Source organism: Bidens hawaiensis, unplaced genomic scaffold, assembly GCF_021521415.1.
Source record: "Bidens hawaiensis isolate Kalapana, Puna unplaced genomic scaffold, B.hawaiensis_p1.1 tig00003126_1, whole genome shotgun sequence".
In the NCBI taxonomy this organism is placed as follows: Eukaryota; Viridiplantae; Streptophyta; class Magnoliopsida; order Asterales; family Asteraceae; genus Bidens; species Bidens hawaiensis.
In genome coordinates this window covers 81,373-153,461 of record NW_027491168.1, presented here as the reverse complement: position 1 = coordinate 153,461, position 72,089 = coordinate 81,373, and the positions used below count along the sequence as shown (strand labels likewise).

The following is a 72,089-nucleotide window of genomic DNA, read 5'->3' as shown; positions in this document are numbered from 1 at the left end:
TTAAAAAACTTAACAATTTTTTCTACCTTATCCATACTGCATCACTAGGATTGTGTATATTATAACCTTGAGTTGTTGATTTCATGCCATGATGGTTTATGGTTTTATGTGCATGTGGTAGGTAAGTATATAGGAATGTGGTATTATGGGAAGACCGTATTTGTTGACAATTGTGATTATGATGATATTATGTTATCATGGTTATGTGAACTAGGGCAAAGCAATAACTGATGTGATTGATAATTGAATAATCAAATAATTATTAAGTAATATGCTGTATATGTGAATGTGTTTATGTAAATGGGTTTGTTTTTAATAAATTGGTTTATGTAAAGGAACTTGTGTAAATGAATTTGTATTATAAAACGAAGTTTATATAATTAAGATTATGTAAATGGATTTCAAAGAAATAGGGTATGATTAAGTTTAATGGTTCATAATACGGGTTAAGGAAGGTTGCTAAAAGTTATTTTTGCTAAGGCTAAAGGTGGTTAATAAACTTGATTAACCATAAGGTGTTTCGGTAAAGATACATCATAAGCATGTCTTGGTTTTATTAAATAAAGGTTTCTGTGTTTGATCAAAGGTAAAGATTAATGGTTAGTCTTTAACTGAATTTTGTTGGGTTGACTTGGGCTATAATGAAGGGGTCATAAAGTCACACATATTGACCTAGGTTAATAGGCAGTGGCCATATGCTAGGTTAGCCATGAAACACGCCTGGTTAAAATGGTTCATAAATTCTGAAGGCTGCCATCTTGAATAAAATAATAGTTACTTAATTGGATGCCTAATTCGGCAACACCATCATTTTTATTTTGAGGGGCATCAACTTGAAAGATTTTGATATAACTACTAAAAGTTGGATGCCTTCTAATCTTGTGATTCAATTAAGTATCCTTTGAAAACCTATCTTTTAACTATCGAACATATGTAAACGATACCTTTTCCAAACACGTGGTTCAAAATACTTAAGGTATAAGGAAGGGCAAAGTAATAGTGGATGACTATTAATTTTGTTCTACACACAATTAGTTATTAAGTTTGTTAGATGAACTGTACACTATGCAAACTTACAATTTCAAGCACTTTACATTAGTTATTAGAAGATGGTAAAATGGAATATGTAGGCTGTATATTGAGTTAAAATGTTTTGATTCTGAAACATGTAATTAAGTTTTTAATAGGGTCAAAACAATTCACATCATGTTTGATTGACCGATCAATATATTTTAGATGTGCCATAAGTATACTTCAACATCATTTATTTATGAAAAGTGATATATGAGGATTAGGAATTCAAACTTTCGTCCATGATACATACTCCAAATCTGGACTAGTTTTCTAGTTGTATATATATTCGTATGTAACTTGTCGTTCTCTTCCTAATATCATTTTTTTCCCAAGATCATGAGTTCTTTAAAAAGATGCGCAAGAATAATGCATAATGAACTTGAACAGGGATTAAACACTATAAACAAATAAGATGGATACGTTCATCAACCATCACTAATGTTTCTAATAAAATCTTAATCATGAAGAAAATAAGCATGCGCTAAACTAAAGTCCAAAAGGAACACTAGACTCTAAAGAGGTAGATTACCTTTGTTTGTCACCAACTGGTTAGAAAAACACATAATATTGAGAAACTTCCACCATAGCTTAGCAAACAAGAAATGTTGGATTTCTTGAAGAAATGATGTGAATAAAGGCAGGAAGCTTTCTTGGAACAAGCTGAAAAACATGTTTTTAGTGACCTCAGTGTGAGTTGGATCACGTGGACTATAGACGTGCACTTGTATGCGATGACAGAGACGTGTATATTAGTGAGAGAGAGATGGACAAACTTACTGATTTTTCCCTCAAACTTAAACTTACAATTAAGTCAGTTTACACATGATACCTCTTCCTTTGGTATGTAAAGTCTTACTTGCAGTACTAAAAAATTATTTGCGACCGTATAGTCTTATCTTTGACCAACTATCTTTTTAGAGTATCTTCAACGCCAAACCTCTACAAACCGTCACATCAAATTCCAAAGTTCATTAAAAAACACTCATTTCTACAATACCAAACCTTTAGAAATCCTATTAAAAAATCATGCGCGAGTGTGTATGTGAAAAGTGATGTGAAAGTGGTGACCCACTCTCTTCACCGCTCGTCATCTGATTCCCTAGACCATTTAAGCTCACGGACTTGAGCTCCACAACATCGCAACGTCTGCCCTCCACCACGTCATTCGACCTCGGGTTTTGGTACATGTTGGAAGTGCTATTAGTTAACTAAATATTAGTTAGACCATAAGATAAAATCTTACAATTATTTAAGCTTAATTAGTTACTAAGTAGTTAGATTAATGTAAAAGAACTAAACATGAAAGATACTTAAAATAAAATATAAATCTACAATTATATCATTCGCATTCTAATTCCGAAAATATTGATACTACCTATAGTTTTGACAGGTTTTACATTCAAGACGTATAAAGTGCTTCATAAATTTGTTTAGCGTGTCACCCTTTAGGATCATATATCAATTGTAACATTGTTATACCCTGCATCTTTGGTATATAAATCCAACCATATTTATCCATCCATCCATCCATCCATCCATCCATCCATCCGTTTTCGAAGAGTGAATCAGTTAAAATTAACAACTTGTTTCTGTCATTGTTCAAAAGATACCCGGTTATATGGATCATATGACCCAGGAAGACTATCATATTCCTTTTGAGGACATCAAGTATATATGTTGGATGCCTTCTAATCTTTTTATATAAAAAAGCATTCTTTGAAAATCTATCTTCACGAACATATGCAAATGATATATATATTTTTCAAATGTGTGGTTCAAAAAGAAGGTAGAGGAACAAAGCGATAGTGGATGACTATTGATTTTGTTCAACACTCAACAACTACTTATTAAATTTGTTGATGAACTACTATGCAAACTAACAATCTACTTCAAGCAATTTGCATTTGTTAATTGAAAAATTCTCAAAATAGGTATTTATGAAAATAAAATTTTAGTTTTTGGTATGATTTTCAAACAATTCAAAAATAGGTATTATAAACTAGTCGTGACGAATCGATTGTTTTAGTACATGAGTAGTTTCTGGATCCAATCAAAACATGACGCATGCCAATAAACTAACCGCGACGAGTAAATTAGCTAACCATCTACTCGTCACGACTAAAGTAGTTGCAAGCATCGTAAACAACAACCACGAGTACTGCATACATGTTTAAGTCGTGACAAGTAGATTAAATTTTTTTGAGACATGAGTAGTTTACTAAACTAACCACAACGAGTTGTTTTGTTACCAAATTCATCGAACCAGTTAGTTTTACAAAAAGCTAACTGGATCGGTTACTTTGAAATTTCAAATACTATGTACGAGTAGTTCTTCCGTAAACATTCTCGATACGAGTAGTTCTTCCGTAAACATATACGATACGAGTACTTTGTTACCAATTAACCCGTCACGACTAGTTTGACCTTATAATCTACTCGTGACTACTATTTTAGTGTTAATACTATTTAATTAGAAAATATTCTAAAAAATTACTCGCCACGATATAATTAACTAAATCCTACTCGTTGCGATGCGTTTATTTGGATACTACTCTGCCCGAGTTGTTTGCAGAAACCTTTCAAATTCTTTTTTTTTAATTATTTTTTTTTGCATAAACCTTTCAAATTCTTTTTCAGAAGGTTTCAAACTAACTCTTTTTCCGACAAAGTGCTGGAGTAACGGCCGTCGCATTTCGCTAGGACCACGGTGTGTTTTTGTCTTTTAATTCCAGACAATCATAGGATTCCAAAATAGGTGATAACAATCCAAAGTCGATGGAAACGAAAAAGGATACCAAGAAAAGGACGTGGAAAAGCAAAAACGAACTAGAAAGCAAAAACGAAAAAGGTGATTTTCTAGTTCGTTTTTGCTTTTCCACGTCCTTTTTCGTCCTTTTCTTGGTCTCCTTTTTTGTAACGTCCGTGAATTCCGACAAAAGATTTAGCCTTGTAGTGGTTGCGTACACCTTCGGGCTTGACCCGGCATTCTTCCGAGAGCTCCTTTCCACCCCGTAAACGTATCTTGCTTAACTTTTCGTGCAAGTTCAACTCTTAATAAAGTGGAGGGGCCAAAGTGTTTTATTGTTATTATATTCTATATAAAAAAAAAATAAACCCAAAACCTAAACAAAGCAGCCGATCGGCGCCCCCACCCCCCCTTTCCACCTCGTTTTGCGTGCAATCAGCCACCGTCCGGCCGTCCAAACTTCAATTCCAGGTCGGTATTATACGTATACAACTCTTTTTCACCTTAATTCATCCTTATGGCGCGCTTATTGGTCGTTAAGATTGAGTTTTGATGATAACAGCTTGCTGACAGATTCGTATACGTTTATTGTTGGGTCTGTAACGCGATGTTAATCCACTGTTTTTGATCGATTCTTGATTCCATGATGTTCTACTTTGAGTCTAGTTTCCAGAAAGGTATAATACGTAATTTTTTGACGAGATTTGAATAGTTTTTATGAATTTATAAAATCGGGTGTCAAAGCTGATGCGGGATGACGGATTCTGGTCTGTATTCCCGACGTCATAACCTTTTTTCGACAAGTCCAAATTGGTTGTTTCCACTTCTGGAAGTTAGTGTTTTGAGTTAGGAACCAAACCCAATTGGAATCGTTTAATTTGGTTCGGCAATGAATTTTATAAAAATAAAACCATTTTGTTGCGCGCTGAAATAGCTGCACATACCTTTCTGTGTTGGAAGAATTTTTATGATTTTTGTGTCCAATAGAAAAATATAATAAAAATATTTTTATAAACCTAAGACATTTATTAAAGTCTGGTAAAAATTTAATAATTTAATTCAAAGTTTATCATATGTAATTAAATGCATCTTCGCATGCTAAAATCTGCACGTTTTACTCGTTATTAATCAACAAGTTCGTTTTAGGCTTAACCGGTGGTTTTAGTTAGTTGAAAGGTTTTAGGGGCCTCGGGCCAAGTGGTTGGCCTCGGGCCAAGTGGTTGGGCCTCGGGCCAAGTGTTGGGCCTTGGGCCAAGTTGTTGGGCCTTGGGCCAAAGTATTGGGCCTTGGGCCCAGTTGTTGGGTCTTGGGTCGGAGTGTTGGGCCTGAATGGCCCATTAGGCTAGAGTGTTGTTACAGTCTAGTTTAGTAACGCGTTGTGTATAATTTACAGGCCCTTGCTTGTGATTGTGCTCTTAGGGATTTCCTAGCTCATTGCAGGTGTTCGGTTGATTCAGGTGAGTTCATGATGCCCTTTTTACTCTTTTACGTTTTGGGCTAGCATACACACCGAAATACAATTTTAAACGATTTTACTCGTTACAATGATTTGAATAGTTTTACATGGTCTCACTCGTGATGGTGCATTTTGAAAGCTATATTTGAATTATTTTATATGCCTTAGGATATTTTAGACTCGTTCATGGTCTTGTGTCCTTAAGGTTACATACACTATTGATGGTCTAGACTCGAGGACGTTAGCAGACTTGGTAGTAATTGAATATGATTAGACCTATCTACTTAGTTCCCGTATGGGATGATATATATATATATATATATATATATATATATATATATATATATATATATATATATATATATATATTTATGTTGGAATATATATATGTATGTATATATGGAGGTATGTATGTACGTATGAGGATGTGTACCTTATAGCCTACGATTGTGTAATGATATTTAGTTTCTCGTGACTAAGAATGATGTATGTAGGCTTATTGTTGTGTGTGTGCATGGTGATTCACGGCCGGGTCAAATATATTACTCGGGTTGTACCCGTGGTGAAGAGGCCCGTGTGACGTGATCATCATTTTGGCGGGTCAAATATATTACTCGGGTTTTAAAATCCCGTGGTGAAGAGGCCCGTTGGATGTTGAGCCGTGATCGGGTCAAATATATTACTCGGGTTGTACCCGTGGTGAAGAGGCCCGTATCACGTGCTTGGATGTGTGAGCCGGGATCGGGTCAAATATATTACTCGGGTTGTACCCGTGGTGGAGAGGCCCGTATCTCGTGCTCGGATGTATAAGCTGTGACCGAGTCAAATATATTACTCGGGTTTGACTCGTGGTGGAGAGGCTCGTGTCACATGCTTAGTTCTTAACGCGTCCGGGTCAAATATATTACTCGAGTCTTGACTCGTGGTGGAGAGGCCCGTGTACGTGTGTTCGACGATGATTGTATTACTTGGTGAATTATATATAATTTATTTTATTTATACCTTCTCTATTGTTTATAGCTATAGCTTTGAAATAAAGTATGAATTATTGTTTATGAAAACTTGAACTCACTCAGCTCAAGCTGACTTTGTGTGTATGTTAGATTGACTTTCAGGTTGAGGATTAGAGATTTCCGCTTGGACGTGCTAGAGACTACTCGGACGGTTGAAGGCACATCTAGTCGAAGAATTAATAACGCAAACTGTTTCTTTTAAATTATTACCATAAGTATTTAAATTTTAATTTTGGTCACTTTCCTGGTTTTGGGAATTTTGATGTTATCTATTCCGCTGTTTACTACTCTGAAACGATTTTAATGAGATGAAGATTTCAAATAAAACGAATATTTTATTTACATTTGATTTTTGCACACTTGCACCCGTGTTTGGGATTTTTAATACTTAAACTTTTCCGCTGTTATTTACTATGAACTGGTTTTAAATAAAATGAATTATTTGGTTTTAAATTTTTGTGAATTTGTGGAGGTGATTACCAACTGTAGGATTCCCGGGATTCGGGGTCTTACATTTTTCGTTTCCATCGACTTTGGATTGTTATCACCTGGTTTGGAATCCATATTCTATGATTGTCGGGAATTAAGAGACAAAAACACACCACGGTCCTAGCGGAATGCGACGGCCGTTATTCCGGCACTTGGTCGAAAAGAGAGTTTGAGAGTTCGAAACCTTCTAAAAAAGAATTTGAAAGGTTTATGCAAAAAAAAAAATAATAATTTGAAAGGTTTTTGCAAACAACTAGGGCAGAGTAGTATCCAAATAAACGCACCGCAACGAGTAGGATTTAATTAATTGTATTGTAACGCCCGAGTTCAATAAATAAATAAATAAAATATTTCAAGTGTATCTTAGTTGTCGTGTCAAGAGACATTATTTAGATTAATCAAATAATGTGTATGGTATGGATAATATTAGTAGAGGTTATTAGACTTAAGGGTGGTTATGGGCCTAAAAGCCTTTGGGCTTAGCCTATTTAAACCCATAAACCCTAATTTATCCTTATCTTCATCATTTCATATCATTCTTCCCCCCATTGTCACACATATCCATACACACACAAACAACCAACCTCCTATACCAAACGTTCCAAATTCATCCAATTCCATTTGTCCAAGATCTAGTATCAATATTCAAGGTATGTTTCGAATTAATATTCGTTTTCATTCTCATCTCGTGTCTATCTTAGAATTAATAACAATCGATCCGAGACAAACCGACATAAACAAACTGAGATAAACAAGCTTCAAACGAATCTTATAATAATGACAACAACATGGGAAATGATAAATAATACAAATAATAATATATATGATATGAATGTACAGCCGTATGCATATCAGAATATGTATATGAAGGTGTAGACGTATACATACATAGATATGGATATATATATTTACACACACACGTAAATGTATGTCCAGCCGCTAGAAATCAAGAAGTTAACGTCCGGCGAGGTCCGAAGGAAACACGAAACCCGAGGCGCAACAACTATAACCGGATCTAAACCCACCAAACCCGAATCCAAATAAGAATGGCGAACCAGATCTGAACCAGACACGAACTCCGGTGCGAAAAAAAGGCTTTGCGAAAATCCCAAGTGAAATTCTTCATGCGAAATGCTCTAAGCGAAAGCACTAATTCGCGCGACGTGCGAAGCGAAGTGACCCCGTGCGAAGCGAAGTATGTGAAATTCTGTGCGAAACCCTTGGTGTGCGAAGCGAACCTTGTGATTTCGTGCTATGGTGGTGGTCGCCGGAGTTATGGGATATGGCGCTGGCGGTGGACCTGTAGAAAGGAAGAAGAAAGGAAGAAAGAAATGAAGAGGGAAGGGACGGGAGATGGGGGGTTGGGTAGGGTCTTATATTAATAATACTATTACTAATAATAATAATCATAATAATAATAATAATAGTAACAACCTTATATATATAATAATCATATTAATAATAATAAATGTAAAGGATAATAAAAGTGTAAGTTGGATACAAGAACTTAAGCGAGACCCAAGCCCAAGTCCCAACTCGTCTAACGACCCGCGAACCCCCTCAAACGAAGGAATGGGAGTTGAAAAGGAACCCACCCGTTAAAGAAGTGAGATCTTTAATGAAGTTAGGTGTGAACCCGACACTCGTTTAGAACCCGAGCTCGCCTAAGAAACGTTAACGTATAAGTGCATGAGAACGTGAATTAGTAATAACGAAGTGAAGATAATATATATATACATATACAGTAATGAGGTGATATAATAATAAATATAAATATGACAACCATAAATGTCGTTAAGAATACAAACTAATAACGACGGTTCATTAATAAGATTAGGTTAAGTATATTAAATCAATATGAACGGATAAAGAAGATTACATGTCGGTACAATTAACTTAACGGTTAACCCCGTTAACTTAATAAAATAAGTAAAGAAGCAAATATGAAGATTAATACGTGTATGTTATTAACAGTTAGTCGGGCACAGTTAAAGGAAGGAGGAAGGAATTACCATAAACGGTGAACGCAACAGGATCCAGGTGAGTTCTAGCCCCCTTTTATGTGTTATGTTTTCGGGGCTGTGTGCATACTACGATGTGTTTACATTTATACACTTAACTTAAATGGTAAGTGTATATTAGATAAATGTTTGCGTATGAATGTGAATGATATGGGTTTATTAACTTAGTATGCCTGTAGCTATAATTAAGTATATTATAATTGAAGGATAAAGGTATGAAACGAACGAATGTATGATTGTATGGTTGAAAGGTTAGTAAAGGGTTGCGGACCCTATAAATATCTGCGAAGAATATAGGGTTGCGGACCCCACTAATATCTGCGAAGAATATAGGTTGCGGACCCTACTAATATCTGCTAAGAATATAGCGTTGCGGACCCTACTAATATCTGCGAAAAATAGAGGGTTGCGGACCCTACTAATATCTGCAAAGAATATAGGGTTGCGAACCCTACTAATATCTACGAAGGTTATAGGGCGAAAGTCTCTTTAAAATATAGAAAGGATGCGTATGTATTAACTAAAGAAAGTTAGATAAAGTATGGAAGATTGTACGAATGAAAGTATGTATATATGTATGAATGAATGTTAGAAGAACAGGTAAGTAGTTAATATGTATCTTCGGATGCGTATTAGTAAGTAAGTATCAATACGTATCTTCGGACGCGTATTAGTAAGTAAGCGAATGTAATGTATTTTAATTAACTAGAACTCACTCAGCGTGGCTGACTTTTAGTATGCACGCAGGTGAGTAGTATGTGACGGATTTCTTGAGGGAGACACGTGGCGAATCAAGAAAGATTGGCATCGAAGAAAAAGAAAGAGAGTCATACGTTATTTATATTGAATGTTTAAAACTTACGTTATTTTGATTAAAACAGTACTTGATGTTGTATTGATGATTGATGTTTATGTTCCGCGAAATGTTTTAATTAACTCTGATTTCCGAATTATGTGAACGAGTAAAGCCAACCGGCGAGAAAGTAGGGCACCGGGTCGGGGGGGCCTTACAGGTTGGTATCAGAGCATAAGTTCGAGAGAATAAGCATCCTACATGCTTAAACTCGAACAGATAATGGGAAGTAAAGAAGAAAAGAAAGAAGATGCCAGTCAAAGAATGCCATGTGTCACTCAAGCAAGCCTAATACGTGAATTTCCTTACGCATAACGTAGGGATAAGTAAGGAAAGTTATATGAATTGTTAGCGATAGAATTGATTTTTGATATTTGAATGTTTGGTGTTCTAATTGCATTAAGTAGAACCAAGCACAAGTAGACTCACGACAGGAAGTGTATAGGACACGGAAAGTAGCGTGAGCAGCTAATCCCAATTGGCCACTTTTATTACCTGCAGCCTTACTATCCTTGTACTAAATAGTTCCTCACGTGACGATGTTTGTGTTTTTCCTTTAGAATTCAATGGCTGGTACTAAGACTATTGGACAAAGAGGACGCAAGGGACGCCGTGGTAGGCCACGTGTTAACCGAGCACCCTCTGAAGAACCGACTACTGAGCCCAGTGTAGAACGAAGCATGACTGTGAGAGAAGAAGAGCAACATCTCGATCCTGCTATTCAAGCTGCGATTACTCAAGCTGTTGTTGATGCAGTAAAGAATCTCTAACCAGACAAGTCTACTGGAAGCCGTACCAAGACTGTTGAAAAGACTGGTGAGAGTAGTAAGAGGGGTACCGAGACTGAGGACGAGGCTGTAAGGCCCTGAATCCCGGGAACCCCACAGTTGTTATTCATTCTAAATACTTAAAGAAATAGTTGAACTTGAAAACCGTTTCTTCCATTAAAACGAACATATCAGAGTGTCAATTTAGCGGAAAACATGAAAGATGAAACAAGTTCCCGAAACCCGGGAATTTTGCCCAAAACCAAATTAAGTATAGCTTTTATAAGTCCTATCAAATAAAATGTTCATAAACCATTCTTCATTCCAGTATGCCCTTCACCGTCCAAGTAACTCCGTGCACGTCCAAGCGATAAGGCATCCTCTTCCTAACCTGAAACTCACACTAACATGCACACAAAGTTAGCTTGAGCTGAGTGAGTTCAAGTTTTAAATAAATATTATCAGTAATGGAAATTATGATAATCATACCAAAAGTTTTTAAAGTAAAAATAAAAGAGTACATTCATTAAGTCATCAATACCGAAGACTAGACATTCTCATACATATGTAAACATCCTTTAAATACATCCATATATGTATAACAACATATATATATATAACATTCAGGGTCGAGCAAACGTACAACCCAAACACGTAACATTCAGCGCATGCAAACACAAAGTAGGCATGCACAACATTCAGTAGTCGAAACGACTACAACATTCGCCAAATAGAGGCCAAACAATAATTTATATATATGTAAATATATGTTAACATTCCAAGGCCTATCCTATTCTAGCAAGCCTATATAAAATCGTTTAAAACATTTCATCCAGCAAGAAAACACTTAGGTGTGCATGCTAGCCCAAAAGTTAAAAGAGTAAAAAGGGGCATCATGAACTCACCTTAAATCAATCGAACACCTGCAACGAGCTAGGAAATCCTTAAGTGCACAATCACAAGCAAAGGTCTGTAAATTATACACAACGCGTTACTAAACTAGACCGTAAGAACACTCTTGCCTAATGGGCCGTTCAAGCCCAACACTTTGGCCCAAGGCCCAACAACTTGGCCCAAGGCCCAACACTTGGCCCAAGGCCCAACAACTTGGCCCAAGGCCCAACACTTGGCACAAGGCCCAACAACTTAGCCCAAGGCCCAACACTTGGCCCATGACCCAACAACTTGGCCCAAGGCCCAACACTTGGCCCAAGGCCCAACAACTTGGCCCAAGGGTAATCAAATCGAGTCGAATACGCGCGTAATAAACCTTAAAACAATTTGTTAAACGAATCAGCCCCAAATGGACCAAATTCCCATTTTAATCTTTTCATTCATCATGATTATGTCACCCGAGTTGATAGGATTGACGGTTCCTTTTTACAACTCTCAATTTAACATTTAAACGAAAATTTGCGCACCGCCGACTCGATTGACGAAGCACTAACCAAAACAGCCCCGAGCATCAAAAAATTAATTTTTCCACAGCCCTTAAACCCCCCTAGGGCTGTACAAACTGATTCGGTCAGTCATCTGATCGATTAACGCATCAAAATCAACAATTCTCAATCCTACACCCGGTAAACCCTAATTTTCGAACTAAAATCGATTGACCGACCTAAACACCTCCATTGGCCATGAAATTATAATATGATGTACATGTCATACCTAGTGGGATTTTGATGCGAAAACCTCACTCCAAACAGCCCCGGAAAAGCTCAATTGGGCAGCCACCCGGTTAGCCTACAACAAGACGTTTTTCGATCAATACGCGCAATATAAGGATCAATTAATGTGTAAAAGACTTGGGGAATCGTAGTTCATACCTTGAATTGAAGTTCTAAGGCTTAAACTTGGCTTCAAAAAAGAAAATTCATGGGTCTTGGTTCCCTTCTTCCTGCCGATCGCAACAATGGGGGGGGGGGGCTAGGGTTAGTTTATGTTATAACATAATATATTACACTCTAGTCCCTCCAGATTGAAGTGTAAGGCAAAATGGAAGGAAAAGTTAGGTTCTTCAACGTACCGGGATGACGTAAAGGCTTCCGACAAACGTCGGTTAAGTCCCCAGAGTTATACATACTTTAAACGCGCTAAATCATTAACCGGAAGTTTGACGGGTGTTACAGAGGCATCAAGTGAAGCTCCCCCTGTGGAGGTTAATGGTGGTAAGCGAGGCCGAGGTGGTTGCAATTACAAAACCTTCAAAGGTTGTGACCCACCTAAGCAAACCGGTACTGGTGACGCAATCGCTACTCTTCACTGGATAACTGCGATGGATAAGGTCATTCGCATCAGCGAGTGTCGTCCCAACCAGGCTGTGGGCTTCGCTACCCAATCGTTTGTTGATGAAGCCATGTTTTGGTGGGAAACTGTTGAACAGAGAAAGACTGCTGCTGAAATTGAGGCTATGAGGTGGAATGATCTGAGAGAGATGGTAATGAGGAAGTTATGTGCTAATGCTGAGGTCGAGAGAGCAAAGATGAAGTTTCTGAACTTGAAGGCGGGAAAGATGACACACCTCGAGTACACTATAGAGTTTAACCGTATGTCCAGTCTCGTGCCCGAATTGGTGAATACTGAGGTTAAGAGGAACAAGTGTTATATCAGGGGACTTCCACAGAACGCCCGCACACTGGTCAAGGCGAATAGACCTGCCACTTTTGATTCCACGGTCGAACTAGCGGAAATGATTTATGATGATCTGGCAGTGAGTGAAGTGGTGGTAGAGGAGAAGAAAGAGAAGGAGTGGGTTGTTCCTGCTAAACGACCCGGTACCCAGTTGGTGGATTCAAGAGATAAGAAACATAAGGAAGGGGAGAAGATACCCTGCAAAATATGTGGGAAGATGCACGGTGGGGAGTGTAAATTGGGAACTGGTTCTGATGTATGCCGCAAATGTGGGAAGGTTAATGGCGGAGAATGCAAGTTTGGATCGAATGCTTACTATAAGTGCGGTAAGATGGGACGCTACGCCAATGAGTGCGGTGCAGAACCAGCATGTTTCCGATGTGGCAAAACGGGCCATCTGGCGAGGGAATGTACTGAAGTTGGTAACAGTGGAAAGAAGTTGCAGACTTAGAGTTCCCTATCAATGAATGAGACTGGAGGATGGAGCACTCAAGAAGGACGACCTATTTTGTTTAATTATTATGTTATGTATGACTTTAAAGATTTCGTGCTTACTTTTAAATTTTAGACTTATGACTAAATGTGATGATTATGGATTGATATGAATAGGCCCTTGTGAACGGCAGTCATGTGATACGTGACCTTAGCATTTAAAGTAAGCGGTAGTGTTAGAATAGTATAATGCAATGCGTCTTAATAAGACGAGATAAGACTTGTTAAGTTAGGACAACAAGCATATCATCAAGGGCTTCATGGGCAAGCTACCTGGAACAGCTAACACTCATGAACACCACTCGGTGACTGCAAGGCCGAGAGTAAGAAGGATAAACTGGTAATATAGGAAGCTAATATGGTTCTAGAAAGGGGGTGAATACAAGGAGCGTTCGTTTTTACAAGGATTAAGCAGGTTTCGAGGACGAAACCTTTTTAAGGTGGAGAGACTTGTAACGCCCGAGTTCAATAAATAAATAAATAAAATATTTCGAGTTTATCTTAGTTGTCGTGTCAAGAGACGTTATTTAGATTAATCAAATAATATGTATGGTATGGATAATATTAGTAGAGGTTATTGGACTTAAGGGTGGTTATGGGCCTAAAAGCCTTTGGGCTTAGCCTATTTAAACCCCTAAACCCTAATTTATCTTTATCTTCATCATTTCATATCATTCTTCCCCTCATTGTCACACATATCCATACACACACAAACAACCAACCTCCTATACCAAACCTTCCAAATTCATCCAATTCCATTTGTCCAAGATCTAGTATCAATATTCAAGGTATGTTTCGAATTAATGTTCGTTTTCATTCTCATCTCGTGTCTATCTTAGAATTAATAACAATCGATCCGAGACAAACCGACATAAACAAACCGAGGTAAACAAGCTTCAAATGAATCTTATAATAATGACAACAACATGGGAAATGATGAATAATACAAATAATAATATATATGATATGAATGTACAGCCGTATGTATATCAGAATATGTATATGAAGGTGTAGACGTATACATACATAGATATGGATATATATATTTACACACACACGTAAATGTATGTCCAGCCGCTAGAAATCAAGAAGTTAACGTCCGGCGAGGTCCGAAGGAAACACGAAACCCGAGGCGCAACAACTATAACCGGATCTAAACCCACCAAACCCGAATCCAAATAAGAATGGCGAACCAGATCTGAACCAGACACGAACTCCGGTGCGAAAAAAAGGCTTTGCGAAAATCCCAAGTGAAATTCTTCATGCGAAATGCTCTAAGCGAAAGCACTAATTCGCGCGACGTGCGAAGCGAAGTGACCCCGTGCGAAGCGAAGTATGTGAAATTCTGTGCGAAACCCTTGGTGTGCGAAGCGAACCTTGTGATTTCGTGCTATGGTGGTGGTCGCCGGAGTTATGGGATATGGCGCTGGCGGTGGACCTGTAGAAAGGAAGAAGAAAGGAAGAAAGAAATGAAGAGGGAAGGGACGGGAGATGGGGGGTTGGGTAGGGTCTTATATTAATAATACTATTACTAATAATAATAATAATAATAATAATCATAATAATAATAATAATAGTAACAACCTTATATATATAATAATCATATTAATAATAATAAATGTAAAGGATAATAAAAGTGTAAGTTGGATACAAGAACTTAAGCGAGACCCAAGCCCAAGTCCCAACTCGTCTAACGACCCGCGAACCCCCTCAAACGAAGGAATGGGAGTTGAAAAGGAACCCACCCGTTAAAGAAGTGAGATCTTTAATGAAGTTAGGTGTGAACCCGACACTCGTTTAGAACCCGAGCTCGCCTAAGAAACGTTAACGTATAAGTGCATGAGAACGTGAATTAGTAATAACGAAGTGAAGATAATATATATATACATATACAGTAATGAGGTGATATAATAATAAATATAAATATGACAACAATAAATGTCGTTAAGAATACAAACTAATAACGACGGTTCATTAATAAGATAAGGTTAAGTATATTAAATCAATATGAACGGATAAAGAAGATTACATGTTGGTACAATTAACTTAAGGGTTAACCACGTTAACTTAATAAAATAAGTAAAGAAGCAAGTATGGAGATTAATACGTGTATGTTATTAACACATAGTCGGGCACAGTTGAAGGAAGGAATTACCATTAACGGTGAACGCAACAGGATCCAGATGAGTTCTAGCCCCCTTTTGTGTGTACGTTTTCGGGGTTGTGTGCATACTACGATGTGTTTAGATTTATACACTTAACTTAAATGGTAAGTGTATATTAGATGAATGTTTGCATATGAATGTGAATGATATGGGTTTATTAACTTAGTATGCCCGTAGTTATAATTAAGTATATTATAATTGAAGGATAAAGGTATGAAACGAACGAATGTATGATTGTATGGTTAAACGGTTAATAAAGGGTTGTGGACCCTACAAATTTCTGCGAAGAATATAGTTTTGCGGACCCTACTAATATCTGTGAAGAATATAGGGTTGCGGACCCTACTAATATCTGCGAAGAATAAAGGGTTGTGGACCCTAATAATATCTACGATGGTTATAGGCGAAAGGCTCTTTAAAATATAGAAAGGATGCGTATGTATTAACTAAAGAAAGTTAGATAAAGTATGGAAGATTGTACGAATGAAAGTACGTACGTACGTATGTATGTATGTATGTATGAATGAATGTTAGAAGAACAGGTAAGTAGTTAATCTGTATCTTCGGATGCGTATTAGTAAGTAAGTATCAATACGTATCTTCGGACGCGTATTAGCAAGCGAATGTAATGTATGTTAATTAACTAGAACTCACTCAGCGTAGCTGACTTTTAGTATGCACGCAAGTGAGTAGTATGTGACGGATTGCTTGAGGGAGACACGTGGCGAATCAAGAAACACTGGCATCAAAGAAAAAGAAAGAGAGTCATACGTTATTTATATTGAATGTTTAATACTTACGTTATTTTGATTAAAACAGTACTTGATGTTGTATTGATGATTGATGTTTATGTTCCGCGAAATGTTTTAATTAACTCTAATTTCTGAATTATGTGAACGAGTAAAGCCAATCAGCGAGAAAGTAGGGCACTCGGGTCGGGGGGGGGGGGGGGGCTTACATGTATCGTGGTGAGTAATTTTTTAGAATAATTTCTAATTAAATAGTATTAACACTAAAATAGTAGTCACGAGTAGATTATAAGATCAAACTAGTCGCGACGGGTTAATTGGTAACAAAGTACTCGTATCGTATATGTTTACGGAAGAACTACTCGCATTAGGAATGTTTAAGGAAGAACTACTCGTACATAGTATTTGAGATTTCAAAGTAACCGATCCAGTTAGCTTTTTGTAAAACTAACCGGTTCGATGAATTTGGTAACAAAACAACTCGTTGTGGTTATTTTAGTAAACTACTCGTGTCTCGAAAAGTTTTAATCTACTCGTCACGACTTAAACATGTATGCAGTACTCGTGGTTGTTGTTTACGATGCATGCAACTACTTTAGTCGTGACGAGTAGATGGTTAGCGAACTTACTCGTCGCGGTTAGTTTATTGCCACGCGTCAATGTTTTGATTGGATCCAGAAACTACTCGTGTACTAAAACAATCTACTCGTCACGACTAGTTTATAATAACTATTTTTGGAATTGTTTGAAAATCATACCTAAAACTAGAATTTTGTTTTCATAAATACCTATTTTGGGAATTTTCCCTTTTCTTAATTTAGTAGATTGTAAAAGGGAATATGCGGTCACATCATGTTTGATTGACCGACAACATATACTAGACATGTCAAAAACACATACTTCAACATTATATATCTATAAAATTTGATATATGGTGACAATGAATTCAATCTTTTATGTATGATACACACTCCAAAGCTGGACTTGTTTTCTAGTTGTATATATTCGTAACCTATCATTTTCCTCCATGATTATGAGCTCTTAAAAAGATGCGCAATGCTTTTTTTTAATCTAAGAGGTTTTTCTTACTCTATACATAATAATAGGTCATCGATTAAGCATTGGCTAAAAAAACCCCCAATAAGTAGTTCAAATCATTTTATCGATATGAGTGTTTTATATTGATAAGTTTATCTAAAAGATTCACAATATAACTAGGAAGACGCAAGTACAAGTATTAGTAGCATAACAAAAACGCGTTCCTCTTCATTAATATGTCTGGGCTACACGTTACACAATGATTTTGAATTAGAAGAGAGATTTCAAGAAATGGCAGATTTATTCACCATATCAATAAAATTCTTGCTATATTTTCTGTTACTCCACCCATTTCATAAAGGATTCGACCTGGTTTAACAATAGCTGAAACTGGCGAACATAGGGCAAGGGTCCTGATGGGCAAGTATAAATAGAAGAAGAGAACAAGAGAAGAAAAGCAAAAGCAAATACGACTATCAGCCAGGTTGCTTCATTCAAGTCTAGGACTTAGGCAAGACTTATCAATCGAGAAGTGCGTAGTGGTGAACGAAGTTGACTTTGACTTATAGCCTTTCTCCTTCTCTTAGATGAAGGCTTACCATGAATCCGGACTTGAAGAACTTGAGGGCATAGGATTTAATCCAGCCAATACCGATAGCAGCTCTCACTGAAGCAATTGTAGCGGCTCCGACCCCTATTAGTTTTGCACCTTCTAACATCTTGAGTTGATCATTCTCCTCACGTCTTTTCTTTTTCATTGAAATTTTCATAAATTATGAATAAAATCTTATGAATTGAATAAAATCTTATTAGGATAAGGTACAATATTATAAAGAAAAATAAAGGCCTTGTTACGTTTCCACATCAAAGTAAAATATAGTGCTTAGTTCTTTTTTATCTCATTTAATGCTTATTAGTGTTCCAAAAGTACTTTTTCGAAGTCCTGGGAGGAAGATGCATCTTGGCTTGACATATAGTGCGACTTGTCAGGGGAAATTTCTTAGGTTTAGGTGGTTCTGGTTGATATGAGATACGGAGGAATAGGCTATTCTTTTTTTAGTATCTAGGGGTTTACAGCGATAACTTGGTATATCTACTATACGACCGTTGACTAAAATATGTCTACAGTTAACTAATTGGCGAGCTCCCGGAATATATGGGAGCTGGCCATGCCCGAAGTTGTTACCTTAACTCAACTTTATCTCAATTTTGCCGAGGAAGCAACCCCATTTTTCACCTTGAATTAGTCAAAATATGGGAACTTTCTTACTTTTCGTGGAGGATTAGACCCCGTAATTGCATGTCTCTGCACACCATCATTTAGCTATTGCAATTATTTTTCTGATAGCGTGTATAGGACCAAATGGGGCATTGGTCATGGTCTAAGAGATATTCACGATCGATCTTTTTATCCATACTGAAACCTACAAAGTTCTTCTTTTGTGTTTTTGGTTTTGGCTCTTCCAAATCATTCCCACATGAGATCGGACAAGTTTAAACTATTTCTTAGTGGCCTTGTGTGATCCGGGTCAGGTGGACTACAGATTGTGCACTTGTGAATGCATATGATGACTTAAAACGATTTAAATTCAACTGCCCCAATAGCCCGTCTAGTCAACCGAACCAATAACCTAAAAGTAAACCTAAAGGGCTTCACCAATTCTAACATATGATGCTAGTTCCTTTGGTGTGTGAAGCAAGTTTGCTTGCAGGTTATTTAAATAATGGAACTATGTAAGTTATTTATATGTCGTGATTATAAAAAATTATGTGGCCTCAATTTCATTACAAAACAGGATTATTCACATAGATTTTTGTGAATAAAAAGATGACAAAAATACCACTTTTTAAATACACTCATTTTCACTCTAATCAGTTTCTTCAATGGCTCATATTTTACCAGTATTTCCTTGGTTTTGATATGCCTCATATTGTGTGTAATATATGAATAGTTTTACTTAAGAACATTATAGCCGAAACAATAGCACAACCAACCATTAAACCTAGAGATGTCAATAGTGTCGTGTTGGCAGGTTAGCGGGTTAACAGGTTGTGGGTTGATGGGTTAAAATGTGCAACCCGAACCCAACCCATATTATTATCTGTGTCAAAAGTTTCGACCCTAGCCCGCACACGTATAAATTGGGCTCGACCCAAACACGATCCATTTAACATATTTATCAAAACAAAATTAATATAAATTATAATCGGTAAAGGAATAATATGATTTTTATTTTAATTTAAAAACGTTGAAAATGAATTTGAAATTGCAAGTATATCTTAAGAAAATTGTAAAATGGAAAACATAGAAATTAAAATATAATTATAAAAGTTATTCTTTAAATACTTTAATAGGTTTACGGGTAAACCTGTTTTTGCACGGTACAACCCAAACCTAACCTATTTTTTTATAAAACGGGTTGTGTTAGTCTACCCAAATATGTTTTCTTGTTCATGCCCGGTTCGGTTGTGTTTCAAATCGTGCAAAATATTACTGCCCCTAATTAAAACCCAGATATACACAAAACCAGATCGAGAAAAACCAAAAATGTGAAAATCAAACATGAAATATACGACCTGAGTAAATCAAAACACAAACCATTTAAAGTTAATTTATTTTTCTAGTTTTCAGATTTTATGGGCCACAATTTAGGATCAGTTTTTTTTATTAGAGTTAATTGCAATCATGGTCCATGTGGCGGAATCCAAAACGCAAGTTTAAACCTCGTGGTGATATTTTTACAAATATGGCCCTGTGATGGTCATTTTTTTTTGCGACCGGGCCTAGCTGTTAGTTAACGATTGTTACTTCCATTAGTTTCAGGGTTATTAATGTATTTTCACCCCTAACCAAAACCCAAATAACCCCACCCCCCACACACACCTTCGCAACTTACAACCCTAAATTAGTGTTCCCGTCGTCGTCTCCCACCGATCATAAAAATGGCTTGGATTTTTATGCAACCCTTAGTACCATGTTTTTCACATGTATCGAGATTCACATTTTTCCCCGTTAATTCGTTTGTTTGATAAAATTCAGTTTTAGGTCGATGCTATGTAATTGAGACGATTGTGTTATCAGTTTTATAACCGCAATTTAGCTGATATTAGCTTTGACCACCTGGAACTTGAGTTGGTGGTTTTGGTGAAACCCCAACCAAACATGATCTACAATTTCTGGTTTCAAGCAGATGGCCAAGATCAAATTGAGTAGGGTTTAAGTAGTTGGTGGTTTAGGTGTTTTGTTTATTATTAACTTAACTAGTAAGGACCTAGACTGGTAATCATGCATTTTGTATTATATCAACAACTAATTACAACATTTTGTATTAACTTAAGTAACAATCTATTTATGCATGGGCAATGTTGTATTAACTTATTTATGATTAATGTGGGTGTGATTGTGTTTGTATCTATGTATGCTTGTTTTTGTGTATATGGATTAGTAAAACTGTGTGCATATGTATGCTTATATGTTGTATGCATAACTAGATGCATGTGTGATTGTATTAAGGAGTCAAGTGCTTTGTTTGATTTTATTAGGTGTATGTATGTATAATTAGATGTATGTATGTATAATTAGTATGAATAATTAGATGCATATGTTGACTTTGTTTGACTTTGTAGAATAACAATAACAAACTAATTAGTTAAGGAATCAAGTGCTTGCAATGTGTGTATGTGTATTTATATAGGGGCATAACAGTCTTTTTATGTATGTATCTATCTATGTATGTATAATTAGATGCATCTGTTGACTTTGTAGAACAACAATAACAAACTAATTAGTTAAGGAATCACGTGCTTGCAATGTGTGTATGTGTATTTATGCAGGGGCATAACAGTCTTTTTATGTATGTATGTTTTATGTATGTATGTATGTATGGTTGTGTGTGTATGTATAACTGTATGCATTTGTGTATGCATGTATGTATGTGTATCTGTATGTATGTATGTAGTACGTACGTATGTATGTATGTATGTATGTATGTATGTATGTATGTGTATCTGTGTGTATGTGTAGATACATGTATGTATCTGTGTATATACACGTATGTGTGTATCTGTGTGTATATGCATGCATGTATTGTATGAATTTAAATGTATGTAAAGTCAGAGTTGACCTCGAAAACTCAAATCTGTGTAGTGTGTATTGTATGGATTTGAATGTATATACATGTGTGTGTGAACCTTGTGTTTCAATTGGTTAATGTTATGTAAAGGCACAGTTTGACTTAGGTAGTCAAACCATGTAATTTTTTTATTTCATGTCAATTTCGTTAATTTTATACAAATAAATAGTTTAGATAGTCAAGATTATGATTATTTATGTTTAGTAGATTGTAATAAGCAGCTTACAATAAAGGTCATCGGGTCAAAAATAGTCAACCATAAAAAGTTAGCATTCTGTTGGTTAAAACTGTTGAAGGGAATATATGTTAAAAGACCAAGGGTCCAAATTATATGTATTTAAAACCACAAGGTTGCAAACTGGAAGGGTAAAACAGTCTTTTCACATAAAAACAAACTTTGGGTTCACGGAGAGGTCCCGATTGCAAAAAAAAAAATGGGTAGAGCCATAATTGCAATTAACTCTTTTTAATGCAACTGTAACTTTAGTATCCTTTTTGGGAGGAAAAAAAAAACTCTTGAGTCAACTAAAACTTTTGATGAGTAGTGATAGCTAAACCTTTATATATGCACAACTACTGAAATGGAAGAACTATACTTTGAATTAACTAGTATTATGTTTTATATTGCAACAAGGTTCGAAAACACATAATAATATAAGAAACCTATTAGTTAGTGAGTATGGTTTAAAAAAAAATAATAATAAAATAAATAAATAAATAAATAAAACCCTAACTAAAACAATACAACCATATGGTAAAAACTCCCCACCAGAATAGACGGGATAAAGAGATACGATGCAGGAGCATCTTCTAATTTAAATTCTGATTTTTATTATCTTTTAATGTATTGTGTTTATCTTGTTTCCAAGTTTATCTCATTTTTATTTTAGTATAAGTTAAGGTTAAAGATTATGTATTATTCAGTTTTTGATATTGAAGTTTATTGATAAAGAACTTTGTTCTTGGAACCTATGGTTCAGTTTATCGGTCTTTGATTAACTAAAGTGTCATGAGCCATTTGAATGCTTCCGTTCCGGCATCATTTGGTATCAAAGCTTTTGGTTCTCAAATGGCCCGACGTGAGGATGAATACTTTCTTGCTCGTAGATTCTCCGTCAAAGGCAACGACAGAAGTATGTTTGATTCACGTGCCCCGGTAGATAATGGTATTCTACTAGCAGAGTCGCCGCGAGAGGCAGCAGTGGAATCCATCACAACCCCCGGGATCTTGAGATCGAACGACTCCGACAACGAATCCGCGATCTTGAAGAAATTAAACGACTCCGACAACGAGTCCGGGATCTTGAAGAAATCAAACGGCTCCGAAAACAAGTCCGCGATCTCAAGTTACAACGGGATACGCGCAAGACGGAAACCGAGTCGAGCACCGTCATCTAGGACGAAGGTGGCGACGGAGAGCAGCATCTGTTTAGCAGTCACCCACCCTTGTTCCAGGAATCGATAAATCCGTATTGTTCGGAAGACGAACCCATTTTCGATGAAGACGGGGTTGATTTCCATGAAGACGAGCGTTAATTTTATGTGGAACAGGCTATTAACGGGAATATTTCCAATCGAGAGAAGGACGAAGAGGAGGAGTACGGCGATCATAAATCTTGTAACGAGAGTTAGTTTTCGGTTTAATGATTTATATCTTGTAAAGTATGTACAATGCTTAGGAGTTATCCGTCGTCCCTCGATGACTTTATTATCCTTCTGATACGTTAAATTACTTAAGCTTTTTCTCTTCAAGTTGCCATGACCTTTAAACTGGAGGGGCTAGAGCGTAACGTTTATTTTTATAACACAAAAACCTAACCCTAACCTCTTGTTGTCCGATCGGCACTCTTGCAGCCCCCCCCCCTGCAATTTTCTTCTTTCCAGCCAAGGTTTGAGCATAAAACATCAATTGAAGGTTAGTTCTACGATTCCCTAAGTCTTTTACACCTTAATTGATCGTTATATCACGCGTATTGATCGTTAAATTGCGTGTTGTAGGCTTACCGGGTGGCTGTCAATTCTAACCTTTTCGGGACTGTTTTGGTTAAGGCTTTTGCACCAAAATCCTCCTAGGTATGTCTAGTATATCATACTTAAAAATCATGTTCATTGGTGTTCGTTAGATTGGTCAACTAGTTGTAGTTTGAAAGATTGTGTTCGGTTGACTAGAATTGTTGATTGTTGCGTTTAACGCGAGGGTTGAAGTGATTACGACCAATTCAGCTCGGGTGAACTTGGTTTGATGTACGGGCTGTTGAAAAATCATTTTTATAAGTTATGGGGCTGAATTGGTTGTCGGTTACTCAAACGGGTCGGTATAACGCGCAATTGCGTTTATCGAATAGTTGGGGCGTTGTACTTGCGAGTTACCGACCCATTTGACTCATGTAGCGTCGTGTGGACTTTTTGGCTGTGAATTCATCATATTGGGTCCACACGGGCCTGAGTTGGATGTTAATGGCCTAAACGACTCTTAAACGCGCGTGTTAGTGTTACCTAGTGCTTCCGGGGGTAAATTGGGAATTCTTTATTCCCGGGAGTATCTAAGGGTCGTGTTGGTGAATGTAAGGCCCCGGGGGCTGTTATGATTGAGTGTGATGAGGTCGAGGCTTTAGGTAACTCGAACCATGTTAGAACATCTCGTAGGATAAACGGGTCCTTTCGATGTCGTTAGTAATGTTTGTATGTAAACCGACAGGTGTTTGAGTTTTGGGATTACTTAGGGTTCCTCTAGCTTGTGGTGAAATCGTACCTTGTGTCAGGTGAGTTCATGATGCCCCTTTTTACTCTTTTAAGATTTTGGTCTAGCATGCACACCTAAGCGATTTTGCTTGATGAATTGTTTAAAATTATTTTGGATGGGCTTACTTGTATAGGGTAGGTCTTGAGATGATATTATTGTATGTATGTATGTATGTATGTATTAATGTATGGCCAATATTTAGTGATGTTTAGTAGTCGTTATCGACTACGGATGTTTACGTATGCCTACTTCGTGTTTGCATACGTTGTATGAGATGTTACGTGTTTGGGTTGTACGTGTGCTCGACCCTGATGTTATTACTTGGATGTTTATATATATATATATGGATGTACTTATAAAGATGTTTATATATATATATATATATATGTATATGTATATAAGGATGATTATTTATTGATGTTGATGGCCTAACTGATGTATCCCTTTTATTTTTAAAATCCTTGGAATGACTATTATGATTATTAATTATTGATGTTGTTTATTAAAACTTGAACTCACTCAGCTCAAGCTAACTTTGTGTGCATGTTAGTGTGAGTTTCAGGTTAGGAAGAGGATGCCTTACCTCTTGGATGTGCACGAAGCTACTTGGACGGTGAAGGGTATACGTGGATGGAAGATTTAAATATTTGTAAGACCCCAAATCTCAGGAATCTTACAGTTGGTAATCACATCCACAATTTTACAAAAAATTAAAACCAAACAATTCTTTGTATTTAAAACCAGTTCAGAGTAAATAACAGCGGAAAAGTTTAAGTATTAAAAATCCCAAAACACAAGTACAGGTGTCCAAAATCAATTGTAAATAAAATATTCGTTTTATTTGAAATCCTTGACCAGAAATGCCTTCAACCTTCCGAGTAGTCTCCAGCACGTCCAAGCGGTAGCATCCACTTCTTAACCTGAAAGTCAATCTAACATACACACAAAGTCAGCTTGAGCTGAGTGAATTCAAGTTTTCATAAACAATAATTCATACTTGCTTTCAAAATTATAGTTATATACAATAGAGAAGATAAAATAAAATAAATAATATAATTCACCAAGTAATACATTCATCGTCGAACACGTGTACACGAGCCTCTCCACCACGAGTCAAGACTCGAGTAATATATTTGACCTGGACACGGTAAGACCTAAGCATGTGACACGAGCCTCTCCACCACGAGTCAAACCCGAGTAATATATTTTACTTGGTCACAGCTTACACATCCGAGCACGAGATACGGGCCTCTCCACCACGGGTACAACCCGAGTAATATATTTGACCCGATCTCGGCTCACACATCCGAGCACGTGATACAGGCCTCTTCACCACGGGTACAACCCGAGTAATATATTTGACCCGATCACGGCTCAACATCCAACGGGCCTCTTCACCACGGGATTTTAAAACCCGAGTAATATATTTGACCCGCCAAAATGATGATCACGTTACACGGGCCTCTCCACCACGGGTACAACCCGAGTAATATATTTGACCCAGCCGTGAATCACCATGCACACACATATCAATAAGCCTACTCACATCATTCTTAGTCACGAGGAACTAAATATCATCACACAATCGTAGGCTATAAGGTAACAAATACTCATACATACATACATACATATATATAACTATATATATATATCATCCCATACGGGAACTAAGTAGATAGGTCTACTCGTATGCAATTACTACCAAGCCTACTAACATCCTCGAGTCTAGACCATTAATAATGTACGTAACCTTAAAGGATACAAGGCCATAAACGAGTCTAAAATATTCTAAAGCATATAAAATAATTTAAATATAACTTTCAAAGTGCCCAATCATGAGTCAAACCATGTAAAACCATTCAAATCGTTGTAACGGGTAAAATCGTTTAAAATGGTATTTCGGTGTGTATGCTAGCCCAAAACGTAAAAAGACTAAAAAGGGCATCATGAACTCATCTAAATCAATCGAACACCTGCAACGAGCAAGGAAATCCCTAAGTGCACAATCACAAGCGAGGGCCTGTAAATTATACACAACGCGTTACTAAACTAGACCGCAAGGACACACTTGCCTAATGGGCTGCTCAAGCCCAACACTTTGGCCCAAGGTCCAACCCAAACCCAATTACTTTACCTCAGCCCCTAAAACCTTTCAACTAACCAAATCCACCCTACGATTATGGCCGGGGCTAACCATGATGCACAACTCACCCGCCGGTAATCAAATCGAGTTGAATACGCGCGTAATAAATCTTAAAACCAATTGTCAAACGAATCAGCCCCAAATGGACTAAATTCCCATCTTAACCTTTTCTTACATCATAATTATGTCACCCGAGTTGATATGGTTAACGGTTCCTTTTTACAACTTTCAATTTAACATTTAAACAAAAATTCGCGCACCGCCGACTCGATTGACCAATCACCAACCAAAACACCGAGTAACAAAAATATAATTTTCCCACAGCCCTTAAACCCCCCCCCCCCCCTAGGGCTGTACAAACTGATTCGGTCGGTCATCCGATCGCTTAACGCATCAAACTCAACAATTGCCAATCCTACACCCGATAAACCCTAGTTTTCGAACTAAAATCGATTAACCGACCTAAACACCTCCATTGGCCATGAAATTTTTGTATGATGTAAGTGACATACCTAGTAAGATTTTGGTGCAAAAACCCTAATCAAAACAGCCCCTGAATTCCTCAATTGGACAGCCACCAAACAAGTCTACAACAAGTCGTTTAACGATCAATACGCGATGTATAAGGATGATTTAAGGTGTAAAAGGCTAGAGGGGACATGGGACTAACCTGGAATTGGAGTTTTACGGCCTAATCACAGCTGCAAAAAAGAAAAATCAGGGGTGCTTGGCTCTTGCTTTCAGCCGATCGCAGGTTTGGGGGGGCTAGGGTTAGGATTTTGATTATAATATAAAATGTTACATTCTGGCCCTTCCATTTTATTAAGAGTTGAACTTGCACGAAAAGTTAAGCAAGATACGTTTACGGGGTGGAAAGGAGCTCTCGGAAGAATGCCGGGTCAAGCTCGAAGGTGTACGCAATCACTACAAGGCTAAAACTTTTATCGAAATTTACGGACGTTACAATATTGAACATTTCTTTTTAAAAGTTTTATCAAATACATTTAAATTGGTTTTGGGCATAATTCCCGGGTTTTGGGAACTTATTTTATTAATTACGGTTTTTCGCTGAATTATACTCTGAATTGGTTGATTTAAAGGAATGAATTGTTTTCAAGTTTAAGTATTTTTATAAGTATTATGGATGAATACCAACTGTAGGATTCCTGGGGTTCGGGGTCTTACAAATCTTGGTTGGTTTCTTCAGGTACGCTTTATGAATTTCTGAATGGGTATACGGTGGTTGGTGATGGTCAAATGATCCCTACGAGGGATTACACCGGCTGCTTGGAAAGTCCTAAATCATTGCCGAAAGTCTCGCTTGATTTGACTAAAGTCCCTGTTATAAAGGAAATTCAAATTGCAAAAGATATTCAAAAGAGGGAAAAGATATCGGTTTTTATTGATAAAAATTCTTTAACCAATAAGGAAACAAGCGTGTCACCCATACATGAGAATAATGTACTTGGAGTTTTTAAATCTAGTGAAATTTCAAATAGCCACTAGAGGAGAATATTGCTAGCCATGTGGGGAAAGTTACAAGTCCTACTAACCATCTAAATACACTTATGGCAGGGCCCCATCAAATTAATGACAACATTTCTGTAGTGGTTAAAAGTAATGGGCTAATTAATTTAAACGGCCTAGAGAATGTGGGGTTAGTTAAGTGTGAGTCAGAAGAATTTAATAGGACTAGCCATGTTAATATGGAAACAGGTAGACCTAAAAGCAAAAGTCAACAATTCGACCTAGGTGGTACAAGTCAAGAGACGGGTGAGATGACCCATAAGGTTGGATGGTTTGGGCAAGTTATTGTGACAATAAGTCAGGAACGGGTTGATGTTCCGTTTGACCCAGGTGGCTTTGTTTTGAAAGCGAAACTCGAGGAAGAGTTTTTTTGAAGACGGGGAGTATGATGCAGGAGCTTCTTCTAATTTAAATTCTGATTTTTATTATCTTTTAATATTTTGTGTTTATCTTGTTTCCAAGTTTATCTCATTTTTATTTTAGTATAAGTTAAGGTTGAAGATTATGTATTATTCAGTTTTTGATATTGAAGTTTATTGATAAAGATCTTTGTTCTTGGAACCTATGGTTCAGTTTATCGGTCTTTGATTAACTAAAGTGTCATGAGCCATTTGAATGCTTCCGAGATCATCAGGCAACGGATCCGAGATCTTCAGGCGCTATCGACATGGGAGGAAACGGAACCGGAAGAACCCGTCGGGGATGAGTTAACCGGGGATGAGGAGCCTCCTTTCCATGGCAATTTTATCTATCATTCAACTCCTCGTTTTGATATTTACAAGGACGAAGAGGTGAATCCTTCCGGTGGCGATTTTAGCTATGATTTATCACCCATGTTTGATGATTACCGGGACGAGGAGTGATATTCTTGGATGATTGGTGGTGATATGTTGGTCTCTGGTGGTGTAACAGTGATGGAGGGTGTTGAAACGGAAACCTTGAATCGTGGTTTCGTTGGTGAGGAAGATCGAAATAGTTTGGATCGTGATCAGCAACTTTTGGAAACCCAACAAACATCGCCGATTTTTGAGATGGGATTAGAAAGGTCAAATGTGAATTTGGATACCAAGTTTAATGAAAATTCTCAAATTCAAGATAAAAATAGAGGGGATTCTTTTAATGAAAACAAGGATATGAATAACGGTGGAGATAAGTCAACCAAAAAGGAGGGTGAAATTATCAATCATCTTCCACATGCGCATAAGTTCTTAGATAATAAAAAATCCCACTGTGATTTTATTCTATGCAAGAGAGTTGATTTTTCGTTTGAACCAGGTGACTTGGTGTTTTCAAGTTTTTTAAAGGTTTTCAAGTACAATATTAAATGCAATTCGGGTAAAAAGAACAAAGGAGCGGATCTATTATTTTGGGTTGTCACTGATCTTTTCGACGTTCTCAAGACTCGAGGACGAGTCTTTTTCAAAGACAGGGAGAAGGAGGTGGAGAGACCCGGCAACCCAATTTGCCCATGTGGTCCAAATTTACAGTTGTGTAAGACAGTCAGTGAGGTACAACTATTTGGGCAAATCATGGTGGTAACGATTATGAATCGAGTTGATGTTCCTTTTGATCTAGGGGGGTATGGTCCGAAGGCAAAACTTGAGGACGAGTTTTTCAAAGATGGGGAGTATGATGCAGGAGTATCTCTTAATTTAAATTATTATTTTTATTATCTTTTAATATTTTGTGTTTATCTTGTTTTCATGTTTATCTATTTTCTTTGTTTAATATAAATAGGGTTATGGTTGTTTAGTTCTTTAGTTTTTGATTATGTTTATTGATAAAGAACGTTTGTTCTTGGAACCTTTGGTTCGATTTTATCGTATTTGTTAATCATGAGTCTCTTGACCCATTGATCACAAAACTGCATCAAGATAATGGTTCCATGTATCCAGTGCCATATTCAATCTACTAATCTAGGATAAAAATTAACCTTATCTTTGACCATGTTGGACGGGATTCCAATCCCAAAATGTTCAACATGTTGTGACTAATTATCATTGTGATACCTAAATTCACTAAATATATAGTTAGACCACAAGATCAAATCTTACAATTTGTTACAAGTTAACTAATTACATTAATGTGCATAAAAATTAACATAAAAGATACTTGCAATAAAACATAAATCTACATTTATACTTCATATTGATTTGTTACTTCACTGAATAATAAAAACAAATGCTATCAATTTATATTATTCACATTCTAAATCCGACAGAAAAATAATACTATATAGTTGTTTAGTGTATTACCGTTTATGGTCATATATCAATAGCAACATTGTCATATGTGACGCTTTGAACATATAATCCAACGCAATCTATTCATCAATCAGTCCTTCAGTCATTTTAAAGAGAGAGACAAATAAAGAAAATGTTTCCAACAATGTTTGGATACCCGGTTATTTGGATCCGATTACCCGGCAACAACATCATTTTTCTTTTGAGGGTGTCCACTTGAATGATTCTCACTTGTCTTTTTGTTCAATAAAGCATCTTTTGAAAACATGCCTTCAACTACTGAATATATGCAAACAATATCTTATTCAAATATGTGGTTTAGAAAGAAGGTATAAGAGCAAAGTTATAATGGATGACTAGTAATTTTGCTGTACACACAACTTATTTAATTTGTATTTTGTTTGATGAACTATTATGCAACCTAACAACTTAAGCAATTTGCAATGGTTATTTTGGTACGTGATAAAGGGGAGTTTGTGGGCTGTATAATGAGCCGAAATAGTTAGTTTTCGTTTGAAACATGCAAGTTCTTAAGCGGGCCAAAACAAGTAAAGTCGTGTTATTGATCGGACCGGCCAATATATTTTTAAAGATCAAACAATTACATTAGCATTATTTATTTATGAAATTTGATATGTGATGATCAGGAATTCGTTCTTTTGTGCATACTCCATATATAGACTAGTTATCTATAATACTCCTAACCTATCATTTTCTTCCACAATTATGAGTATTAGATACCCTAAATGACGAGCTAAAATAATGCATATTGTATTATTGTTCACTTGCACGTCAAGAACGAATTAATAACGAAAACACAAACGAACACAATATTTAGGGTAAACCTCATGTATTATTATACTCAATAAACTAGCACAAAACTTGAATACAATAACCCCTCTCACAATACCATAACCCTAACATGGCTATGTATTTATAGGGAGACCCGAACTTGGCCTAAAAGTAAAGCACAAATATAAAAGCCCAATTATAACCTCATAAACCCATTACATCATTAATGAATTCTATAGGCCCAATATGTCTAACCCGGTCACCTACACTTGACAAGCCTAATAAGATGGAAATTACCAACAATCACCCCCTAATTTCCGACTCGAAACTAAGAGATCTTCAACGCCGAGTAATCTTCTCATCTCGTCAAACTTGATTCTCGCAAGTGCTCTCATAAGAATGTGTTTAATTACTTGAATAAACTGAAGAATTTGTTTAATTACTTCTAAGTGAGACTTCTTTGTAGTTTGCATATATCTACTAACCATGCCAACCGAAAACGCCAAATCAGATCGAGTGTTTACCAAGTAACGAAGACACCCAACTAACTTTTGGTACTCCGTTGCATCTGCATCAACATCATCCTCAGCTTTAGATAATTTAACATTAGGATCCATGGGTACACTTTTAGGATAGCAATCCTCCATCCCGGCTTCTTTCAATAACCGTGGAGCATAAGCGCTTTGATGGATTTGAATCTCATACTCCAATTGTGAAACCTCAATTCCGAGATAGTAAGTGAGCATTCCCAAATCAGACATTTCAAACTTCTTGGACATCGCAAGTTTGAACTGATTAATGTGATCATTGTTTGAACCCGTAACGACCAAATCATCGACATACACACTGACAATAATAATATCGGTTCCAATCAATCTCCGATACACCGCTTGTTCTTTCGAGCACCTCGCAAATTTCAAACCTGTTAAAATACCGTCAAGCTTGGTATTCCACGTCCGTGGTGCTTGTCTCAAACCGTATAAAGCCTTGGTTAGCTTGTAGACCTTGTTTTCCTCCCCAGGTTTAACAAACCCATCTGGTTGAGAAACAAAGACCTCTTCTTGTAGCTCCCCATGTAAAAATGCCGACTTTACATCCAAATGATGTAATTACCATCCTTTAGTAGCTGCAATGGAAATGAGCATGCGTACGGTTTCAAGTCTCACCATCGGAGCAAAGACCTCGTCAAAATCGACTCTGGGTTGTTGCACATAGCCCTTTGCCACGATTCTTGCTTTATATTTATTAATTGAACCATCCGCATTTCTTTTCACCTTGCAAACCCACTTCAATCTGATAGCTTTAGCCCCTCTCGGTCAACTTCCATGTATCGTTTCTTTTAATGGATTCGAGTTCTGTTTGCATAGCCTTTACCCACTCCGGTTTGGATTTTGCTTCACCAAAATTCCTTGGTTCACCTTCTTCTAACAAAAGAAGCTCAATGTCCTCCACTTCCGAACATAGGACATAATCATTGAACTTAACCGGTGCTATCGGAACACGTGTAGATCTTCGTAAGTTAATTTCTGGTTCGTCAAGTGCTGTTGTTGCTAAACCAGTTGCTGCTGGTGCCGCTAAAGAGGTTGCTGAGTTGCTGGAATTAGCGACCAGAGCATCAGAATCTGTCGCTAAAGGTGCTGATGGGCTGTCTAAATTAGCAACAGAAGCTGTCGCTGATTCTGTAGCTGAATTTGGCGACAAAGCTGAATTTTCGTCGCTAATGTTGTTGCTTCCCATAGGCTCGGTTACAACTTGCCCAACACCGGTATCACTAACCCTATTCCAATCAACCCAAAACAAACCCGGTGCTAGCTCCATTTCTTCATTGGTTTGACCCGAATTAGACCAAACCCAGGTCTTCTTCTCGTCAAAAACCACATCACGAGCTATCACAACCTTCTGGGTATGCGGATCGAACAATCAGTAAGCTTTGGACCCGTTCTCAACTCCGATATGCACTAAACTCCTTGAACGGTGGTCGAGCTTCTTCAAGTGAGTGCCCGCTATCTTTGCATACGCCACACAACCAAATACTTTAAGATGAGCAATATTCGGTTTATTTTGTTTTAACATCTCGTATGGTGTTTTATCCTTTAAGGCACGAGTAGAAATCTGATTCTCGATGTACGTTGCATGTCGGATTGCCTCACCCCATAAGTAATTCGGAACACCCATTGCTTTTAACATACTCCGTGTCATCTTCAATAAGGTTCGGTTCCGTCTTTCAACCACCCCATTTTGTTGAGGTGTGTATGGTGCGTTCCATGTTAGAAAACTGGTTGAACTCATGTGAGGTAAAGTCACCACCTCGGTCGGTACGAAACGTCTTGATCTTTTTCCCGACATCAATTTCAACCAATTCCTTAAACTTCTTAAAAGCTTCAAACACCTCATCTTTAGCTTTCAACAAATACGTCCAAACAAATCGTGAGTAATCATCGATTAAAACAAACACGTACCTATTACCCGCTATTGTTGGAGGGGTAATAGGTCCACACAAATCGCCGTGCACAAGTTCTAGAGCTCGAGTTGCCCTAAACGCCGCCGGATTAGGAAAGGATTGCCTCGTTTGCTTCCCGACCAAACAAGATTCACATGACTTGTTTTCATGGGTAACGCCACGCATTCCTTCAACCATCTCCCTCCTAGCCATTAGCTTTATTGACTCAAAGTTCAAGTGGCCAACCTAGCATGCCACAACCAACTTGTTTCTTCAATTCGGCTAAGTAAACAAACCGGTTTACCAATCTTTAATTGTATCCGGTATAGCCGATTAGGAGAACGAGTCACCTTCATCGATAACCTACCTTGCGCATCATGCATCGTAAGGTAGTTATCTTTTATATGAATATCACACTCGTGTTCTGAGGCTTGACCAAGACTAATAATATTGCTTCGAAGACTCGACATCCGTAAGCAAACGATGTTCACCACTTTTAGCCTTAAATAAAATCGACCCCTTACCGCTTATGTCAACATAAGAGTCATCACCAAACTTAACCTTTCCCTTGACACGATTGTTAAGTTTAGAAAAGAAAGACATGTTACTCATCATGTGGTTACTCGCGCAGTTGTCCAAATACCATTCATCACCATCTTTGGACTCGTAGTTTCCGGGTATAACCTTCTTTTCGTTCAAGAACACCATTTCTTGAACACTCTTCATCATAAATAGTACTGGATCCCTTGTCTCAGATGCTTCAGCTAACTTTGCTTCGCCTTGGACTTTCTGTTTTCGGTTGGGACACTTATGGACAAAGTGTCCAAACTCATCACATCGATAACACTGAACCTTTTTGAGGTCCCGGGTTTTGCCCTTATGTTCACGGTTTTCCCGGTTCATGGTGTTTTCTTGACGACTACGGTTTTGACCAGACCCGCGACCACCTCGTCCTCGCTGTCCTCCACGTCCACGACCTCCACGAGTGGACTCACGATCATTGTACCGACTACTTGAGGATTCAGAGTTTTGAAACATAAGCTTACCTTGGGTTTCGGAATGCATGTCTTCTTCCCGAATCCGCTCCTCGTATGCTTTTAAACGTCTCACCACGTCTTCAAACCCAACAGTTTTGATATCCAAAGTTTGTTCAAGAGAGGCAACAATTTGAATAAACTTCTTTCGGGGTAGACTTGAAAGGAACTTCTTGACCATCTTCCTTTCCTCGATCATCTCTCCTAAACTCGCCACCTTAGACGCCGTACACGAGAGTTTCGCCACAAACTCATCAATGGTCTCCGTCTCTTTCATCCTCATACCATCAAACTCATTCATGAGGGTTTGCAATCTTGCCTCCTTAACTTGATCAGCCCCCAGATTACGAGTCTTAATCGCGTTCTAAATCTCCTTGGCCGACTCAAGATTACCCACTTGCATGATTGTTGCTTCCGGGATCGACTGATAAATCAACGCAATCGCGATGTTGTTTTTATCATCATCGGTTGCACCCGAATCAATGGTGTCCCAAACCTTATGCACGTTCAAGAGTACCTTCATTCGAATAGCTCATACCGTGTAATTGGTAAAGGTAAGTATCGGACTTTGAAACGCATTCGGGTTCCCGCTCGTCTTCATTGTTTTTTTATCACCCTTCGTTCTTCCTTAAACCGTAACCGTAAATACAAATTGATTTGTTGAACCAAGAAAGATATCCAAAACAACTCAAACCTTGAGTTTATATATTCGAAATTTGTAGTAAAGCAAGAACTCAATTACTGCTTTTTTTTTTTACTATTTGACTTTTCTTCCAACAACCAATCAATAACGGATCCTCATAAAGCAAGAGCTTTATCTTTTTCTCATTTGCTAAACAATTGAAGCCTTTTGCAAGTCGATGTGGAGTTCTTCAAATCGTTGCAACGATACCTTTGCTTTGATCAACAGTCGACGCTGGGGTTTTATATATATATATATATGGAGATGATCAAGAGAGAACGAAAACTAGAGAACTAATAAAGAAATATTTTTAATTTAATTAAAAAAAATATTTTTAAATTTTTATTTTTGTCATTATTCTTATATTTTGTTACCATTCACTCAAAAAAAATAAAAAAATAATAATAAAAAAACTCGTTATAGTGCACATATGTAATACATCGACTTTTTTTTTATTGCATATGTGCACTAGTATGTATTTTGATATGTGCAATAGTGTTGAATAGCATTTATGTAATTTTTTGTATTGTATTAGTGTAATGGTGTTATATTATATCCATAAATACAAAAAAATTAATACAGTGCATATGTGCATTAGTGTTGTATTACGTATATGCGATAGTGTGTTTTGAGTAAAATTATTAGTGTTTTATTTGCATATATTCAATAGTGTGTATTGTATAACGCAATCGTGTTGTATTATATGCAATAAAACACTATTGTATATATGTAATACACATTAGTGCACACATATGCTTTACATTGACGGGTTTTTTTTTGTTTTTTTAAGGAACAATATCATCTTATTAGAAGGAGGAAAGAAAAAAAATCACAAAATATTTTTTTTAAAAAAGTTAAAAATAATTTTTATTAGTTCTCTAGTTCTCTCGTTAAGAGGAGTCCTCTCTAGATCCCACCCCTATATATATATATATATATATGGAATTAGCTCTTGATACCAATTCAAGAACGAATCGATAACGGAAACACAAACGAGCACACAATATTTAGGGTAAACCTCACGTATTATTATACTCAAGAAACTAGCATAAAACTTGATTACAATAGGCTTAGGATCCTCCCACACCACCTTGGATCCTCACACACCATTATTTTTTCTATACTGCTCGTATAGGACTATACGGTCATATAACACCTGAATCATATCAGTTTGTGTCGGAGCTTGTCGTTCATAACGACGGCTCGTATAGGTCTATACGGTCGTATATGTTCAAAAAAGCTGTTTTTTATGTCCCCTTGTCAATCATGCGTAGCTTATACGGCCGTATAGGCCTATATGAGCCGTATAGACATATGGGGTGATGTATGAGGATCACACCCCTTACAATAACCCCTCTCACAATACATAACCCTAACATGGCTATGTATTTATAAGAAGACCCTAACTTGGCCAACAAGTAAAGCCCAAATATAAAAGCTCAATTGTAATCCCATAAACGCATTACATCATTAGTGAATTCCATAGCCCCAATAGGTCTAACCCGGTCACCTACACGTGACGGGGCTAATAAGATGGAAATTACCAACAGCACATAGAATAAATCATATTAATAAGTAGCATATAGAAGTAAGGAAATGAGACGACTCTTTCTTGAACTATATTATAACCATAACCAGACCTTCCCCTCCGCATGTTCACTAATCTTTACGCCAAATCCTTTAATATGCGCCAATCTTTTTAGAGAAACTTGGATATTCACTTGGCAACAAATGTTGGCTTTCTACAAGAAACACTAGTGAAGACATGAATCTTTTTTTGGGACAAGCTTAAGCGAGGACTACAGATTGTGTACTTATGAATGAAGACCCTAATGGCCCTAAATCTGGAAAAAAAAATCATAACTGAATGTCTTTGAAAATAATAATAATAAGAGCTAAAACAGATGTGATTAGGGTGTAACTGAGCCAAGTCGTTGGTGAGCTACTCGATATCCTTGCTTAAAGATTAAAACAAGACGAACTTAAAAAGAGCCAAAGCCTAAATTATAGCTTATTTAATAAACAAGCCCAACCATCACACATCAAGTTTGACTCAATAGCCTAAACAAACCTATAATATTTATATAAATATATCAATTTTATTTCATATGATTAATATATAACTGCATAATAAATATTATTATATAAAAAAATTTGTAAAACTAAGTAAATAATATAATATTTATATAAGCATACAGAAAATAACTACAGAAAATAAAACGATTAACTTTTTATAAAATAAACGTGCTGAGCTTTAGTTTTAGACAGAGAGTTCCAATGGAGGCAAACTCAAGCTTGGGCCTGGGTCGTTTACACCCTCATATACAATACCATGAAAACTGAATATTGAACGACTGAAGCCGAAGGGGATGGCATTTTACTTCAAGAATGTAAATTATGGGAATTAGTAGGAATATATAACATTGCTACAGACTTATAAACGATTCCAAAGATATAAAGACAGAAATTTTTGCTAAAAATATAACAGTCAATGCTAGATCTATGCAATGCTACTCAGGATCATTCAGAATAAATTTAACTACAGATTACAATACTAATCTGATGTTTTAAGGGGAATAAAGAGAAAGATCTTGATGAACCAACAATCTTGGCACAAGCTTAAAAGACTTTTTTTTTAAAAAAGGTCAAAAGTCAATGCCCTTGAGACAGATAAAGAACATATCTTGACAATCTTTATGGCCTTCAAATATATGCTATTTTGCTAAGAAACAACTGTAAGTATTTGTTGGGTACCAATGTGACATCAATCACTCTCGCTACTGTATCGCGCATCTGACAACAATATATCATGCAGAGATGATTAGATGATAAATATATTAAATAATACTACATGTGATACTTTCTTCTAGGAGTGTGTGTATGGAAGGGAAACAAAAACATTTTTTTAAAACTGTTCGTTTCAGTTTTTTTACTTCTTACCATTTGGACTTCAATTTTTGGGCCAAAACAAAAATTGGCCAAAAATAATAAATTTGGGCCTAAATCTTTTGTTAGTGTAAAACTGTCGGATTTGTTTGGGTAAAAGCGCCTTAAGTTAAGAAAAACAGCTTATTATTGTAATAAATAGTTACCAGATTTTAAGCATTAATTACTTAAAAAAGCATTACAAATTGGGCAAAGGCACGTTTGCAAGCCAACTGAAACCGTTAATAGTGCACACTGAAAGTTGCCACTTTGGAACTTACCTAGCCCAACCGACCCACCCATTTTGTGATCTCTAAAGAACATAGAAAAAAGAAAATAAATATTACTTGAGGATGGCATTTTCCCTTCCATGGCGTCTCGCTTATGTTGGCAGCTAAGGCAAAGGAAAGGACCGTCCCAGGGCCTTAACTTTCCCCGTGCATCACCCGAACCATGGTGTATAGAAATCCCTTCCCCAGGTTTCATTTCAATTTGACACACCGCACAAATGAACAGCCTGAAAATATTACTGAGCGGGTATTTGGTATCTAACCTGTAAACCACAGAAAATAAAATGAGTCAAACCCATGTGCTAATAAAAAGTTATGAAGAATATTAAACAATGTGAGATATGTTTGCATATTATACCTAGGGGTGCATATGAGCCGAACAGGGCTTGCCAAACTCGAGCTCAGCTAGTTTAATTTAGGAGAGCTCGAGCTCTATGTCTAAAGTTCAAGCTTAGCTTCGGTTCAACTCGTTTATTATTTATTAAGTATTTAATTACTTAATATGTATGTAAATATTTATACATGAGTGTGACTATAAATTTATAAATATATAGGGTTTGGATCTCTTCAAAGCTCCAAATTAAGAACTCCTTCAACCAATCATTTTATTTATTTATTATATATAAGTTTGGGTTTACATATATGTAATCACAAGTTTACATATATCTGTAATAACCAATTTACATATGTGTAATCCCAAAATTAACTATAACAGGCAAACTACCCTCAAATAATAGTAAATGTATAAAAAAATATATAAAATGATATATACACACACACGCGCGCGCACATATAAAACACATATTATTTAGTTATTTTTATCAAAATTTTAATATTATGTAATTATATATTTATTATGTAAATAAATCTATATATTTATATATATAGCAGGCTCGTTTAGGTTAGCGAGCCTGGTCAAACTCGGCGTAACAGCATTGAGCTTGTTTAGCCTCTGCTAGTTTCAAGCATAGCGAGCCAATCTCAAGCAGCTCACGAGCAACTCGGCTCATTCACACCCCTAAATATACCTACCGTTCTGAAAGCATAGCGGATCCTTCCTCAAATAACTCCTCCACCAAATCTGGGTCAAAATACCCTTCTTCTTCACCATCAAGCTTGGGTGGCAACTCTGTACTCCTTTTCCTGAACATGGCCTTGAATACACGCTTACCTGTCTTCTTTGGTGGTTGCAAGGGCGGATTTGTCTTCTCAGGAGGTAATACATCAATCACAATGCACGTTGTATCATCACGCAATCCTTTCAATTGTACAGCTTCCTGTACATTGTATTTATTAGTGGTTTACTTGTATAAAGTCCTTTCTAGAGTTTCTCATCTCTATATATTGGGGTGTGCTTAAAAAGAAAGAAAAAAAAAAAGATTCGTAACCGACATAATCGAAACAAACCAAACCAAACCCAAACAAAAAACAACAGTTGGTTTTATGTTTTCGTAAAAACCAAATATCTGTTCGGTTTCGTTTTCGTTTTGCTTGAAATTAAAACGAAATAACCGAACCCAAACAGAAACCCATCGTTGGTTTTCTGTTTTCGTAAAAACATAATATTAGGCTAGGTTTCAGTTTGCATGAAATTGAACCGAAATACCCAAACCCAAGCAAAAACGAAAACCGACAGGTGGTTTTATGTTTTCGTGAAAACCAAAATATTAGGTTCGTTTCGGTTTTGCATGAAATTAAAAACGAAATAACCAAACCCAAACAAAAAAAATCAACGATTGGTTTCATGTTTTCGTAAAAACTGAATATTGGATTCGGTTTCGGTTTTGCATGAAATTACAACTGAAATAACCAAACCCAAACAAGAAAGATGGTTGGCTCTATGTTTTTGTAAAAACCGAATGTCCAGTTCGGTGTTGCGTGAAATTAAAACCGAAATAACCGAACCTAAAAAACCGACGCTTGGTTTTATGTTTACGTTAAAACTGAATACTCGGTTCAGTTTCAGTTGCATGAAATTAAAACCGAACCGGGTGTATGTTTTCCTTTTTAATTTGGATTATTAGGTAATTTATAAGAATTAAATGAACACAAACAATTTAGAACACATGTATAATAATCAATTAATCATTAATTGGTAAAAAGATTCCAGTCTAAATACATTATTTAGGTCAAATTTTACTTTCACATCAAAAATTTCAAGCCCAAATGGTAAAACCGAAACAAACCAAAAACGGAAACCGAACGGTTTCCAAAAACGGCAACAATAATCATTCAGATAATTCCATTAATTCGATTTACATACTTTAACGATTTGTGCTGCTGCTGCTTCGGGTGCCAAACCACGACTGCACTCGAGAGCCTCTTCTGCAGAAAGAGAGTCCCACACGCCATCACTTGAGATAATAAGCCTCCCACCAGCAGATGATAGCTGCAGATCACAAAACGGTTCGGGTCAGGTTGGGTAACGGGTTGAAGCAGTTTACATCATTTAATATAGAATATTGTGATCTTAAAGCAGCAAGATGAGAAACTAACCTTCACTTGCTTAACGTAAGGAACAGGAACGATAAACTCCCCGACATCCCGATCTCCAATGGAACGGGAAAGGCATAAGCCCCCGGGCCAACATCGCAAAGGCCCAATCTGGAAACAAAAAAATAACGTTCTCATAAATAAAACTTTAAGTACTTTCATTGTTTTATAATTGATATTTTCAATCTGAACATGCTGAAAAAGTTTAAATAGCTTACCAAAAAAAAACCAACATGAAGGCATATATGTAATAGTTTTATTTTTATATTTTACATAATAATGCACTGAAATTACAAAAATTTACAACTAAAAAAAATGTTTATAACATAACTATATTTTAGTTATAAAACTCGATGATTGTTTTTCCTTTATCTTTTAAATTTTAGCATTATATACCCAATCAGTTTAAGTTATGACAAAACATATTACTTTTAAATTATGAAACAAACGAATTAATGAATCAACCTCAAATCTGACATGTCGAACGGAACAGGACACACTTAAATACACGGGTTCAATGATTCGACCCGGAAACTGACATGAACCCATTTAGACTAAAAACCCAATATCACAACCAGTATTAGGAAAAACATAAAATACCTCGGTACCACCACCAGTATTAAGCCGACCAACCTCACCGCCACTTGCAGTCACACGTTCCCTCCTGCCAAACAAAAAATAAAATAAAATAAAGAAAGAAATAAATAATGAATGATGATATAGTTAAAATATATCTGATCCAAAAAACACAGTGACTTACTCTTCCTCGTTGGAGTCAAGTCTGTGATCTGCTGAAAGATAATATATTGCCCCGTCAGCAGATTCAAGAATGCAGCGGGAATCGCCAACTGATGCAACCGTCACGATTGATCCCTCGATTATTACAAAGGTGACAGTTGTCCCTGACCTTTGACCTGTAAACGCAACATGTATAAATTTTTAGTATACATGTATGCACACATATTTTACAAACATAAAGATACTAAAGAGGGAAATGAAAATTCGGGTCATATGCTACAGTTATTATTACATTCATTAACATGTATAGTATGTTATACTGCAATGATACAAGGATTCATCAAGCATCAACCACAACCCTGTGTTATTCATGAAATGTTTTCCATGCACTGAGTTATGTCTTTTACGTCTCCTTTTTTCCGATTTGGGAAAATGATCATAATCATACAGAGTTGAGTAATACCCATTCTCCATACGACCCGTAACAGTTGAAAAAATAGTATTTTCACCTTTCAGGATAGTATAGAATCTCAAGAGTTCAATAAACAGATACTTTGCTTTCAAAGGATGATTTCTATGATACCCACCCTCTTTTAATTGCTTTTCCTCATATGATCTGTTTTTGTAATCCACAAGCAAGCAAAAAGGTTTTGTATAGAAAACAGCCTTCAATGAACATGAACTTTACAACTTTTTTCATAATTATGCTTGAAACATAATCCTACTATGGAAAGGCAATCTCTCAGCGTGTATGCCACGCCACGCCACGCTAAGAATGCTGACAAAAATATGGAAACTATTTTGCTCCAAATAAGTTATGAAAAGTACATAAATTGCATTTCGTGAAGAAACCGTGACCTAATTAGTAACTATCAAAAAACATTTCTTAAACACTAAAAATTAAAAGCCTCAAACATTGGCCGTTGAAGTGTAAAGACGGTTGTTTCTATGATAAATTTGAAATGCCTAGGTCTTAATAAGGCAAGCTTACAGCTCCATATGCAGATCACTGCGACTCGATTCCAACTTAAAGTGCAATAAATCAATACGAGTAGTTACATGCTTCAACATGATTGTGGTCTTGCTTACCATATATACGCACTCGCGCGCGCACATAATATAAGGTCCAGCACTAGACAATTACAATGAACACCTATGATGGGCCTACTATAATATTACCACAATGATATGTATTCATAGACATCCAACACACACAATTTCTTAAAAAAAATAGTTAAGAAAGTTGTAAATACCTTTTTCTTGAAAATCTTTATCAGTTTTCACAAATCCCGCCACCAAAGCCCGCGGCAAAGCGGCCACCCATTCATCACGGTTAAGATCAGGCGGAATCGCAGACAACACATTGTTCAACAGATTGTCCTGGGTATAAATAGCAGCCGCAGATCCATTATGTCCGTCAAATATCTGCACAAGAACAAAACCCTAATTAACTCATCCAACTCCAATCAATCAACAGAGGCAGCAAATGCAAAGCAGTTATTAACCGCGAAGACGGAATAAGTAGTGACAAGAGCATCTCCGAGGCATTCGGTTTTAACGAAAGCAAAGTCCTCGCCCTTTTTGGAGTGATTGGCCTGGCCGCTAACAATCTCGGGCCTATCAGCCTTCTCGTTAACCAATTCACGCTTCAGCAGCACCGATAACGGCACGTGCTCACTCCTATTATTATTATTATTGTTGCACAGCATCATATCATCCAGATTTATAAATTCAACGATTCGGTCATCAGAAACCTGAAACTAAACATCGGAATCAGATGAGTTGATATGAGCATTGAAAGGAAATGAAAGAGTGAACAACTTACAAACAAATAGATTGATTCCGATGGAATATAAAGCTGGAATGATTGGCAACAAATACTTCCGTTCCGCGAGAGAGAGAGAGAGAAGGTAGCTGTCTGTCTGTGTGTGAGTTTGATATTTGTTTGGAGATGTGCTGACATGTCCACACACACAAACAAACCGCGTGTCTCCTGCCTGAGGTGTCTTTAGCTGTTTTCCTTTTTTTACTTCTTTTTCTTCTACGGTTTTGGACTTTGCGTTTAGCCGTGACTTATGTATATCTTTTTTATCATTTATTTTTTTTATATTTTTTAACACCCAACAAATATAGAATCTTCTAGATACTTTGTACAGGGTGGCCTAATAGCAAAAGTCACCTTCAGTTGGTCCAACTTAGCCGTACTAAGCTCTTAAGAGCCTCTAAGTTATCTTCAATTCCGAGAAAAACCCACCTATCTGAATGGTAAAACCCAAACGCCCTCTAGATCACATTGGAAATCACAAAGATCATAGTCTTCCTTCATTGAGCCACTCATACCCTCTCAAAACGTTATTTGTGGGAATTGAACCTGAGAAACCCAAATTTCCTATCACTATACCGCATTGAAAAAGACTTATGTTATGATAAAAAATAAATAAATTGTTTTCTTACAACAAAATTAGAAATAATAAACTAATTAAAATTTTAACCGAATAAGCTACTGTCTGAGTGGTCGTCCACGTTCAAGTTACACTTATGATAAAAAGATTGAGGGTAGGTGGTCTTATAATCGGTTTTTTTTGCGCGTGCGCACGTCATGTGCACGTGTTCGTGTGCGCATACGCGCGTAAAGACCTGGCCTTGAGGGTTCTAGTTAGGTCAGAGGGTTTTCTCACATATGATTTATTTCCTTCTCGTAATGGAATTAAGATGATCAGTGGATTACTGACTCACTAATGATCTAAATGGTCCTTCAAGGAAATAATAAAAACAACTTTTTAAAATAAACAAGATTAAATGATTTAATGTGTATTTAGTTTATATATCCAAAATAACAAAATCAATATCGTGTTTGCAGAGTTCGTAAATACTCCTATTCACATGAAAAGCATTGAATTTAAATCATGATAGCTAAAAGTTTATCATAAATAATTGTCGTCGGTTTTTGAGATTTAAGATCGTGTTTTGTGTTTTATGATTCACTATGTATTTGTTTGTAATATTGTTTTATAAATTTATAAAAGAATTCTAAAAGCTACAACACAAGCAAATAATTAGAAAAACATATTGATTCATAATTTTCCTTATATGTAACCTCTTCCTTTTTCTAAACTGTTTATGCTAATATTGTTTTTAAATTACTTTGATAATTAATTTATGGAGTATCTTAGAATGTATTGTACTTCTTGTTGCTTTATTAAATAAAGTATTATAAATGCGAATTTGACCTACTTAAGAAATGATTATTAAATAATTTTAATTTTAATATTAAAGCTTGCCTTTTGCATCACAAAATCAACAACTACCACGTGCCCATCCCCTTACCCTCACTCTCTCTCTTCTAGATTCATTTAGTTTTGAATAAAGTGTTATTGTCGTACTTATGGTTTGGTAAATAATACGAATTTAGTCTAAAAAAATTATTTTTTGCTTATGGACCCTCCACGTTTCTTAATTCTTGCAAATTGCATCCAAATCACTAACCTCGTTAAATTTAATCGTTAAGTTAAGGGTAAACATGTCTTTTCACTATTTCTTTATTATATGAGTAAAGTGCCAAAATCGTCCCTTAGGTTTGGTCATATTTACGAATTTCCTCCAAAAATATTTTTTTCGAGTAAAGTGCCATTTAACGTTAACTCAGGGGTGTTACTGTCTCTTTACATATTTGTTTACATTGTTATTATTATTACGCTGAGCTAAACCCCTTATATAACTAAAAATAAAAAAGAATAAACAAACGGATAATATATTGGATTCAAACATAGGAATCGTGAAATGTTATGTATGTTGGGGATGAACAAAACCGGTACCGGTACCGATTTGGTACCGTCGATACCAAGGTTTTGAGTTTTCGGGACCGGTACGGTACGGTACCGTTATTTCCCGAATTTTACCTCAAATACCGGTACCGTCCTGGTACCGGTACCGAACCGAACATTTTGGTACCAGTACCAAACATTTGCGATTTTCGGGATCGGGATTTTCGGAACTGGTACTGGTCTGTACCGGTACAGTACTGAGATCATCCCTAATATATGTCATCAAACAAACACATAATAACAATAATGTAAACAAACATGTAAAAGGATAGTAACACCCATAAGTTAACGTTGAATTTAGACCGAGTTAACAATTTGGACGAAATTGGCAATGGTTGGGAAAAATCGAGGGTCTACTTGCGAAAAAAAATATTTTTGGATGAAATTCGCAAATATGAACAAACCTCTGGGACGATTTTGGCACTTTACTCATATAATAAAGAAATAGTGAAAAGACATGTCTACCCCTGACTTAACGATTAAATTTAACGAGGTTAGTGATTTGGATGTATTTGGCAAGAATTGAGAAATGTGAAGGGTCCATATGCAAAAAATAAACTTTTTGGACTAAATTCGCATTATTTGCCAAACCACACGAACGAAAATGACACTTTACTCTTTAGTTTTTCTTTTCCTAATTTCTATTTCAACGTATTGTTTATTTTTGACTTCTTTTATAATAAAAAAGGAAAAATAATAAAAGTATAAGGTATAGGGGTATTCAAATATTTGTTTAGAGGTGTTCAAGAAAAAAAAATCTAATAATTTTCTACTTTACCGTTGAAGTTAAGGGGTATCTCGGACACCCTCAACCCCCCCCCCCCCCCCTATGACACTGGACAATCTTTAGAATCTAGGTTTTGCTATCCTCCGGAGAATGTATGAATTGATTATGTCATTAGTAAATTGATTTAATTAGGTAACTTGTGATGTTTGTGTTTTATAATGCTTCTAGACTAATTTTTAGAATATTCTATAAGCACTTTTGATAACATTGGTATGCTTGCAGTCATCATTAGGGCCATAGCATCCGGTTTTGCAACACCATGCCACAAGATCGGCTAAGATATCCAGGCAAAGAGAAGGTTAAATTACAAAACTTGAATATAAAAACATCGGACCATTCATTTCATTAGTACCATGAAACCTAGTTTGTTAGTACCATGGCATACACTTGTAATAGGGGAAAAACAAAAGGCGGATGAAAAGTGTGGAGCATTTAACCTAATGCGCCTGTGCATATACAAACTTGTGGTGCTTTAAATGTGTAATGGCATAACTTACTTCAAAGAAACAATAGTTGTTAACCTTGGAATGAAAGTCATGATATAACGTTTTGTATGACTATCTCATCCCTCTCCAAGCAAAATCACTACATAAACGTCATTAACTACCTGAAGCCATGTCTGCTCATTTACTATCTTTGTTTACTCTTGCATTAAATACTTCCAACTGAACTATACATATTATTTGATCGCGGAAACAGATCCTCCTGGTGAGGCTAACGTTGTTGCTACTATTGTTTCGCAATTATATTAATAATACGGAATTTTTATTATGGTACCTCCACGGTAATATTTTGATTCACAATATCAAATAAAACAATATGCTTACATATTGTTCTCGTATCTGTCTTGAGAGAAATAAGCACGAACACCACATATATGATCAGTGGCGAAGCTTGGGCTTTGCCATGGCGGTGACCGAAGTCATGGGCCCAAAAATTTTCGGGTCAGCGATTCGGTTCGTGTCGGTAGTCCGGGCCGTGTCGGTGGTTCGGGTCGGGTCGAATCAAACAATATGACATCTATATATCTAATTTTTTTTTCATTAATTCAAAACGATTGTTCTTACAGTTAAAAAAAACAAGACCTAAAATATCCATAATATGCTAATAATACGGAGTCGAGATGAGGGTGAGTATCTTAGAAGAAGATTTACTTGTTTGCTCATAATCCTTTTTTCTGAAAAAAGAAAAAATTGTATCTTGCTTTTTCATGATTTACCTAATTAAGAAGAATCAATAGAGTAAGTTATAGTAAAATTTCACCATACAATACCAATTACAAGCTTAATTTACTAATTTCTCCAAATCCCCAATTCACAATTACAAACTCTAATTTTATAATCCTTGATTTAACAACACAAAGGTAGAGGAAATAGACTATTACCTTGCGGTGGTGGATGAGCGGCAACGGTGGATGACCGGCGGACGACAGTGGGGCGGTGGGCGGTGGCGAACTCAGAAAGCAGAAGGCAGGGTAGAAGGGAAGCAGCAGGTAGGGCGATTGTTTTGAAAGAATTCCCGTTTGTTTTTTTAAGTTATGTTATATGAAAATTTACAACAAGCCCCTTCAAATTTGAGTGTTATTAAAAACTAAGTTTTTTACAATTTTTATAACTTTTGTTTATAAAAACCGTGAGGTTTTATAAAAAAAATCAAACGATAGGGTTATATTTAAAAAAAAATTGGTGGTGACCGGTAGCTTTTTGGAAAAATAAATTGGCAACGACCGCGCTTAATACCTATAAAAATTTTCGGGAAAAATCACGAAATTTACCCTATTAACAAAGAAAACGGCAGTGACCGGGGCCACCCCCGTCCCTTCTAACCTTCGCCCCTGTATATGATATCTCATCATCGTGTCAACGGAGATTAGAATACTCCAAAAGGCATCATCATTAAACACCAAATCAAAACTCTCAATTAGTAACTTATATCTTTATTTTCTTAAATCATGTTTGATGATAATAATAATAATAATAATAATAATAATAATAATAATAATAATAATAATAATAATAATAAACATCCATTAAAAAACAATATCTTATCTCATGCATCGCATAAGCCATTTTGGTCCGACATATGTCCAAGGTGCCCCATTTGTTCTACAGTTGGGTTTCTAGAAGACTTGGTCTCGCCTTACAACCATTTTGGTCCGACATGTAAGCAAGTTCCTGTCCCATTTCATGTAGAAGAAGGGTATTACGAAAGATCTAGATGAGCTCCAATACATTGTCCCCCATTGTGACAATGATCACATAGGTAATCGGGTATACATTAACGGGGAAGTGCCTTAGAAATAATGCATAGGCAGCTCTGTTAGGCAACCCTGCTTCTTAAAAAGAAATAAAAAGTCCCCGTGGTTAGTTTTGCAGGGGAAAGTGCACCTTGTGAGGTAGAAAAGCTTACATGTTGCTACAGGATCCTGATCATGTGCTAGAAAGGATGAAATTATCTTCTTAAGGACGCGTTCGTTTAACAGAATTCATGGGAATTCAAAGAAATTGGAATTAAAATCCTATGACATGACGTGTTCGTTTCGTTGGAACTGGAATCTTAATTTCCTTTTGATGCGTTCGGTTGTCAAGGAATTAGAACTGAAATTGGAATTCAATTCCTTCAAATAACTAAATCCTTCAAAAATGTGGAGAATTTCAAGTGAATTCGTTGGAATTCTTTTCTCGAGATTTTTTTTAAAGAGAACAACGAATAAAATATTTTGGTTTTTTTACTTTTTATATTTTCGATTTATATTTTGAGATATGAATTTTTTATTATTATTTTTTGAATATTTTTTAGGGGGTTTTGATCTTAATAGAAAGCCCCTAAAAATTAAAAAAAAAAATCCAAAAGAAGTAATAAAAAAATCATAACACAAAATATAAATAAAAAACAAAAATCTAATAAAACTAAAATGTTTCCACCGTTATCCTCGTTAAAAAAAAAAAAACTCGATTTCAATTCATTTGTCAAACAAACATACCAAGAATGGAATTGGATTTCAATTCCTTCAAATTCAAATTCAAATTCAAATTCAAATTCCTATTGGAATGTTTAGATTCCAAATTCAGTTCTTTCCAATTTCAAATCCTATGGAAATTCCAATTCCATTCCATTTTGTGAAATGAACGCGCCCTAAGTTTCTGGTCGTCTTCTAAATACAACATGTCAAGAAATAGACGTTTAAACGAATGTTACAAAACTGACCATCACCACTTAAGCGAGCTTGATACGTGAAGAGAGATGAGATCAAATCTTTCATTCGAATTCCCGTTTCCTATTCTATCTTATACATTTCCTAGTTGATCTTTTCCTTTGTTTAGTATAAATAGGGTTGATAAGTTCTTTAGTTGTTTATGCTTTAAAAAATGATATTTGTAAGCTTGAATTTTGCTGACCGAAGCTTTTGATTCTGGTTATTTGATTATGATCAGTTATTCTTAAGCCATTTGAATAAAATTGTGGATTCGCTATTAGAACTTCTTACTTATATGATGTTCCTACCAATTAAAAGTTGCTACCGATAGTGTTCAGTGTGTATAGATGAGTTGTTTAAACAAGATTGTTTTTGTAATCTCCTATTATATTTGTAAATAATTTCTCTAATGATATAGATATTAGTTAGATAGCTTTGAAATCGTATAAAACCAATGTATCAAGTAAACCCTAAAAGGTAGTTAATCATTGCTATCGAATTGAATCACCATTCATAAATTCTCGGATTTTTGTCTTTCTTTGAGTCAAATAAATTGTTTTTTGATAATTAAATGCTTAATACTTCCACTTTAATCAATTACTTATTAATTAATGTATTCTAACAAGTGGTGTCAAAGCTTATGTTTTTAAAATCAATCAATTTTTCAATCATTTGATTCGAACCCTGTTCTTTGATGTTAAAGCACTAGGAGTGTTTGCCATGGAATTTTGGTCCAACTACTTCTATCAAGGTTTATTTCATTAGCCTTGACAAGTTATAAGAAAGCACACCTAATGTCTAAGCAAATAGATGCTAAATGCACAAATCTATAGCCAAACATAGATTGACACTAATTTGACTCCAACAATAACCACCAACACATTTCACTTTCATATGAAACAATATATACACTAACCTAATATTTTTCCATCATAAGCAAACTCTACATTCTCTCACAAGTATACATATCTTATATTCTACTACAGGTTTTGCATCTTCAACCGAAAACCAAACAGAAACGGTTTCAAACCACGTCTTCAGTGAGGCACTGATCCGTTCACTGCTCCCACTTGCAATCTATGATTTTGTTGAATAACAAAATGGTCAACAACCCGGACTGTGTTAATCGGGTCCTGATGAAAAGCACTTGCCCTCCATTTACTTGGAAACCTTCTATGGTGGCTCGCCTGCTGCGGTTGCTTCACCTCATTATCCCACCCGGGGTCCACCTTCCAGTCCTTTGGGACCTGCATACATTATATTACATATTAACAATGGCTCATTTAAAAGTGGTCTAAGTATAATGAACTTTTTTTTTTGAAATGAACCACCAACATTTTATATTTTCAAATTTGGCCATAGAGATTTTTTGTAATAAACTTTTTCTTTTTCTAAACTGACCACAAAAGTTTTGAACTTCAATGTTTAGCCACAAAGTTTTCATTTTCTGATTTTGATTACTTAAAAAGCCAAGCACGCAATTACGCATGTGTTTTTAGTTTTTTCTCGACGTTCTGGTACAAATTTGGTGAGGAACCAAACCGATACCAACATCGATACCGCAATTCATTTTTAATTTTTTAGAACGACGACTTTCTTGTGTGTTAGGCCACCGCACTCTCCAATCTAGAGAGTCCCGTTGCCCCACTCTGACTAGACTATGATATCTTAACCGGGCCCACGCTGACTTCAGAGTTTGGCTTGGGCGTTCATCTGGAAAACTATACCACTGGCTGCCACTTGACAGTCGTTGTGCCACCACAAGAGCAAAACTCTTTGGCATAACACATGACGTGACTAAAACTCTGGTGGGCTCGGGATTCGAACTGACAACCTTACAAGGGCTAGCTCAAATCCTTCATTGCCAATATCCACCCAAGCCTCCTACCACTAGGCCACAAGTGGGGGATCACAATTCATTTTTTATGGTTTTAGTGTTCGTACTCTACCGTTCCCATAACAAACCGAACCTATACCATCCGAATTCCCATTGCGCGCCCGCCGCAACGCACGAGTTCAAACCCAATAGTTATTATTCTAACCCCATGTCAGAAACGGGTGAAATATAAAAAAAGGTCAACTAATAAACGGACAACTCAACACACTACCTTGTCGACCACGAGTGTAGATTTCAATATCACCATCTTCCTTGATATGGAAGCGCGTGAACGACTTGTAATTAGCGATTCGTAGGGAAGAAAATGCTTCATCAAAATGTATAAGTAGCTTCCAAATACAAATGAAACCACCGGGGTCGATAACACCCAAAAGTAAAGAAAGACTGACACGTAGTATATGGCTGCAGCGCCTCTAGAGAGTGATATCATCCCGTTCTTGCATATATTGGCCCGTGTCACAGCCATCACCTGATGATTGAACAAATTTAACAGTTATTTAATAGCCGTGCGGATGTGTCACTAATGGTCTGGTGCCTGCCTTGCTAACGTTTGTGAATAGCAGGAAGTTAATATATATAATTATATTCCTTTACTTAATAAATGAAAGAGCATGAACTTTTTTTTCCATTTAGTTAAACAAACGAACATGAACGCATGAACACAAAATTTTATGTTTGTGAATGTTCAGTTATGTCCATTATATACTTCAGTTGAATCTTTTAGACCCGCGACCATTTAATCTAGTTTTACTAAATTTTAGGCCCGACAGATTGATGCTCACATTTAACTTTAACTGGTATCACTTGGTGTTTGTTCATCTATGTGTAGTTACGCTCGTTCGTTTATACTATTAACAAACAAGCATAAACAAACACGAGTACACGAACACGCTCATTTTCTTAACAAATGAACACGAACAAGAAAATCTCATTTGTTTAATTGTCCGTGTTTGATCGATTTGTTTACAAGCCTAGAAGCAAGTCGGTGACCTTGGAGGGTTTGAGATTCAATCCGTTTGGTTCACAGTTTGATCTATTTTGAAAACCTGGAACCGGTCATTTAACTTTTATTATTTACATATATATTTTTCTTTTTGAAATATGTAGTTATGTATATGTATTACAATCACAAACCATCTTTAACATTTTAAAATTTTTAATTCAATCTAATCATTTAAAAGAAGTAAATAAAAAATCAGTTTGTCATTTTCCGAAACAGCATTTAGCAGTTCAGTCCAGAATTTTCGTCAAAACCAGCCGAACCAAACGATGAACAACAGGTATCAATGTTATGAAAAACAAACCTCAGGAACATCAAAAGCTGACATGAGATACTTAATACACGCAGGATAAAGACCAAAAGTCCATTGCTCTATACGCGTTCGAAGACCCGTCGGGTCGGGAAAATGCTCACTTTCCACTGCTCTATACCATTCATATAATGTGTGATAACCCGAAGTTGCCAAAAGGTTATGCTGAACGCATAATTGAACGCCTAATTCCATTGATAACATAAGGATTAGCGCAGCCGAAAGATGAGCCAGAACATGCAAAACCCCGATTACTACTTTTCTTTTTCGTGACACTTTAGATGGAACGAACAATATCGCAGCCACTAATAATACCAAAGCACCCGTAGATGATACATACGATTGCCCGATCATGTACATAAACGCATCCCAAACCGTGCTGAAAAAGCTCCTTACATGGCCCGAAAACGTGTCATCTTTTTGTAATATATGACCAAGGTTGCACTGAATAAAAGAAAGTAATTTAAAACAAAATGTTAATTTCTATTAGGGGTGTGCGTGGGTCGGTTTTGGGATCAAACTGACCCAAAAACTGGAAATTTTGTTTTTGGGTTTTTCAACACCATTAGGTTTTTTTGTTTGGGTTTGATTCAGTTTCTGTTTCTTCAGTTTTACTTTTGGGCTTGAAATTTTTGAGCCAAAAACAAAACAATGGCCTAAAATAATAAATTTGGGCCTAAATCTTTTTGTTAATTAAAGATTGATTGATTATTATACATATGGGCCTGAAATATTTGGGTTACACTATTTATTAAGTATTTATAAGTTACTGAACATTCAAAATTAAAAAAGAAATTCATAAATTTGGTTTAATTCAGTTTTAATTACATGCTAAACCAAAACCGAACCGAAATTTTGGTTTTCGAGTTTTTGAAAACTACTTGGTTTCGATTTTTTTCAGTTTTACTATTTGGGATTGAAATTTTTGGGCCAAAATAGCAAATATGGGCTAAAAACTTTGTGTTAATTAATGACTGATTGATTATTATATATTTCAGCCTAAAATATATGGGTCAGATGACTTCTTAAGTTGTTATAAATTACTTAACATTCAAACTCAAAAATAATAATCCATAATTTGGTTCGGTTTGGTTTGTCGGTTTTAATTGCACACAAAACCAAAAGCGAACCAAGTATCTGGATTTTACAAAAACATAACACCAAACCGTCAGTTTTTGTATGGGTTCAGTTATTTCGGTTTTTTCGATTACAAATCGGTTTTTCCATTTTCATGCACACCCCTAATTTCTAATACAGGTAAATAATTACAGGACATTAATAAAGTATGTACCTGTGGGAACATTGAAAAGGTCAAAATGAAGTAAATAAACCCGCCAATGAAATCAAACTGCCAATTTTTCTTCCAAAACTTCAATATATTCCCAAGAGCAATCTACAAAAGAAAAATAATGATAAAATAATTACACAAAAGGCGATAATATTGTTGTATCGATGAAAAACCGACTCTGTCTTACCCTGCTTGAATCTTCAACTTCAGGATAAGCGGCCTTCATTTCATAAGTTGTACCATACGCTTTATCAAAGTTACTGAACACATGTGCAGGGTGCAAAAAGGCCCCACCACAGCCGTTAACAAGTAAATGCTGTATCGAGTCAGGATTTTCAGAAGGGACCCGCGAATGACGCGTGTAATGATGCAAGTCACCCGCCATTCTAAGTTTGCACCTGCCTATTAAATGATCTTTTACAAGATGTGAAACGTTCTTTCCGGTAACAGAATCCCAGTACCAATCCAAAATCCAACCCGGTTCGTGTGTCATGATGATTACAGAGTCATTTCTTTAACCTGGAAAATGTAAAATATTTATCTGGAAAGCCAAGTCGCTTGTGAGCTACTCGAGATAGGCTCACTAAAAGCTAGAATCAATCCAAACTAAACGAGCCAGAGCTCCAACTTAGAAATAAGCCTGTTTAATAAACTAGCCCGAGCCCAACTTCACTTATCGGGCTCAAGCCAACTCGTGAGCGTAAACAAGCCTTTATTTATATAACTTTTAGATAATATATTAAACATATATATTTATCATTATTATATGTATAAACAAACTAAATCATATACATTATTTTATATATAAAACTTATAAAAAAAGATATATAAAAACAATTATAAATGCATATAAATAAACTGATTGATATACAATAAACAACCAAGCCCAAGCCGAGCACGAGCTTGAAAAACTACTCACAAGCCAAGCTCGAGCCTGCTCACGAGCTTAAATGAGGCTTTATTTATATAAATTTTCTTTAAAAATAAAATATACATCTTTATAATAGTTATCATATATAAAATTATGATAAAACATTAACTAAATAATACATATTATCTTAAGTTAAACGAGCCGAGCTAGAGCTCAAACAAGCTCGGTCTCGGCTCCTTTACACCCCTAAATATATATCAGCAAAATATAAAAAAAAATGGATATATTTACCTTTTCCTTTATTAACTCTTCGAAGAATTTGAATTGGTAAATATCAATGTCACAATGAAGGGCTAAATCAAGACCGAAAACCCACCATCCCTTTGGTAGCTGCAAAGCGAAGTAGCTTTTCTTTTGAGGCATTAACCATCCACCTAACCAGCTTTTGTGACAGATGTATCTCATAAAAGTTTGAAGCCCATCAAACCAATCTGTAAACACCGCAAAATTAATAGATTAGTATTGATTATTATTTCAAATAATCAGCTTCGTACCGTGAGGTTGAACTAATTTGATTTTTTTTTTCTAAAAACGGCGTGTTTCAAGGTGAGCCCATTTCTCAGAACCATTTGAATCCAAATTTACAGTCACCCGATCTGTCCATTTTGCTCGACTTAAAATTTACTCATTTATAACTTATTCAGGTTACTTTTACTCTTATTTATAAGACATCTATCCGTCTTTGTTCATTTTATTTATTGATTTTCAATAATCATCTTACCATATGACTATGACAACTTCAAACAACAGGGCAGGGATGACAAACGAGCCCAAAACACTCGGGACGTGTATGGGATTAGTTATAAAAAATTTCACGGGTATGCTATTAGGTGATACCAGCCCGAACAGCTTACCCTAGGGCAATAAATGAGCCGAGCCAGGTTGCCTCAGGCTTGGGCTTGTTACAAACCGAGTCGAGCTAGCTCAGCTCATTTATCTTAAGGAGCTGAAAGTTGAGCTCAGCTCGTATTGGGTAAATTTTACCCGAACTCGCAGATATTTTATTTTTACTTTTAATTTCTTTTGTCCTTGGGTAATAGAGTAATCAAACTAATACACTGACTTTCTAGTTTTTTTTACTTCTAATTCCCTTAGGTAATAAAACTATATGCATAATAAAACAATAAGAAAAGTTCTTGTGAATCCCAACGGGTAATTTTAGACAAACTAGCAGGCATACTAGATACCTCACGGGTAATGCGTAATCGGGCACCCAACGGGTATGGGATTGCGATTACCAACACCCGTCCACCCCTACAGCAGGAAGAAGCACATCAAAACACATGAAAATAAAAAAACAAATATAAAAAAAGGTAGAAAAAAAATGATGAAACCAACCATGATTTCCCGGGATAACAAAACATTGGGGCCCATCATATTGTTTCAAGTGAGAGACACCGGAGGGCAATTCAGGCTTGTCTACCGCAATATGCACGTCTTTATACCATGGTGGCGGTTGAAGAGCAAACTCAAAAGGACGAAAAAGACGCTTTTCGTAAGTAAACGCTGACGGGTTAGGATACCTGAAGGATAATACGTACAAAATAGATAAGCATAACAAATATAATAAAAAAGACAGAAACAAATAAATTATTGTGTAACTTACGCAAGATCACCTCCGATAAGAAGGAGGTCTCCACGGGGCAATTGTAGTATAGAATCATCATTGAAGACGGCAAGTGAAGGTTGTGCAAGAAGCCGAGCAACCGAATAAGATGAGTTCCCGCCATCACCCGTATCAGCCATAAAATCAAACCATAGTTCATCTTTTTCACTAAAATGATCATATAGAAAATCCTCCTTTTCCCCTTCGTGAACCCTACTCATTGCTGCCTAAAACATAAGCCACTATTTTTCGTTAATCAAATCAAAAACATCTTCGCACATATTTATTATTGGTCAAATATGTAAAATACCTCATATTAAGAACAAAATAAAGAAAACTTATGAAATATTGTTAATTATTTTCAAGAAAATGTGAATTAGTAGATATGAAGATTTTGAACCTGCATCATCCGCATGTCAAATCTTCCGACAAATACAGTCACGGATACAATGAGGTCAAACACAGTCTTGAATAAATCAGTCGATGTCCTGCATCACACATACATAAACGCAGATTTAGATACACGCGCACACATATAGGACAGTGTTCACTTCAAAACCAATAATACCAACTGCAAGAACCACATTAAATCTTGTACTATTTATTATAAAATTGATTAGAATGCATGGAGATTTTAATATTATTAAAAGTTGTTTTTAAAATTATTATATTGATGGTATTTTATCTAAATGCGCATACAATATATGCATATTTTTATAACTTTTTTAAAAAAAGTTCAGGAGCGAGGAAGAAATAAAATTAAAGAATAAGTAAGGAGATGTGGATAAACATCCGATTTTAATTTTTATTTTTTTTGTTGATGCAAAACGTACACGTCTTATGTGGCTCTCAATATACTATTGGTTCTCAAATAAACAAACCCCTATGTACATATATGTCAACAAAGAGAGAGACTTAAAGAATATATACCCTGAATACCAAGGAACCATATCCAAAAAATTAGGCTTCATCTGCTTGTTCTTCAACTTCTCGGTTTTTTCAACTGACAGAGGATGAGTAAGAGCCCATCTGACGATTAGAATCATTAATTAAAAACCGTCTCGTTCTAATTCTTGATGCAAAATAAGAAGCAAAAATCAATTTAAAACCGTCTTGCTTACCCTGTTGATCTTTCCACCACATAATTAGCCATATAAAGCCCAATAAACGTTGCCCATAATGAATAAATTGGAGAAATTTCATCTGATAATTCACACGGACCACTGCAGGAGAACTAAAACAAAAAATCAAATGTAAGTCGACACATATTTAATTGAAAAATGACATAATGAACAAACTGAGAACCGCAAATCATACTTCTCCGTATATAACCCACTTAGAGAGAAATGGATAATCACCCGCAGACCCCACTGGAGCAAACCAAGATTTGCAGATTTCATCTTTTAATTCATGCATTTTTAAAAACTTTGACAGCCAAATGCTAGGTTCATGCTTCTTCCAAAGTGAAAACAGGCCCGAATCCCTTCGGCCCAATCGTTTTTCATTCAAAGCTTGATTGCCACAGTGGCTATAGAATACACAACACGCTATACTTAATACCTACATATATAATCACAAAATGACTGCTTAGAAGTTAGAACATCAATTATATACACAACTTATTACGATTCTATGGAACCTCGAGGTGACAATTTCAACACATTCACTAATAAATGCACCAATCTGGGTTCTAACGGGTCAAATGGATAGAAGTGTGCAAGAAACCGAAACAACCAACCCACAGCCGAAATAACCAAACCCAACCCAAAATTGACGGCTTGGTTTTATGTATTTTCAAAAAACTGAGTTTCAAGTTCAGCTTCGGTTTTGCATGCACCAAAAATCGAACCGAACCATAAAAACCGAACATTACCCGTAAATACCGAAAAAACGACTTTTGTTATTGAATTTATGGATTATAATTTTTATTTTTGAATGTTAACTAATTAAAAAAATAATAATAAATGTTGTAGCCCAAAAACTTTAGGCCGAAATGTGCAATAGTCAATTAATCATTTATTACTTAGACCCATCGTTTCAGGCTCAAATGCGCTATTTTGGGTCTTTATCTAATGCGTTATTTTGGGTCTTTATCTGTTTTGGCTCAAAAATTTCAAGCCTAAAAGGCAAAACCGAAAAAAACATAAAGCAAACCGAACTCATTGTCCGAACCGAACCGAACCGAACGGGTATATAGTTCAAGCATGCCAAAAGTAGCCCAAAGTATAAGTTTTTCAAAAGAATTTAACTGGAAGTGTTTATGGGTCTTTCTTGATCGGGCCAAAATTTAACTGTTTAACTGTAACAAGTTAACAAACCTACCCACTTTGCCACCTCTAAAATACCTATAAACTTAAGATAGCATACTTACAGTACAATTTTGAACAATGGTCAAGATTGCAGGTCTCCTCCCCGCCACACGAGAAACAAGACCCACATACCAAAGTCCCAAAAAAACCAAGTGGAAGACAAGAAGTACAGAAATAGACGAAATGTATATTGTCAAAAATAATGAGAGATTCATCCTCATATCCACCCCCATTGACTGAAAACTGGGAAGGTGGTATACAGCCGCCACTAATATCCATGCCATATACCTGCAAAAAAACTCTAAAATTAATGTATTTTGATGCTAACCTAAAAAAATGGTTTTTGAAACAAAGGGTCTCAGCATGAGCAGCCTATGTATCCTACCAATAGCTCTGCTATGAGTAGGATCATACTGGGTAGTGGTGTGCATAAAACCAAATAAACCAATATAACCAAACCTAATAAAAGAACCTATGGGTCAGTCTAATGTTTTATTTAAACCGAAAGTAGTGGGTCAGTTATGGTTATCAATATTTCCATCACCGACAAAACCGACCCAAACAGAGTATAGTAAACAAACGGTTAACCGAGCTATGCCAATATGCATTATATAAATATTTTTTGAATGCTATGTATAATATATACAAATGTCAAACGGTAAAACTCAAATTATTCAAGCCCATTTAATAAGTGGTTAAAAAATTTCAAGCCCAATTTCATTGTTTTGGGTTATTTTAGTCAGGCCCATAACACTTTACTATCAATTCTAGTTCAAGGTTAAAGTTAAACTACCCGTAACTGAACTAAACCAACATGTCAAAACAGATTAACTATAACTGAATGCTCGGTTATGGTTACAGTGTTGGACCAAAACCCCTAATACCGGATGTTGTCATGCTACAATAAAGTAAAGACCGATGAGCTAAGAAGTGAACTTACCATTGACTGAAATTTGAATAGCTCGGTTTAATCGTCTTCCCCAGAAAAGGGGAAGAAAAGAAATAGAAACCCCTAATAAGCAGGCGTACATGGACCACCATTTGATGTTGTTATCCAGCTTCTGGATGAGCGTATGCATATTGTCTGATGAAATAAAAAACAGGCAACCAACGACGACTGCGATGATGGCGTGCCGGGAATGCTCATGCGGGTAAGGGTATGTGTGGGTTAGAATCGTGTGCATTCTCATCATGTTGATTGTGTCAAGCAGACCGCCAAGCTCCTTATCTGACCCCATCTTTAATCTTCAATCCTCAATAATATGGTGATCCTAAAGTCAGTCACAAAGTTGATATTTAAGTGTTGGGATCAACAGAATATAGTTTTAATTTTCTGATAAATTTGTGTCTAAATGATCAGTTTCAAAGAAATGTGATTTATCTTACTAACCCATAAACAGTTGCAAAATTAGGGTTTCATGAGCAGAATTCCAAAATTAAAAGTGAAATATCAAAACTAAAAGGTACCCGTTACAAGTTAAACCACTAATTATCAAATTCAAGCAAGCAAGCAATTAACATAAAAAGCATAAATTGGGGACATAATATAGTACCTTAATAAGTAGAAAAATAAAGACAGACAGAAAGAAAGAAAGAAAGTGATGTCTGTTGAAATTTGGGATAATAAATGGCATATTCTTTTGGGTTACTTGTAGTAATAAGTTATAATAAGTTGAATTTGATTTGAGTACGCGTATGATGAGACCATAAACGATGGATTGACGGTGATGAAGATGAAGAAGCAATCATGTGATTGAGGTCGTAGCCTGTGATTAACGGCCGTTGGATTATTTATTTATTTATTATTTATATGATTTTTTGGCAGTTATGAGAAGGTTTTGTATTCAAAGGGTAAGACTCATTTTACCTGATACCTTATTTGGATCTTTTAATTTTAGTATGGACCTAACACTCTATCCTCTAAACAATAAAATGGTCTATGTAGAAATAAGGGTTTTAAGGGTCCAATCCTTTACCCTTTAAATCAGTACTAATCGCAGCTTCTTTTCAACATTTACTAGTTGCATATCTCATATATGACTTTAATATATAAATCCTAGAACAATTGTACTTTCATTTAATAACACAGTAAACTCTAATTTCGAAAGTTTATCAACCATTTGAACCGATGAAAATAATATTCACATTCACACATTACATGTAGAGAACAATTCAGTGATTTTCATATATATATATATATAGGCTAAGTATAAAATGAAAACCCACTTGAGTTGTGAAAACTGTAGAAACCCGTTCTCAACCACATGTTTTAATTAATGTTTAAATCTTGTGGTCCACAATTAAAGTGAATAAAAAATATAAATATAAATATAACTTTTTTTCTCTCCTGAAAACATATATAAAAATTAGTAAAACAATGTTAAAAAATAGCAAAACATTTTTTTTTATGTCTCGATGTTTTGTATTAAATGTTACAACATATATTACATGTAACAAAAAAAAAAACGATGTTACATAGGGTTTTCGCAGGTTTTCACAACTCAAATGAGTTTTCATTTTAACCGTACCCTATATATATATATATATTGTTGGGACCAGGATCTTTGATCCTCGAAGATCAACCATCTCTGGCGGCTGTTTCTGGGACTAAGGATCCTTAGTGGTTCAAGGATCCTCGATAGTCAACTTCAGCTATACTCTAATCTATTTTTTGCAGGTATAAAACGTGCTTACCAAAATTCCTATTATTATGGACGAAGTATTTAACCTAGTCTTCCCTTCTTGTCCACGCTCCTAAATGGTAGTTGAAAGAGTAAAGCGAACATGGCCAGATTAATAGGAGTTTAGTTAGTAGCCGTTAGAATTTTGTGTATTTAATCTATGAATTATAGCTGATACGCACACAACACTTTAGCACTGAGAGTTCATAGTAAACACTTGTATTCACGATCAGCTATTATTCCACCATTTGTAATCCTTTCAAGTTCAATATAATTGGCAGTGATAGTTTTCACTACTCGAGGTTTTTGAGCCGGCGGGATACTAGTTACCAAGCGCTTTTCCTCGTATAAATCTCTGTGTTCATCGTTTATAACCGTTACTTTGATCGCATTAATTCATACTAGCACCAATCCTCACATAGGAATTTGGTTCATTGATCCTTAGCCCGATTTTTAACCAAAACAATTTGGCGTCCACCGTGGGGCCTTTGGTGCTTTAATCACCAAAAATTCTTACCTTTATTCAAACCCTACTACCACTCACTAAATGGCCTCTCAAGGAAAAGCTGTTCCCACAGCCGCTGCTTCGAGTGTCCCGGCTCAAGTGACTTTGCCACTGCTACCTGGCTCTACAAAGCCACAAAAGCCTATAACTGTTGCTCAGAAGAAGGAGACTGCTGTTTTCTCCGGACCAAAATCCACTACTGTCTCCCAAATGGTAACTGTTAACAATGATGTTTCTGTTTTGTGTTCACAGATGAAGAACTATATGGAGCAGCAGAATAAGACCAACCAGAGGATCCTTAACGAGATCGAGGAAATGAGGAGGACCAAAAAGGCCGCTGAAAACACATGCCCCATTATGCCGAGGATGCTTGATTTCAGCATTCTGGATTTCCCGAATCAAAGGTGCCCAGCATCCACTTATCCTCAGCAAGGATCTTCGGACCTCTCCCAAAAGAGATTCTCTTACTAGTATTCACAAGGATCCTCTATCCTTCAACAAGGATCATTAGGTCAACCCTTAAGATCCTTCAATCACCATTTGCAAGGATCCCCAGCATTCCAATCTGGACCCTTGGGATTCCGTCAAGGATCCTCCACCCAACAACTTCAAGGATCCTCAGTCTTTCAACCAGGATCTTTGGGTTTCCAAACAGAATCCATCATCTATCAGCATCTAGAATCCTACTATCCTTATGGAAAAGAACCTCTGAAGGAACCCCGATCCAGGCCATTGGAGGTCCATGAAGGCGACTTTATACCCATGCAAACCGCTACTCCTGCTGGACCAACTGTTGATGCTGAAACAATATATCCCGGACGCAGCTATGGAGCTATATATTTTGATCACATAAAAGGTAACATTTATGATAATCTATCTTTTGGCACTAACCATGCTAGTATGCAGGATACTGGGATCAACCAAACCATAGCAAAAGCTCAAGGATATGATATCAAGTATGCCAGGAGTCATCAAACCTATTCCTGAATTACCAGCAGGAAGCCATAACATGTCCAGGTTCGCTCCACCGATTTGTGATGCTGAGATACCAAAGCGCTTCACTGCCCCTAGTATGAAACTATATGATGGATCCACGGATCCTAAGGAACATGTGGCATTATACCGTGAGAGGATGGAAATTAATCCAATCCTAGAAAGATCGAAGGAAGCTTGCTTGTGTAAGGGCTTTGGCTCAACCCTCACTGGATCCACCCTTAAATGGCCACCAAGTCTTCCTTCTTACTCTATTACTTCCTTTTCCCATTTGATCAATTTGTTTAATAGTCAATTTTCATGCAGTAGATCCTTTGAAAAATTAACTAGTGATTTATATAGAGTTGTCCAACCTTGTGGAGAACCTCTTAGGCAGTTTCTTACAAGGTTTGGAAGAGAAGCCTTGGAAATTCCAAATTTGGATGTCCCGACAGCTGTTGAGACATTCAAAATGGGGTTACAAAAGGACTTTCCATTTTATCAAGATCTTGTGATGACCCCTTGTAGGAATTTAGATGAAGTCCGAAACAAAGCTTTAAGATTCATCAGATTGGAGGAGGATCAATGAATACAAGATCAACTGAGTACTTCGGTGAAAAATGAATCTCAAGACAAGAAGCAACGATCCCACTTCAGAAACAACAACTCCAAACCATACAACAAACCAAATGGCCAGAAGATCAATGCTGTAAAAGAGGACGAGGACAATGAAGATTGTCCAAGAATATCTGATTATTGCTTCTCCATGGATATGAGAGGAGTAATGCTTGCTGTTAGAAACTTGGGTGACAAAGAAAGATGGCTAAGGAAAAATGAGAAGGCACCACCCCCCAAAGACAAATCGAAATGGTGCGCCTTTCACGAAGACTTCGGTCATATGACAGAGGATTTCATAGCCTTGAGAAAGGAGATAAGCTACCTTCTCAGCGAGGGTCATCTTAAGGAGCTGTTCGGAAGAAAAAAGCCCAGGAACCAGGATCCTGAACCGGTTCCAGAAAAGGCTGCTCCACCTCCCCCTGACGCTCAAGTTATCAACATGATCTTTGGAGGATCCGATATATGCGGAACTTCTTATTCGGCTGCAAAGAAGTACACCAAAGAATGCAAACTGGAGAATGGTGAAAGACCAATCAAGACTTCTACAACGGCTGAGCAAAGAATTATATCCTTCGATGAGGATGATCGAGTCGATGTCCAGGATCCTCATCATGACGGTTTGGTCATTACTTTATTTATTTCTAACCATTATGTTCGTAGGATACTTATTGATGGAGGAAGTTCAGTTAACATCATCCAATTGGAAGTACTCAAAAGGATGAATATCCCAGAATCGGAAATCATCCCATGATCCTCAGTTCTTGTAGGATTCAGTGGGGAAACGAAGAATACATTGGGGGACATCAAGCTACCCAAATATATAGAGGGAGTAAACTCTATTAAAAAATTTTATGTTATCGATTCCTTGTCTTGTTGCAATGTTATACTTGGCAGGCCATGGATACACGAAACGATGGCAGTCCCCTCTACTTACCATCAATGCGTAAAGCTACCTACCCCGTGGGGGATAGCGAAAATCAAAAGTGATCAGCAAGACGCTAAGGATTGCTACACTTCCTCAATGAAGTCTACAAAAAGGTTAAGGGAAGCATAGCAATTACAGAAAACGAGAAGAAATGTCATGGAGACTAGGGAACAAAACTCTAAGGAAGTAGTCTTACACCCAGAGGATCCTGACAACAAAGTCCTAATAGGCGTTGAAATACAAGACTCCATTGAAAAGGATCTAGTATCCTTCTTACAACGAAGAAAGTCAACCTTTGCTTGGAAGCATGAAGATATGCCAGGTATTTCTAAAGATGTTATAACCCACAAACTTGGAATTGATCCTTCTTTCACGCCTATTCATCAAAAAAGAAGGAAATTTGCTCATGAAAGAAACGCGATCATCCAAGAGGAGGTACGAAAACTACTGAATGCAGGTATGAGTAGGGAAGTAAAATATCCAAAATGGTTAGCCAATGTGCTTGTAGTTCAAAAGAAAAAAGGAAGGTGGAGGGTATGTGTCGATTTTACTGATTTAAAGAAGGCATGTCCCAAGGATCCTTTCCCTCTTCCCCATATTGACTCCATGGTGGATGCTACCGCAGGGCACGAAATGTTGACCTTTATGGATGCTTCATCAGGATTTCAACAAATCCAGATGGAACCATCTGATCAAGAGGATACAACATTTATAACCCCTACGGGCATATATTGTTATATTGCTATGCCGTTTGGTCTTAAAAATGCAGGTGCTACATATCAAAGACTAGTCAACATGATGTTCAAGGAACAGTTGGGAGACACCATGGAAGTCTACATCGACGACATAGTGGTAAAGTCAAAGAAGGCGGAGAACCACCTTAAGGATTTGGAAGTAGCTTTTGACATCCTTGACAAATACAACATGAAGCTAAATCCTGCTAAATGTGTATTTAATGTCAAAGCCGGAAAATTCCTGGGGTATTTGGTAACCAAAAGGGGGATAGAGGCGAGTCCAGAGCAAATCCAAGCCTCAAATCTCCAACAAACGTCAAAGAGGTACAAAGATTAACTAGAAGGGTGGTAGCACTTAACAGGTTCATATCGAAATCCTCATAAAGATGTAAAGATTTTTATGACATCCTGAGGAAAAACAAGAAATTCGAGTGGAAGGAGAAACATGAAGCTGCTTTCACCGCTTTAAAGGACTACTTATCCTCAGCCCCCGCTTTGATGAAGCCTGTGAATGGAGAACCATTGATCATTTATCTATCCGTTTCCCTAACCGCCTTAAGTGCAGTCTTGGTAAAGGATCACAAAGGTAACCAACATCTTGTTTACTATGTAAGTAAAAGTCTCCTCGATGCCGAGTCCAGATACTCTCATTTGGAAAAACTTATTCTTGCTTTAATCATGGCTTCAACTAAGTTAAGACATTATTTTGAAACTCATACTATTGTTGTAAAAACTAATTATCCCATAAAAAATGACCTTAGAAAACCGGAAATGTCAGGTAGAATGGCCAAATGGGCTGTAAAACTAAGTGCAATGTGACGTGAGGTCGAAGACTCACTCAAAAATAAACCAATTACAACTAAATAGATAACGGTAAATGGGTATCGAACACAAGGAGTTTGTCGAAAATGTGTTAACAAGTAGCTTTAACAGAAAATAGAATAAAACTAAAATTTTATAAAAGTAAATTCAGATTTGATTGTTTGATTTTTAAATTAACTAAAATAAAATAAACACTTGCAAGACAACTATTGAGATTTGTAAACAAATTAAACAAAAGCGATCATCTTAGATTTCAGGTTTAATTCAAACTAATGTTCATGCTTACTAGAAAGTACCACCTAGACATAGTTCATGTTTGTTTACTTGTTTGTGATAAAAGGGAACTAAGTACTTGGATTTACAAAATGCAAGGTTGTTACCCGATAATCAATTGGCTAATGTTTAACCCTAATTCTTCCCATGATAACTCAATTGCCAATGACACTAAGAACGTATGGTTTAAATCATGATCAAACACAAGCAACAATTTACAAACAATTAATCAAACACCATAACAACTCACAAACATTGCAAAGTCATTATTCTAGAAATCAAAGCATAACATAGTGTATCAATTAAACCCTACATCCAAGATGATCACCAAGAGGGATTAGCCACTCATGGTTTGAAAAATCATCATCAAATCAATTGTATGCAACATCCAATGAAGTAAAAAAAATGTACAAAACAATGATTACCAACTACCAAATATTGTTCTTCACTCCTCCCCCAATCGTCCTCTCAAGTTTCTTGATCAAAAAGGTCCTTGAAAAAGCAGCCAAAACGGCCAATTAAAGAAAAATCAATCAGCTGTTACGAGCGGACCATAGGCCACGGTCCAGGCCACGGTCAGGGACTTCTTCCACGGTACGGTGTAATCTGCCAAAATTTCTTTGAGTGGACCGTGGTCCACGGTCTGCACCGTGGGCCACGGTGGAGCTAGTTCAAATATTGTTTTCTTCATAATTTCCTCGTTCTAGCTCCCTTTCCTTCACCGTCTTCGCATATGATCTTGTTGTTTCATCCTTTTCCTCTTTAAACCTACAATCACATGATATAGTGTAGTAATCCAAATCCTTAAAATTAAACATAAACGCACATGATTTAACTGAAATTACTACATTTAAGGGTGGTTCCATGATCCTTAAAATTCGTTTTTAACCTTTACAATCCATCAAACCGTAGCAGGGCGAGCCGCACCGTGGGCCACGGTGTGAACCGTGGTCCACGGTTGACCAGGTCAACAATTTTTTCAGCTTGATCCGTGGTCCACGGTGATATTGAACAAAAACGAACAGAAGCCACCGTACCGTAACCAAAACCTGAACCGTGGGCTACGATGTTTGACTGTGGGCCACGGTATACACCGTGGTCCACGGTATATATTTTTTTGTTAATTTTTTAATTTTTTTTATGTAAAGCCAAAATCATTAAAAACTAAATGAAATTATTTACAATCAAAAACTAAAAATTACCCTACCCCCATGAAAAACCCGAGTTGTCCTCAACACGGTGAAAAAATTCCTAAGAACTTTCCCACACTTGGTTCGAACACACTCGCATGAGAAAGATAATTTTAAAAATAAATGTTTAACAAAAACTATTTACCTTATACAACATACCTGTGCCTTTCCTTTGTGTTGTTTAACTTGAGCTGCGAATTGTTGCCTTCTCTTCTTTGACCAAAATTCCGGAATCTCCCCCGTGGCCAAATAGTTGACATAATGAGCATACCACGGGGCGGTTGAAACAAAGCAACTGTTCATCCGAAAATTTCTTGTTTATTTATTTCGGATCATCAACACCCTCAAGAGTAATTCGCGACAAATGATCCGCAACTATATTCTCACAACCCTTCTTGTCACGAATTTCGAGGTCAAATTCTTGTAACAACAACACCCAACGAATCAAAGCATCTTTCTTTTCCATCAAATAACGCACCGCACTTATGATCCGAGTACCACATAACTTTACTTCCCAAAATATACGAGCGAAACTTATCTAAGGCATACACCATCGCAAGCAACTCTTTTTCAGTGATGGTGTAATTCAATTGTGCCTCGGATAAAGTTTTGCTTGCATAATAGATCACCACCAGCTTTTTGTCCACTCTTTGACCCAAAACCGCTCCCATTGTGCTATCACTAGCATCACACATAATCTCGAACGACTTTGACCAATCCGGTGATTGTAGGATTGGTTCTTGCACTAACTTCTCCTTCAAACTGTCAAACGCTTGCAAACACTCATTAGTAAACTCAAAGGGGACATCCTTCAATAGAAGATTACATAAAGGTTTTGAAATTGCACTAAAACCTTTAATAAATCTCCTATAGAACCCGGCATGTCCCAAAAACGATCTCACCCCTTTGACATTTTTCGGGGGTGGCAAAGATGATATTACTCTAATTTTTGCTTGATCAATTTCCATTCCCCTACTTGACACCACATGACCCAACACAATACCTTCTTGTACCATGAAATGACTTTCTCCCAACTTAACACCAAATTTGTCTCAACACAACGTTTTAAAACTTTTTCTAAATCATTGAGACAAGACTCCAAAGTTGAACCAAAAATAGAAAAGTCATTCATAAAAACCTCAAGTGAATCCCCGACCATGTCTGAAAATATGCTCATCATGCATCTTTGAAAAGTAGTCGGGGCATTACATAATCTAAATGGCATCCGTCTAAAAGCAAAGGTGCCATATGGACAAGTAAAAGTAGTTTTGTGTTGGTCATCGGGATGAATTGCAATTTGATTATAACCCGAATACCCATCCAACAAACAATAATATTTTTGACCCGAAAATTTTCAATTATTTGATCAATGAATGGTAATGGAAAATGGTCTTTTGAGGTGGCGGTATTTAATTTTCTATAATCAATGCACACTCGCCACCCGGTTACCGGTCGGGTGGCGATTTGTTCACCATTATCATCTTTTATTATCTGGATGCCGGCTTTCTTGGGCACTACCTGTGTTGAGCTCACCATGAGCTGTCTGAAATAGGATAAATAATCCCCACATCCAACCAATTGATTACCTCTTTTTTTCACCACTTCCCGCAAATTCGGGTTCAATCTCCTTTGAGTCTCCCTTGTTGGTTTAGCCTCCTCATCTGTAATTATTTTATGCACAACAATAGAAGGACTAATACCTTTATGCCCTTCCAACACCTTCACTAATGCCCGCTCTTGCTCTTGCTCCAAATTCGAAGCAATGATAGCCGGGAGGGTTTCATTCTCCCCCAAAAACACATACTTCAAGTGACTTGGGAGCTCCTTCAGCTCCACATTTTGTGGACACTCCAAAGATGGTTTTGTATCCGAATTAATTCCCTTTGGCAAACTCTCCCATTATTGTGTCCATGGTGGTCTTCCCTCTTGTAGAGCTAGCACACTCTGTTTTTGTTCTTCCATCCGCAAAGCACAAATGTGTACCTGTTCAGAATCATCACAAAGACAAGCCTCTACACAATCCTCATCATATTCATGAGGATTGCAATGATCCACCACATCTGCCTAAAAACATTCTTCACCACTCAAAGAGTTAGCAACATTAGTAAAAACATTTAAACGCATTTTCCGGTTGCCAAAAGCCATGTCAACGGTATCATGTCTACAATCAATGATTGCATGGGCCGTGTTCAAAAATGGTTGACCCAAGATAACATTTTGTTGTTGACTTGAGTCACCCGTTGAATAATCCAACACCAAAAAATCCACAGGATAATAAAAATCCTCTACCTTCATAATTACATTCTGTACGATTCCACGAGGAAGTTTATGAGATAAATCGGCCAATACAACCGTGGTCTCCACACGTTTCAAAGGACCAAAGTCGTATTGGTCATATAAACCTCCCGGGAGGATACTCACTCCGGCCCTAAGATCCAATAACGCCCTAGACATTTGAAAATCACCCACTTGAATGTTAATTAAGGGTGTTCCCGGATCTTGAAGCTTAGGAGGGAGATCTCCTTTTAAAACCACACTTACCCGCTCGGTTAAATCTACCCATTTAGGCACTTTTTATTGCCTCTTTTGAGTGCATAATTCTTTTAAAAATTTTGCATAAGCGGGTACTTGTTTTATTGATTCAAGGTAAATTAACTTTAACCTTTTTGAATACCTCCCACATCTCCTCCTTTTGAGGACCCCGTTTTAAAATCACGTTTTTCTTACCCGGATCGATCAAGGCTGAAGGAAATGGAATTGGAACCTCTCCCACTTCCTTGCTTTTATCGTTTAAACACTCATTTTGATCTGAATCTTTGTTTGAAAACGTGGATGGTTTAAGGGCTTGAATGGGTGAAGCTTGTTCATCTTCACTTTCTACCCCCGTCACATCCTCTACCACACCTTCAACTAATTCCAGTGTGGTATTGATTTTAAATTCCTTACCACTTCTTAAAACACTTACCTGATTAATCGGCACATTGTGAGAAGTAGAGTGAGTAGGGTTCACCTTGGTGTCACTCGGGAGTTGACCTTTGTTTTTCTTCAAGTTAGATACCTCGGTTGCAAGTTGGCCCATTTGAGTTGTCAATTATTGGATGGCCTTGTCACGAATTTCATCTTTTTGTATACGAGCTTCATCCAACTGATTCCTCTTTTGCATCTCTTGTTGCATCATCTTAAGCATGTCCATCACTTCATTACCACTTGATGAACTTTGGTCCGAAGACCCACCTTGATTACCACCCATTCCTTGAAATTGATTTTGATTGCCTTGGTTGAAGTATTGTTGACGAGGGATAAAGGTGGTTTGAGAAGTCCTTTGGAAATTCAGATTGAGTTGAGTTGCTTGATTTCCATAACGGAAATTTGGATGATTTCTTAACCCGGGGTGGTCAGTGTTTGAGTTCATGTTGAAATTCCGATTGCCACCCCCTTGACCTTAGAGTGCATTCACCTCTTCAACTTGTGCTTGACTTACCGTACACACATCAGCCCCATGACCCAACTCATTACAATTGGTACAAACATCAGTTCTTTGATTAGTGGTTTGTACCCCCACATCTTCCACGACATGAACTTGCGGTCTTCCAATTGCCGGTCTTACTCTTTTAGCAGTTTGAGCCTTTCTCTTTGATGTGACCGACATTTGTTCCAAAAATGCCCAATCATCTTGTTCATAATTGGTATCAAAAGTACCATTAGTGATTGACATCAAATCTCGTTCATCTTCAGCATTCAACCCTTCATGAAAGGCATTCAATAACTCCCAAAGAGCTATACCATGATGAGGACAATTCTTGATCATCATGTTGAACCTCTCGAATGCTTCATGAAACATTTCACCCGATTGTTGTTGGGAAGACCTCAAACTTCTTCTTGCATCATTTGTCTTTTGAGTCGTGTAAAACTCTTCTAAGAACCTTTGTTGCATCTCGGCCCAAGTATAAATCGATGCGGATGGAAATGTGTAAAACCATCTTTTTGCCTTGTCCTCCAACGAGAATTGAAATAAAATCAATTTAACCTCATCCGGTGAGAAACCTTGACCCCCTATCGTGTTGCAAATAGATTTATATGCCTCTAAATGAAAATAGGGTTCTTCCGTTGCAAGACCCTTGTACTTTGGTAAACTTTGGAGTGCATTAGTTCTCACCTCAAACGTTTTTCCATTTTGGTTTTGAGGAATAACCACCGAAGATGAGTTATTGGTGATGATCGGTCGAAAATGAGCCTCTGTTCCCCTAACCATCTCCCTTGCATATCTTCTTGGTACCCCCAAGGGTACTCTTGGTTGACCCATTTGTCGGTAAACGGGCCTTTGTTACATATTTTTTTGAACTTGCGGTTGGGTTTTTGGTTGTTGGAATTGAGGTTGTTGATAATGCAGTTGTTGTGGAACTTGTTGCAATGGCTGTGGTTGTTGTACTTGATTGACATTCGGGCCACCCCATTGTTACACTTGTTGTGGTTGAAATTCGGATCCATACCCAAACTGCCCTTGAATCCTCAACTGACTCCCATCAACCCCGCTTAAATATCCT

General features: G+C 36.6%; 3 protein-coding genes and 1 pseudogene across 4 annotated transcripts; all 4 read right to left on the bottom strand.

The window, feature by feature from the left end:
- Nucleotides 1-33,956: 33,956 nt before the first annotated feature.
- Nucleotides 33,957-34,850, bottom strand: LOC143622352 (uncharacterized). The gene has a single exon (XM_077093530.1). It carries the CDS (start codon nt 34,848-34,850, stop codon nt 33,957-33,959), a length of 894 nt encoding a protein of 297 aa, XP_076949645.1.
- A 2,956-nt stretch (nt 34,851-37,806) lies between these two features.
- LOC143622350 (putative protein phosphatase 2C 12) lies at nt 37,807-43,386 on the bottom strand. The gene is made up of 9 exons (XM_077093529.1): nt 43,183-43,386; nt 42,931-43,120; nt 41,700-41,853; nt 41,540-41,603; nt 40,943-41,050; nt 40,710-40,835; nt 39,479-39,723; nt 38,504-38,709; nt 37,807-38,024 (listed from the first exon to the last, which is right to left on the bottom strand). Exons 1-9 carry the CDS (start codon nt 43,384-43,386, stop codon nt 37,996-37,998), a joined length of 1,326 nt encoding a protein of 441 aa, XP_076949644.1. The 3' UTR covers nt 37,807-37,995.
- Nucleotides 43,387-50,341: 6,955 nt separating this feature from the next.
- LOC143622396 (uncharacterized) lies at nt 50,342-60,072 on the bottom strand (annotated as a pseudogene). The gene is made up of 16 exons (XR_013151693.1): nt 59,766-60,072; nt 58,888-59,113; nt 57,834-58,076; nt 57,638-57,750; nt 57,447-57,545; nt 56,917-57,004; nt 56,517-56,743; nt 56,249-56,433; nt 55,142-55,341; nt 55,049-55,056; nt 54,167-54,491; nt 53,983-54,084; nt 52,686-53,135; nt 51,605-51,850; nt 51,158-51,171; nt 50,342-50,731 (listed from the first exon to the last, which is right to left on the bottom strand). The product of XR_013151693.1 is annotated as an uncharacterized LOC143622396 (transcript).
- A 9,372-nt stretch (nt 60,073-69,444) lies between these two features.
- LOC143622349 (uncharacterized) lies at nt 69,445-69,999 on the bottom strand. The gene is made up of 2 exons (XM_077093528.1): nt 69,646-69,999; nt 69,445-69,528 (listed from the first exon to the last, which is right to left on the bottom strand). The coding sequence occupies exons 1-2, from the start codon at nt 69,997-69,999 to the stop codon at nt 69,445-69,447; spliced, it is 438 nt and encodes a 145-aa protein (XP_076949643.1).
- Nucleotides 70,000-72,089: the final 2,090 nt, after the last annotated feature.

What these genes read in the sequence shown, in the direction of transcription:
- LOC143622352 (XM_077093530.1), bottom strand. Translation starts at nt 34,850, where the DNA reads ATGAATGAGTTTGATGGTATGAGGATGAAAGAGACGGAGACCATTGAT.
- LOC143622349 (XM_077093528.1), bottom strand. Translation starts at nt 69,999, where the DNA reads ATGTCTAGGGCGTTATTGGATCTTAGGGCCGGAGTGAGTATCCTCCCG. An exon ending in GTTTAAATGTTTTTACTAAT is followed by an intron (nt 69,529 to 69,645) that starts GTTGCTAACTCT and finishes GATTCTGAACAG; the next exon opens with GTACACATTTGTGCTTTGCG.
- LOC143622350 (XM_077093529.1), bottom strand. Translation starts at nt 43,386, where the DNA reads ATGCTGTGCAACAATAATAATAATAATAGGAGTGAGCACGTGCCGTTA. An exon ending in CAGCAGCACAAATCGTTAAA is followed by an intron (nt 39,724 to 40,709) that starts GTATGTAAATCG and finishes TACAATGTACAG; the next exon opens with GAAGCTGTACAATTGAAAGG. An exon ending in AGGGAAAATGCCATCCTCAA is followed by an intron (nt 38,025 to 38,503) that starts GTAATATTTATT and finishes TATTGTTGTCAG; the next exon opens with ATGCGCGATACAGTAGCGAG.